The sequence below is a fragment of the Hetaerina americana genome, unplaced genomic scaffold (assembly GCF_022747635.1).
Source record: "Hetaerina americana unplaced genomic scaffold, ioHetAmer1.1.p SCAF_17, whole genome shotgun sequence".
Lineage (NCBI taxonomy): Eukaryota > Metazoa > Arthropoda > Insecta > Odonata > Calopterygidae > Hetaerina > Hetaerina americana.
Window position 1 is genome coordinate 8,500,290 of NW_027286730.1, and position 72,089 is coordinate 8,572,378.

The window sequence follows — 72,089 nt, forward strand, 5'->3', positions numbered from 1 at the left end:
TCTAAAGCTATTACATTCGTGGATGGATAGCATGATTCGCCCAGAATGATCTTGTTAAATTAACAATGCGATTTGCGTAAAGAATCGCAAAAGAAAATACAAATCGGATTTTTGGACTCAGGGTCAATGACGAATCGTACTTAAAAAAAGGTTTTAATGGATTTTCAGTTTTGATTTGCTGTGAAAAACCAAAGTTTTTTTCCAGATAACAACGATGAATTTTTTTTTATTTTCATCTGTTATATTGAGGATACTTACTATTCTTTGTCATCTTTTTTCCTTGAGACGACCGTAAGAGCAGAAATCGATTTCTAGATATGATATCGAAAGTGTACTTATATTCTCTTTAATTCTTCAACCTCGGAAGATTTTTGAAGGGGAGTTTTGAAACTTTGTGGACTCCATAGAATTGAACTTACAATAGATGTGCCTTTGAGACTGTTAGCAGCATCGACAACTATGGTTCTTCTTTGGGAAAACCTCATCATTTCTTTTAAACTCCACAGGTAATTCTCGCCTATTTCCAAAGAAAATCCCTTTCCAAGTGTAACACAGTTAGTGGTAAGTTGGTTACTGCCACGAGGAAAAAACCCTTTTAAACAAAACAATGTATATCCAGTCAAAGGTTGAAGCTCTTCCACTAATTGATTAGCGACTGTCTGACTCAGTGCCTCGGACACGCATCACCAGGTGACGGGAAGCTGCCAAGCAAAGGGGCCTCTCGCCCTCTTGCTTTCATTAATCATTTGCCTCAATCCTTTTTTGTTCCTCTGTTTACCTTTACCATGTTTTTTTCCTTCAAGTGAAGATGAATGGAACAACACGTATTAGTTTTTTCAAGGATGTGATCAAATTTTTGGATATGTCTAATTAACGCAAGTTTGCACGCGTTTACTCTAGGGGAGCGGAATCCACTGTAAAAATTTAAAGATATGCACAGAGAAAATAGTCCAGTATTAAAGAGGAACTCATTAAAGAATAAATAGGCTAAAAACAATAATGGAAGACCCTAAGTAGTTGTCTATACTAACTGAAATATGATGATTTTAAATGGCATCATTAATATGGAAGTTTGCAGGTGAGAGGTGACTCTGCGTCTGATTACTTTCAATTCTCGAACAAAACAGTGTGATCAAAGATTTTGTAACCAACTGATCGAGATTTATAATTAAAATTAGCAAATTGAATCAAATTGAATAGTGACTATGTGAAAAAATAGTTTAAGAATATGCCTTTCAAATTTATATATTAAAACTGAGTCTTATTACTGATGCAGTAATCATTGATTTTTCGGCAGCTTTCGACCGAGTGCCTCACGATAAATTATTGTTTGAGTGGAAGTTTTTACCATTGGATTTGAGGGTAAAACAATGGATAAAAAATTTTCTTAGAGGTAGAATGCAAAAAGTAAAATAAGGGGATGCATTTTCAAATGAGGCGAAAGTTATAGCAGGAGTTCCACAAAGCAGTGTCCTAGGGACATTACTCTATCTAATTTACGTAAACGATCTAGCAAACAATTTAGATTCCCAAATAAGATTCTTTGCTGCTGACTGCATTATATACAGGCGGGTGGAGCATGTAAATTAACGCGTAATACTACAAAATGACATCGATCGAATTGGTGACTGGGTTACACATAATAATATTGGCATTAATGTTAGTAAGAGCAAGGCTATACATTTTTCAAATAAAAAGAATGCAGAAAGGAAATTTACAACTTCTTTGAGCAAGAATCCCATGTAGCAGTCATTGAAAATATTTAGGCATTTACTGAACTTGGGATCTTGGGTGGGGAGTCCAAGTTGATAATTTGACATGAAAGGTATTTAAAGTACTGCATTGGGTAATGAGAAATTTAAAACGAAGTACCGTAGCCACAAAATAAAAAGCATATAAGGCACTGGTTATCCCTATCCTAGAATACTTGCCCATAGCATGGGATCCATATAAGGTGGGACATATTAAAAAGACTGTTCAGAGAAAGGCAGCAAGATATGTACTCCGAAGGTACAAAAGAACAGATACTGTCACAGAAATGTTAAATATACTGAAATGGGAGAGTTTGAAAAATAGAAGAAAAAGGAGTACGTTAGGCGCGATGCATAGAATTAATGACTTATGATGAGCGCGATGTATAAAAAGGACGAAGCGTGGGAAGATTTATGGAAAAAGGTAGAAATTCTAACTTTTAGGGAAAATATGACCATAGTTTCAAAGTAAAAATAAGGAGGCAAAAAACAAGAAAGAAAAAACACTATTTTTGATTGGAACCAGCTACCTGGAGGTTTTTTTGAGCCCTATCCATACAATTTTAGGAGTTTTAAGAATTAGTGCTAAGCAGCCACTGGGTGATAACCTTCATTGTAGTTATTATAATATTGTTTGTATGTGATGTGGACGGCATTTTGCATGTGATGTGGAAATTTGTTTGCATGTGATGTGTAAGTGTTATTGTATGTAGGAATATTTTGTCACTTATCTGTTTTTCTAGTGCACGTATGTATTTTTGTTCGTCAAGAGTGATCATTGATTAAAATTGACTGTTTCCACCAGGACCATTGCCTAATGGCAACGTGATGGTTAAATAAAAATAAAAAAATTCATATTGTATTTAAAAATGTAAGTTGATTTCGTGATAGCAAATGCTGACCGCTACCCACCGCCACGCTTTCAACGAAGTAATTTACGTAGTACCTACGGAAGGCTAAAACGTAAGAAGCCTTCTTGAAAGCCCTCGTGTTTATTTAATTGGTTATATATACATACATATACTTATATATGTATATACTGTATGCAAACACATTTACACATATACAAACAGATATATACATATACTCGTATAAATTTATACATATGCATATGTGTGTACATTATTATAAATTTATATGAAATTGTTTAAAATGTCTCAAAATAGGTTTTATTATGGAATAAAGAGAGATTACTAATGGCACTTAAAAGTATTTTATATCTCTTCTCTCATATTAAATTCCCTCGTGGATCTTGTACAGAGAAGTTATTTTATGCTCTAAACACATCGCATTGCGGCAGGTTATTTTTTCCACCGACTTTACCAGCAGCTTTTAAATTTTACCTAAAATACTTCCAGTTTTATTCTACCTTGACTAATGTTACTTTTTCTTTCTATTTTCCTCTGACTAATCACATCCATTTATAAGTTTCTAAATTTTGTAATCTACGCTCACTCTCTTCCTACACAGGCGTATCTTGTATACCATAACTGCATTCTACTACTATCACTGAAGTATTTATTAATGCCTTTCTTTTGTTGATAAAAGCTTTAAAATTCCCCTCTCATAGATTGAATTCTTTAGGAAATATGGGTATTCACCTTCAACATGCAATATTTTAACAAGAAGAGCGCCCATTATTAAAATTGTATTGGCAATTGTATGGGCTGGTAAAACTACGGAGTATTATAATGTCTCTTAAAGTGAAAATATGTGTGCTAGAACGGAAAACCGAATTACTTGCCAATAGAGGATATAAAATGAAATCCATAGGTCTCTCTTATTCCTCCTGAAATGTCCTGTGATATCACTTTTACCTTTAATTATTAGACGGTTTAAACAAAGTAGCTTAGAAAAAATCAATTAATAAAACCATTTCTGAGTATAGAAATATCGCATAAGAAGCAATATATCAGATAGGTGAAGAAAAGGGAACGCAAATAAAGAGGGGAAAATCTGATGAAGAAAAAATAGCAGCGGTAGTATTACCATACACATGAGGAATTCATGCATAAAATACTTCATGCTGAGTATACCTTAGTACAGTTGTAAGACATCGTAGGTGTCAGCAAACAAAGAAAAGATTATCGGTTTTTTTGCATCTAAAGAATGATGACTTGACAAGGAATGAAATTAGGCTGTTAGCTGCTTAATTGAGTTTTATTCGCGGGTGAGCAGACTGTAATTAGGCGGTTAGCCAAGGGATTACAAGGAGTGAATTGCATGAATGTGTCACGTAAGAGATGACTTTAAATCGCGAAGAAAAGGAATGTGGAACGGTGCCTGAAGAGAAAGAAAAGACATTCTAGAAGATAAAACTATAACGCTTACGTAATTGTATTCATTTGGATTCTACAACATATTTTTTTCAGATGCAACAGCTTCGACCCTATTGGTCACATGCTTGGATCATTTTTTAGTACAACTGATCGATTTAAATAAGATAAATTGGAGAATATTGGGCTTATTAATAAATGAAGAAATGGATAAATATTTTAACAATGGTATATCATCCCAATAACATAGTATCAAAATTATTTCGATAACTCTGAGTATCTATATAGAGGCGATCGAGATGGAGGTGTGGCTAGTGAGCTGGATTCCCGACTAGATGGTCTGGGAATCCTGGAGACGGCATTTTTCTTCCGCGGTATTCCCATTCCTAATTGAGGTGCTTTGTGGAGAGCACTTTAATTAAGTAAGCCTTTCGTCGGATGGCACATTTAACTACAAACCTTTTGGCGCCTTTGTTAAGTAAAGGGTGATGCCAACGACGGGTTTCTCTCCACTCTTTCAACTTTCGCATGCAATCCTAACTAAGAATATGCCCTCAACTGTTGGTCGCCTCGCCTAAATCTACATCTACTATCCATGCGTATAAAGCTACTCAATCAACTTAAATGTTGTAGCAATAATAGGAATACATCCTCGGCACAAATTTACTACATTTTTCTTACTTCACGTTTTTGTTACCCGTTTGCCGGATTATTCTCGCTTGTTTCCAGGCATGTAGGTATAGAACTTAAATGATACTTTTAACCACTCATATACATTTAGAAAAACCATTGAGATTAGGCCAAAGAAGGACATGTGAAATTTATGAAATTCTTCTAAAAATTACGATGAAGGGCATGGTAAGCATACCCATGCTAAGCTTGAATGAAGATACGTCCCAGGAAAGTGGACAACTTATAAGTGTGATCACAGCGATTACCATATCCATTAAAACTTGACTCTCACCAATGGAATTAAAACGCTTTACTCTTTAAAAATAATATATAATATGATGAAAAATTTGAGCAAATATATAACTTCTGGAATGAAGTGAAGGGAAATTGACCTCAAGTGAATGTAAATACAGCGCGTCATGAATAATCCGTTTAACAGAGTGAAACACTAAAAATGTCACGAAAAATATTCGTAAAACCTGTTAAAAATGACACGAGCTCTTTACCCCAACAAGTACCATTTAGACATAGAGCGTGCTTAGAGAGTAAAATATGAATGAAATCGGCTGTTAAGGTGATAAAAATGTTATTTTTTAAATCTATAAAATTGCTTAATGAGATTACAAACTCAATGGTATTTTTTCACTTCTATTGGATCTGAGCTGCCGAAAAAACAATTGACGTATATTATTGATCATAATCCATACTTATAAAGGTGAAAATATGTCGTTATATGTCTGTGTGTGCATTAATATATAGCTATGTGATTTTTCGAGTACCCGATGTTCCTGGGATACCATAATCGGTACAGAGAAAGGCGCTGGCCCCCCTACCCTGATGTGTGAATTTCACACGCCGTCGGTCTTAGTAATGGGTAAACTCTACCATCACCTACCAATCTGACCATCAGGTTAATTACTGTGCTTATTGTTTATATATATATATATATATATATATATATATATATATATATATATATATATATCCTTACTCTCCCAGCGTATTGATTAACTGGACCAAACTTGATATACACACTCCGATGAAAAACTTTAAGTATATTGTAGCATTAAAAAAAAATCCACCTCAGTCAGTTCAAGATCCTAAATTTTAACTGCAAGGATTCCATCCCAGTCATTTGCATGCTTTTTTTGATATAAAAACTTTTGACTGTAATGTTTTTCTTTTATCTAATGCTTTTTATCTATGACACCGTTATAGAAGGAAAAAGAATAATCGCTGTCCAAATTACCAATCCTAGAGCCCAGCTCATGTGTATCGAAAACTTAGATAAAATGGCAGGTTAGAGGAATGTTATTTGATTACTTAACACCATCGTGTTAATGTTTTTTATTCTACTAATGGTGAGTGGAAACGAGAAATCTCAAAGAATTTAATTACAGGCAATAGAAATAAAATACTAATGGAATGAGGTAAAATGATTAATTGACACACAAATATTTGAGGGTCTATTAAAAAATTAGAAAAAGGGCGGTAAAGGGGGTTACCAGCTGATAAAATGTGAAGAAATATTAAGTAATGGAACTTTAAAGGAAGGGAAATTATTTAGAGAGATGTCTAAGGGAGGAAAGAGAAAACGCGCTATAGCGTTACGATTCCTATATCTTTATATATATAACTACTAAGTTCCTATATATAACTTTAGCTGGAGGTGTATTGAAAAAATATTTGTTGGACTACTTGTTTACTGGATGATTGACGATGAAAAATTAAAAATTTCCTTACATCCAAGGAGCATAATCTGCTTTCCAAGACTGCATTACATTTGCATTAATATAAAGTTTCTAATATTTAATTTCAACGGATATATCACATTGGAATAACTACATCAACACAATGCCCCGCAGGTCACCAACATGGTATGTGGCGGGGGGTGTTAGGTCACCACCCGTAAACTAGAATTAAACCACACGCAAAACAAAATTATGTTTACTCTACACAAATAATAGTTTGCTCATGCACTCGACAAACCTCAATCACACGAAAGAAATTACTTACATGCAATAATTTTCAATAACAGGATACATACATTTAAATCATGCTTTAAGTCTGTTAAAAATGTGCATCTATTAAATAAAAAGAACAGTATGCAGGAAGAAACATGCAAGATGCCAAAAAATATATACACTACCAATTTTTATTATCTCCTACGCGATTGACTGCATATTATGTTCAATAATGGTTCCAGGAAAAAACGACACATTAAATCTAACCGTTCTACTATAAATCCATCTCCTTTTATGTTGGTGATCTGATCTACCATAGTAAGTTGAGCCTGTAATATGTACTTCATATTCTCAGATAAGCCACCTGCCTCAAATTCATTCAGTAAATATAACCTCTATTTAATCTTACGGTCTACTAGTGGCTCCCATCCTAATTCTTTCAATAGCGTCATAACACTGTCACCTTTACCATAAAAATTAAAAAAAAACCCTGCTGTTGTCATTTGCTTTCAATCCAGTTCCTAAATTAAGCGAATTGCATGAGGATCCCATAATTGTGTTGTGTACTAAAGGTACCAATTATATTCAAAGAAATTCTTATTACTGCACATATGATTTAACAGTTACAACCATTCTTTCTGACGTGGTAAACCTTAGAAATGTAGGTGGAAAACGTTTAAACAAGGAGAAATAACATATTTGTACTCAAACTTCACAGTATAAAACATGATAGCATTTAAATTTTCACTCGTTTGGTCAAAACTGAAAATGGAATTGTCGCTATGAAAAAAATACCATTCTAAATAAGATTTCGGTATGATTTAGATGCGTCCAATACTCTACAAATATTTACCAATTAAGATATTTTCAGCGTTTTTCGTACCAACAATTTAGGGTAGTCGCAAATTTAAATTTTTGCCACGAAAAATCACCCGAACACTCATTGTCAGAAAGGGATTCATTTAATAGATATAGATAAATGAGATAAGTTTTATTTGAGTAAAAATTTGGCCCAATTTTTTACGGTCAACCCTAAACGGGACAATATTCACAGAAAGTGGTAGGAAATCTTGGAAATGACATTAAACGATGACAAATAAAATACTCGTCCACTCCAAACTGCTGGATAAGAAGGCTTAATTTTTGGTGGCCAGGACGCTGCAGGAACTAAACCAAAAGTACTAGGGGTACATTTTCGTCAAAGATTCTCCATACCCTTAAGTTACCCGAGTAGCCTGCTTGACCTTTTAACAGCATTATATCCCTTACCTTCCCTCCAAGCTTCAGCAAAAAAACCCAAGAGGACGGGGAACGAAAACAAACAATTCATCGGCACAATAATGCTCGCTGCGACCCAGTTTTCAGAGAACTATGCCCGAGCGCCATCGCGTCGACGCCGAGGCAGGTAAAGAGTGCTCGACGCTGATGAATTATTTAACATCGAAGCAGCGCAATATTTCAGCAAATTAACGAGGCCTCAAAACGTGCGGACCAGTGTATTAACGCGGGTGGGACACGCCACAGAGAATGAAATTTCATTTCTTATTAGGCCAGGAGAGAGGAGGAACGGGGCGAGGGGAAATGGAGAGGGGAGGAGGGTGTTTTTGAGAATGGTGGGGAAGGTTGAGTTTGGGGAACATCATTTGCTATTCAGTAGCAGTTATGCAAAGATAAATTACAGTTTAATCTACAAGGCAGCGTGAGAGGAACCACAAGGTCGAAAGAAGTGACGGTTTCGAGTGGGTGCGGTATGGAAGTAGATGGAAGACAGAGTGGCGAGAGTTGAGGGTGGTTCTGGGAGCCGAGTGGAAGAGGTAGAGGCAGGTGGTCGGGAAAGGTTAAAATGGGGATCAAAAAGGGTGGGGGTCCACCTCGTCATCCCTTTTTGTCTCAGAGAGGGGACCGGTAGTTCTTGCTAACACCTTTTCTCCCATTTCACACCTTCCATCCATATTTCTCCTCCAAATCCTCCTCCGCTCCGTCTAACATTCCCTCTCTACCCTTGTAACTCGTTTGGCTGGCTTCCTTAACTGCCCACAGCGTTTTCCTTCCATCTTCTCTCCCACACTCCGGCTTTTCCACCCCAAATCCTAGTTTTTACCTCGTGGACCCTAACCCCCAAACCCTTCTTTCGCTTCCGCAATCTCCCACCGTGAACGATCACTCCCCTTGCACGGAGTTTCTCAACATCGGTTTCCTAGAGCGCGAGGCACCGCGACAACAGCATCATTCCTTTCAGCAGCAACCTCCATGCTCCAAAAGAAATGTACACCTATAAGAATGGTCCCCGGTGGATTATTTTTGCGGAAAAATCTGGCTGATAAATATTTGTAAAAGTAAATACTTTTGATTCTTATTCTAATATTTATTCCCTCGAAGTACAGTAATATTGATTAATTAAATGAATTGCGTCACGCCTACATACCTGTCATATAAAGAGAAAATTCTCACGTCATTTAAGTTATAATTACCGAGAATGACTCCTGAGTTTTTCAATTAGATGTATCCTCGTATACCAGGGTAAATTTGCCGTGATAAAGGAACAAAATTCATTCATTTTCATTTTCTATAAAATATGTTGCAAAATTTTGAACTGGGGTTCCTTTATTTCAAAGAAAATTGCATTAAATTGCCTTTAGAAAGAAATAATTCACTTAAAAACATCCGCCATAACACCAATACTATGTCCAAAACGGAAAATATAATTATTTTTGGGACTAGGAAGTAACACCCAATACAAAATTAATTGTGAAAAATGTACCTTTATTGGGCATGTATACGTCAGAATAAGGGATATCCGCATTTTGTGGAGGAAATTTTTACGAAATTACCTGGGTTATGTTTATTCTAAATATATTTTTCAAAGAATTTGTCTTTTACAGTTAGAAAACATCTCGCTTTAAATTCTCCTTTTGGGAATTCAAGTATTCACCAAGAGGTACTGTTGAAAATTAGTTACTTCAATGGAAATGCATTCAATGCAATGCATTTCTTATTATTTAGTAAATCATTTGTAGAGTATAAATGATATTAATGATACACATTTGTAACAGGTGAATTTTTTTTCCAAGTTGCTAGGACTTGGCACATGACGATTCGGATGAATATTCAAAACATATATCTTTAAGAAATCAATTAAAATGCACGTCATGCAGAAATAACATTTTTTAAATATCACAAATATTATTTCTGAAAACCCTTTTCAACATCAGCTGTGTAAACGTTTAAAAAAGGGCTTTTTGGAATTCAATTGAAAGTGATCACTACAAAAATGCCTTTAGCAGGACTAATGCGCATGACACCCTGATCCAAGAGAGATGAAAATATGCATCTTATTCGGTCATTAATTACTCGCACGATGTGCAATCATGAAACGAATTATATTTCCGTGTGCGTCGAATGTGTTTACACCACCGCTGCGTAGCACTCTGCCCTTCCACCATACCCGTTCCAACTTTGAACACTGCCTCCTAATTTATTGTGATATGGTCATATGGATGCCACCTCCGCAACTTAATTTGTAATTTGTCCGGGGGAATATCTCGTCCCGGAGCAATAAATGCGCCTTTATTCATTTATTCATTCACCACCGCTCCTTTCTCTCTCTCTCCTCCTCACACTACAGCACCCAACCTTCAACCCCCGCACCACTGACCCCCATCCTCCACCTCCCCAAGCTAGTTCTGCCCCGAGCCTTTCAACCTCACGCCCCCACACCCATTCGCCTCCCCCCACGCCAAGTCCCGCCACACCCATTTCGCACCTCACTTAACACCACACCGCCGCGCTTTACTCTTTCCCATTCCCGCCCCTGCCATGCCTCCCATTTTCGACCACTTTTACGTCCCTCCCACCCACCGCGTCCCACTTCTCGGGCACCACTCCGCACTTTCGAGTCACTTGCCTCCAACCACCAACACCTCGCACTTCCGTAAATCGGATGGAGATGATGCCGTCGAAATATTTCCCGGAAACGTTTTCCCTTCCCTCTTTTCTTTACGTCCACACTACCATGGTGGTTGAATCTTTGCCTGAGCCGGGCAAATGGAGGAAGAGGCTGTTCTCTCGCCCCTGCAATGACGTCGGCAATGAGCCGTTATGTCGGCGAAACATACTTTCGGGGCGGGAGCTTAATTTCATTTCTTCGCCGTGACGGGTGGGAATGAATGTGGTAAAAAAACTGCGCGCGGTGATGAGCGGGAATTCACCGAAAGACAACAGGCTTAAAATGTACCTTGAGAAAGGTCTCGAAATACTAGATGTTTGAACGTGCCCACCACTTCGTATACCGGCGTCTTTTGTCGCACATTATGTGTAGACATTAGCTTTCCTATGCATGATTTTGATATATATACCTACTACTGTAATTTGGGAGGTATTAAATCGTAGATAGAAAGATTTATGGTACCATGATTTTTTTGGTGATTAGTAGTAAAACTTCCACTAGGACATATTGGATTGGAAATGATATGTTTCAAATAGTATATTGCTAATGAACACGTTAAGCTTACATCAACATTATTTATTAATTTAAATTGAGTATCCATGCGAGCTATGAAAATAATATCAACCAATATTCTATATTATTTGTACTGATGATACATGACGATGTGAGTATTTACACACTCAATGCTTCAAAAATCACTTCTCAGGGGATAAAATTTACAGTGCTCAACGCTCACGACGAATAAAATAAAGCAACAGCAATGAAACGTAATAATCAGAATCAAGCTATGAAAGAGATATTTGTGACAATGAGATTGGTCTATTATGAATACATTCCCCAGTTTCTTAATCCCAATGCGACAGATCAATATTCTACATCATATTTACTTTGTAAAACTTGTGATTTAATGAAACTTTGCCGAGTTAGCCCAGCAAACACGTAATTTCCTCACAAAGGACCCTCCAGCAATGCATAAACATAACGCTCTAACTTTTAAGTGAATAGCGTTTCGCGAGGCCAGACAGAATCGTTTCCCTTTGTAGAGAGAGAGAGAAGTTATCTGTATTCTCAATGAGTGTCTTCCGGCAAAACGTAAATATTTGCCGGATATTTATTTTCCAAGTAAAATATTTATTCACCCTCAACGAATGCGGGTGAAATGCGAGGTCTCAAATCAGCGGACTCAAAAAAGGAACCTGGCAATGTAGATTAAAGATGGTCATTTAAACAAATTGCCATTCTTCCGAAATTGAGTTCTACCCTACCATGAAAAGGACATAAAACAGAAGGCGGGGGAGGGAGGGGGAAGGCATAAATTAGCGACTTGTTTAAGCCCCCTTCTGCAGCTTAGCGTGCTTGCGTCGTCGTTTTCAGAGCGGGTGGGAGTGGGAGAGGGATGACGGCATATTTGGCCAGCGGAAATATGTACTCGTGGGTTGGACGAATGGTAACGTAAGAGAGAGGGGATAGTTAGGTGGCGAGAGAATTTAGCCGAGTGTAGCAGACATCTGCTTTGACATTTGGTGCGGAGGAGAAACCCGATGGCTCGCCCCAGAACTCTTTCCATCCGGCCCACCCTTCTCTCTCCGTATCTCTTCCCCTATCTCAAACGACCGCCATCCCAGCAATCTCTTTCTTACGAACCTAGAACTCCCTAACACCCTTCTCTCCCTCTCTCCACTTCTAACGCCATCTTTTTCCTCCTTCCATGAGACTCCACTCATCTCCTTCCTTCTCTCTATCCGCCGACTTTACAACCACATGGCGAGAGAAGCGAGCCGCCGCAGCGATTCACATACCCTTCGACCCTTGCTAAGGGGAATCTTTGGGCCATATTTCCTCCTCATTCGGAAAACAAACGAGGCAAAAGCCACTCTCTCTATCCAATATACTCCTATCGAAATGCCATAAACTAATGCTTAGAAACGGGCATGTACATCGACGTGGGAAACCTCCAAGTTCACCGAAAGTTTGCTTACAGTAGTATTTTGCAGGCTGTAAAGCCTTCTCATCAACAAAAGTTCAATGACAATTGAAAATGTGTTAAAACTAAATACTGAACTCTTATTTGATATTTTCGGAGCATAAAATCAGTGTGGAGCGTAGCTCTAAAACAGGCACTACTCATTTTCTATTCACAAGTCAATTATAATATCTTAGTGACATTATTTAAATCGACTGAAATATATTTCTAAAATAAAATTAAAATCTTGCGCATTTCCTGTCCTTGTTATAAACTTATTTTTTAATGAAACCAATTATAACTGGAAATATTTTAATCTAATGATACTTTGTTATTTTTGCTCTTATTCTATAGATCCTATTCAATAGCTCCTATAGAATTGTTTCTCATTAAGTGAATATACTGTATTATGAAACAATTTTTCAAAGAAATCAATCTATAAGAGGAAAACAATGGGACACACACGAAATGTGTCTTTTGAGAAACATGAATTTTAATCCAATCAGGGAAAAAAGAAATTTTCAGTGAGAAATCATATAAGGCTACTTATCTAGGACATACATTTTTACAGATTTATATTGCACCACATAATGTGGAACCCTATAATTGGAAATTAGCTATTTCCCAAACTAAACTATCAAAAGAAAATGAATAAAGGCTTGGCTTAACTTTGCATTCCAAATCAGAAGTATGCAAATTGCTCTAACCTGAATTGGAAAAATGATATCATCGAAATTATAACTGAGTCCTCTCTATCATCTCTTCCAGTAGATTTAAACGCATTAAAAGGAAAAATTACGTCCATTGATGAATGTTCTTGAAGCAGTTATATACATATTTGACATTATTTACATACATTGAAAAAGACGGAAATATCTTCAAATTTCATTTTTAATCTATTATTTATTGAAAGTATTTCCCTGCGGGCACTAGTTAGAATAGCTCTTTAAGAAACATTTAATTTTTCTATAAAAAATACGGCCGCGGATTCAACTTTGCCTTAGACTAAAAAATAATTTAAGGAAAAATACAGTCAACTTGTATATATAGTATACTGAAATTGATACAAATACATAAGTACGATAAAATATTAATATTCATTATTGATAACACCATCTTAACTGGAAATTATTTGTATCTATGCCTTTACGGTTTCCTAAAATCTAATCTGGAAATCTGCGTAAGCACTGGGAATTTATGATCAAATATTCCCTTACATTTATTTTTCATTAAAACGACTATTTTGTAAATAATTTATCAATTTAGTTTGTTTCATCATTTTTAAAAGGCATTTTAAATTATATTAAATCCCAAGAAACTGAGGAAGATACCGCAACAGTGACTTTTAACGGAGTCATCCGCTAACATGCATTTCAATACAAAAAATATCAGAGTTTAAAAATAATTAAAATAAAATATAAAAGTAAAATCCCGGACAAAGCTAATGATTTTTACACTCTGATATTATCACATTATATTTAATTATTTACCAATGATTATAATTCATTAAATTTGTTTGTTGTTTTCATTCAACATTTAATATGTGTGTAAGCATGTATATATATATATATATATATATATATATATATATATATATATATATATATATAGTATATATATATATAGTATATATATATATATAGTATATATATATATAGTATATATATATATATATATATATATATATATATATATATATAGTATATATATATATATATATAGTATATATATATATATATATATATATATATATATATAGTATATATATATATAGTATATATATATATATATATATATATATAAATTATGAGCAAAGACAATTTTTCTGAGCATTAAAATCATCCACTTGAATCCCTTCTTATTTATATTCTACAGGATTTAGTAAAGAAAGCGACCCTAAAATTTGACGATGATCTGTTGTAGTGCTGCATGTTTGAGATCACGGTGGAAACATAAACCTTGGAGACTCTAACGGGATCAATGTACAAAGAAAAAATGTATTTTTCCCTGTAAAGACATCTCACTTCACGGAGGCGAAGAACTGGTCCTATAACTAGCGGGAAACCAAAGTTCAAAACTTCTGTTGTGGTATAACCTTCAGAAGCATCTGCATGAAAACCACGCAACAGATGTGACCTTTCTCGTACTCTTTTCAAAAAGTCACATTTTTCCATTCGCACTAAGCTCAACTAGTAACGGCCAATCGGGCATTAAGGCATTGAGAGTTTAAGTAGACGTCAGAATCGTTTCGGGGAAAATAATATTTTATACCCTTCGTGCAGGGAGACGGGTGAATATGCAACCGAAATAAGTATCCACTCCTTCCTTTTGCTAAAAATACCAAGAGTGATAAAACACTATCACTTAGCAGCCTAAATTTACCAAACCTAATGAATGCTAATGAAGTTTTCATGATCCTTATTTCAAATTTTATATTTCTCTTTGGTGCAAATGCCAGTCCTCTTAAAATATGTGCACAAAAGACAAAAACGCATCTCGCGGGTTCTCACCTCGGCGCATGGCGCATATCTGGGTGGCCCAATCATTCAAACCGCCCGGGCTGAACCAAGCCCACTGAATGCATCAATTGGCTGCCTACATATCCCCCCCACCACCTTGTTCATCTCCTATTGGTCCCTTTACCTCTCCTTCCCCCACCTCTCCCCCGCACATCCTCTCCGCTCTTCCCCGAGAACGCCATTCTGAAGACGACAGCCGTGCTGTCGAAACGTAAAATAACAAATGGTGAGTGTCCTTTCTTTGTGTCTCTATATTCTAAAAATCTACATCTGTGTTTTTATATATTTGTGTGTCGCCGAAGAGCGTTCCATTTCGAAGATATTTTATATATATATATATATATATATATATATATATATATATATATATATATATATATATATATATATATATATATATATATATATATAATGCTACTAAGGCTATGATATATAGGCTAAAAAAATAAGATAACATTAGGAAACTTGAATTAACTGAATAGTTGGCCAAACAACTTCTCGTTGAATACCAATTGAATGAAATTAAGGTTTCGTTGAGCAAGGAAATAATTTTTTTATAACAGATAAAAGTAAACTAGTGTTATGTAATTTTGGACTACAGCCTGACCACCCGTCTTCCACTGGGCATCATGGTTAATTAAATACACTTAAATGGAGAACATAAGAGCATTATCAACAGCTTTTTCGTTGAAAATAGAAAGAAAGTTAAATTCAATAAGTCACTGGAGAGGGAACACTAAAATATCAAGATAGGTTTGCATGATGACGGTGATCACGACGCAAAAATAAACTACAATATGTGTTGCACTGGATTGGGAGTGATCGACTCAGAATTGTTCTAGTTTTATGATAAAGGTTAATCAAGCAACTAATACAGAAGAAGACAAAGGAATAATATGCACAGTGCAATCCGTATATATTGCCAGAAGACTTTCTTGAATGAAATTTCATAATTTTTTGTAGATTTGTTCATGAAAACTAAATAAAATTATACAGAAAAATCAAGAGATGAACTACATTAAATAATGAATGGAGATGACAGAAGTAATTTGGAAGCAATATATTTACTTGAAGAGACTAAGTTATATAAGAATTTAGGAGAAAGCTTGGTTCTAATAATGCAATGATCGGTCATAAAAATGGCATTTCATTATTCCTCAGGAATTCGTTTTATTTGCAAAAGTGGATGATATTGAGTTCATCAAAAAGGATAGCCATTGCAATTATCATAGATTATTAGCCCTAGAATTAGAAAGCAATTAAAGCAATAAATAAGAAGCAATTAAGGCAAGAAATAGAAAGCAATTAAAATTAGCAATCTAGGGCATAATCTTCCAGTAATCTCTTAATTCTCAACACACATTCTATCTCCTGGATACCGATCCGAATTTATGATATAGTTTTAATTATATTAATCTGATGAACTAAAGCAATATTTCTTATATTAAAATATATGCAATCCTTGCTGGTTTTGCATTCACCTATCAATATTCGCCTGCTTGCGAAAATGAATCATTCAATCTTTAGAACTAAATAGTAGCAGAGTTCGTTTAAAAGAAACGGGGATTAAAATACCTTAGCAATTGCCGCGAGTTGCAATCGGTATTAAAGGCAGCTTAAACTAAAATCAGGGATTTTGTTTTAAAATTGTAAAGAAAAATGCTCAGAGAATTACCTTAACAATCTACTTTAAATTGTAAGATTAATCAAATAGCGTATCAGATTCGTTTTTCAACCCGAAAACTCAAAGCTTTTCAATAATAAACACGTTTCCTTTAATTCACCAGACTTGCGAGTGCGCATCTGTCGAAACAGAGTTTTGAGTATCCTATTATAAAAAAAAGTTGTATCCCGGTTGAAAAGCTAGGTTTCCATTAAGTTACGATTGGTTACATTAGAGTAAAATACATGCGGTTTCAGTTGATTTCCTATTGCTGCTCGCTGATTTATTTCACAGTGTTAAACCTTCATTACTTGGTTTTTAGATGTATATATCAACTTATTCTATATATAATTAAGTGTATAGTTAAGTACATTTAGTCAAATAAAATATAGACTCCTGCTGTCGAACAAAAAAATTGCGAGGCACAATTGGGAAAAATAAGCGGGCATTCTTACCAAGAAATTGATATCTCTATGAAGAGATTCCTTCTTGCTTACTTTCTTTTCCACGTTTACGTGATTCCTGATTGAGTTCCATTTCATATTGACTGTGAATAAGTTACAAATAAATGAAATATATAGGGCCAACATAATAAATAAAAAGAGTCAAGTAGAGAGCCTGTCATAGCACTCAATCATCTCACTATATACAAATAAAATAAGTTGCCAAATGCCGCCACAAGACACAAGTCAAAGACTGCTCTATTTACTTGAAATGCTATGCATTAGCCTGATGATGGAATTGGGGAGATATTTTACCCTACAAGGGAGAAATGCACAACGTTACGAGAGGAATGGAAAGTAGTTACTGTAACCATACGAGTAACTATGTCATTAATGTTAGGAACAGTGCGTTTCAAAGCACGAATAGCCTGAGGAAGGAGACGAGTAATATTGGCCAAATATACAGTCAAACACGAAAACCTGCCACATGGCGAACACACATTCACACATGGAAAGCGATATAAGTAAAAGGGTTAGCAGCACATACGAATGACAAAAAAAGATCCCTGATTCGAGTCCCGGTCAAGGAAACTCTTTCACGCTAGTGATCTGCTCGATTCAACCTTCTCCATCATTTCTGTGTTGAATGAATATGTGTTCGCCTTGCGACGGATTTCCGTGTCTGAATAAGTGTGTGAATGTGTGGTTGTGTGTATATATTTATATGGATTATTGTGTGTTGTATTGTGTATGGATTGTGTGTATATAATTATACGGATTATGTATATATTTATATGGATTGTGTGTATATATTTATATGGATTATGCATATATTTATATGGATGATGTATTTATTTATATATGGACATATATTTATTATAAATGAGGTGTATATATTTATATTTCCCATGCATTCCATAAAAATAACATAATAAACATGAAATGTATGGGAAAGTCTCAGTGATGTGAATAATAATGTACTTCAAGATAGCACTAGCAAACAAAAACACAGAAACAAAATAAAAAGAAACTCACACCAATTCCGAGTTTTTGTTGGCACTACCACTTTTTTCAAGGTAGAGAAGGAAGGAAGGGAGTGCCAAGGGAGTGGTAGCGCTACCGAAAATTTGGAATACGTGTGAGTTTCTTTTTCGTGTGTGGAAAGTGGAAACGTAGCTGCAAACATTAAAAATATGAAATAAATGGATTTATTATAAATGAGGAAAGATTATTAGAAATTTAAAACAAACTGAAATGTTAGAACATAATCTTCATAGTCTTCAAATTAGCAACAAATGGTAAAATAAAGATACATCCATGTATCATTTTACACTAATGTTATACTTGGTATTAAAGGTATGGATATTATTGGAAAAATTCAGAAAATCCTACATCTAAATCTTTTTTCTATGAACATCCTTTTAATTTGTATTAGGCTAGCCTAAAGTCAAACTAAAAAATTTTTCTTTCCTGGAAGATAACTTAAGGTAGTTAATAATAAGGTAAATACGTTTAAAAGAATAGGCGATATATATAAATTATCCGTTAGTGAAATTTCCCTCCAAATGGACTAAACTACGGACAAGGTGGAAGAGATTGTGCGTTTTTATGGCCCATAGAGCTTTAAAAAAATTTAACGTGTAAAAGCAAAGTATTATTCAGCTTCACCAAAACCTATTTAGTTTCGTAGTGACATGTAACACGTTGTGTACGGTATATATCAATCATCCATTAGAAGAGTACTTCAAGGTGCCAATGTGGGTACCTTAAGGTAATAGTTAGTTTATTCTGCTTGGCTTCCTAGTACCTGTAATCCAGTCTTAGCAAATCTTTCATCAAACAATAAGCCTCCCCTCCTAAATAGCAAAACTATCCTCTGTAACTAATCTTCATCTTCGGAATTTTCTAGCCATTTTACTTGAATCACATCTTTTACCTTTAATAACTTCAAGTAATGATTCATAACGTTCTCTGATAGCAATTAAGATTGCTGCGTTTTGTATTTAAGTAATTAGATACCCTGTACGTAATAAAGTGGTATACATGAGATGGTATATGTACCGTGCCATTCGTCTCCATAGTTTTCACTCATAAGACTAATTCAAGGAAGAGATACAATGATGGGGGAAATGCATTTAACAATGACGCGTGAAATTTGGATACCGAAGTTGCTCGGAGTAACTAGGCACGCTTTCAGCGCGTAATCGAAGATGTAAGTTACGCCATGATCCTATTATATTCCCTTTCCTGTTGAAACCTGAAGAAAGCACATTCCTGGCCAGCTACTCATCAAATACCGCTTTGTTTTGAGTATCGCACGGGCAAAAAGGTTTCCGTCAAAAGCTCCTCAAGGAGAGACGGTGGATCTTTTACTCGGCTCTCTCATCAATTAAGGGAGGGGTAACACCATCTGCCCCTCTAACCGTTAACGAGTGATGGACCTGTGCACTGCACGCAGGGCAGATGAGGCGAAGGGATTATGAGCACTGGCGTTCGCGAAATTTTTGGAGCATGTCAGAGGAAGGGAATTTGGGTCGCTGGAAAGCCTAGTTGAGCAATCGATAATAGCTTGGCCGCATTAAAGATGGGGTTACGGATTAAGGCAAAAGCGACAGACGCGGAGACTTAGGGTATCCAAATCCCGTGGAGTCGCAACATGGAAATGAGTCAGGCATTTTCCCCATTGTTTCCTCCAATACGTGGGTGGGTAATCATGGGAATTACAGAGGCTTGGTATCGAAAATTGTGCTCTAATTTGATTAACTCCATCCGAGACAATGGTGGGAGAATGCGCATCATTAGTGATATTTAAAAGATCAAAGGAATACAGAAATATCCAAGGATTGAGGGAATTTAAAAGGAAAATTCGAAAATATATCATTATAACCAGCCAAATATATAAAGTTGAATTTGACCATCACTTTTCAATGCTGTAAGACCAAATTTAATAACATTAGGCACATTTTTATAGACCAAAAATACTTAACATTAAATTAAATTATTATGCGGACCAAATACTAAATATTCTAAATATCAGGGAAAAATTTGACCTGATGGGTGATATTCACTATGAAAGTTTGCGGTGACGAATTATGAAATTATTTTTAAAGGAATGTAACTGAGCCAATACTAAGAACAAAAAGAAGAATACTTAATTTGTAGATAAAATCAATTTTTTCCATACTTTCCTTCTAAAACACCTAATAACATTGAAAAAATGAAATAACATTACCATGCCAAAAGGTATTAAAAGTAAGGAACAGAATAGGCTATTGTGATACAGCCCATATTTCCGATTCATTCCTCTAAAACAAGCGAACTCTGTCGTAATGGATACTCTGGAATTGTTACCATCGCGGACCTAGAGTTTCACCGTCTGTGGTCAAGAAATAAGTTTAAAAAATGTGTTACGTGGGCTTAGCATGGTGAAATTTAACGGTAGAAATAATTCTACTTGTATCTAGTAACTTTAAGTATAAATATTATTGAGGAGAGGCCTGCCAATACCTATCACTAGTTTTATAACACACTTTCCTGAGAAAGTGATTTTGATGCACCGGTCGGATAACATAACCCCTGGCATATGACAAAGTACACTGAGGAAATCATTTCTATTTCCCTATCTATCACATTTGTCATATCAGTTATTTAGACTAACATATTTATCATTCCAAACACTTTCAGGAATCTTACTCAAATGTAGTTGCTGATAATTCAAAGAGTTTCAAGAGCTACAGGTATAAATGAAAAAAAATGGCTAGTTGTTACATATGACATAACGAAGGCTATCGTGGCAATACGCAAGTGGTAACAGATTCTTTCAGCAACGGAAGCGTGACCATCATTTAGAGAATTTGAATAATGGAGAATAACCTGAAACTATGGTGTCAATAAATAGATTACGCATAAAATGTACATTTGTACTCATTTTCTCTCGCAATGCGCTCTCTTCTGTCGTTGATGTCAAAGTATACAGGTGGTATTATTTTTATGATATCCAAGAAGAAAATTTGTAATTCTGCCATCTTACCTCCCAAATACCCATTATATCTATGTTTGTTTCCTCCCTCTTATGGCAGTTGTTGAAATTCTGTCAGCAGTATTGGTCTAACATTATATATACCTATTATATGCCGTAAGAAAGTTTTAAGAAATAAAATTTTATTGATTTTTAAGTAGAAGTTGAATCAATTTAAAAATTTCAGACAAAATGAAATAAGCTGGACGAAGATCACGAACTCATTATAGACATACTCTGAGGCTCGATAAACTACGTACGCATATAATGAACAGATAATTCGTCGTATAGGTTGAAAAACCCTTTACGACTCCATAATATGACAGCTATTATCAATGTTGAAATGTTAAGTGAAATTCAATGATTCAATGAATAAAAGCCTCTAATATGTAACTCTGTATTAAAACAGTTTAAATTACACTCTGAGTTACATATTTGAGAAATCTGCTGATGGATTCCCTATCAATACACATTTAGGTAAAGGGCTCCCGTATATAGTTCTTAAAACTGTTCTAAAATTTGCAGGAAATTTTCCCGATAATCTCCAATTTACGGTCACCTTTCAATCTTGAAATCAATATCAGCTCGCCTAACCGAACCTCAAAAGTTGCAAATCAGCTAGGAAAAATGTCCTGATTTAAATTATTCTTTCCTTTTAGCTTCTCTTTATCTGAACTCATTTCATTCTATTTATCTGCTAATCATCTCAAAAACATGAGCATTCTTAAAATAATGAGATATTGCAAGCAAGAGTACTGTACTCCGTAGTTGACTTCCGCAAATATACATTGCATATTCAAACACTGCACGGAAATAAATAATTTTTTCAAGCCTTACATGCATTTGAAATGAACTGTTTTCTTTCTTTCTTTTAACTGAAATATTTTTATTAGTAAATTGACCATGAAGAGCAAGAAATGCGTTGTCCACCCTCAACGTATTTTGTACATTTCTCATTATCATAAAACTTATGTGCAGCATTTTGTCAGAGAAACACTAACTAGAAATATTTACGCTAGTTCTAAAGAGTAAAATTTTTGATCATCTACCTCATTTTAAATTTCTGTCCAATAAAAAGTGTTAGAAAGAGAATATATAGAAATAAATAAAGAGGATATATAACTTCCAATTTTCTTCTCAAAGTTCCCATAAAAGTATACTTGTGCAAGTAATTTTGTATTAGACAGCCAAAGATCCAGCAGTACGTCTTCTCTAAGGGACCCTTGGAAATCTGTTGAATGGTAGGTAAACTACAGATTAATTGAACAACAACATTCAGTTGAAGAAAGCGTAGTCATGAATAAGCGATATGGAAAAGAATGCTGGCGAGAATATCGCAAAAATGTGTGAATTGCCTTGAAAGCATTAACTTGTAAGTGCGTGAGGTGCGTAAATTGGCACTTGCTTTTTTGTATGCATAAGGTGAATAGGAGAACAATTTGTGAGAGATATCATTTCAGTCCGAGATAGAAAATCCAATTAGCGCTGAGCCGGATGAGAAGTTTATTCCTCACCACGATTAACGCCACCTTCGTGTTTGCAGGGGAAAGAGCGAGAGAGTGCGAGATATTGACAGAGATGGAGTAATGGGGAAAGAAGGATGGTAATAATCACATTTCTATTAAATATTCTAATCTAATAATTTACAGAACATATTTGGCTAATGCAACAAGGTGTCTAAATAATCTGGAGGATAATTATGCTGAGAAATGAAGAATATTTGATAAACAAAATTGTCCACAGTAATTTTTTTATCATAAGCGTATATATAAGGGAATCAACTTTGAATTACTAACACGTACGCGTGCACACATTAATTTATGCTTAAATATAGAAACTTGATCCATTAAATTTTAGTTCACATGCAACAGAGAAAAATAGGTAAAATATATTCATTCATTGCTAAGTATGAGCAAAATGGAGGGATAGATGACTTATCCCGAAAGTGTTAGAGGTGCTACAAGAGAATATTAATAGAAAGTAGAGCAATCAAATAAAAACTGAAAACTAAATAATGGCCATAATTTTCAAAATGTATGCAAGTAGCATAGGTCAGCCTCAGATGCAGGCGTGAAAAGTTAGTAAAAACCTAGCAAGTCACAATCATTAAAGTTTCGGGACGATTAAACTTTAGCAAGTTATTTATGATATGGCAGAGATGAATGTGCTGCATAATGGCTGTGATAGACTTGGGTCGATAAGTATGTGTAAGAATTGGAATGAAATGACCTTTTCCAGAATGAAGACGGCGAAAAAAACGTTATAACGGCATTCATTTGAGCAACTAGAGCAACTCATCTTTTTATTAATACCTTACACAAGGATAAGCAGAGTATGAAGAGGATTATAGATAATTATGTAGCATTAAAAATATTTTAAAAAGTAGGCGGAATAAATGAAAATGATCTCAAGGAAGTATATGAAGAAAGAGTTGAAACTTTAGAATAGTACGAAAAAATTTACAAATCGGAAAATTGATCGTGTCGTACATTTCAGGGTTTAAGAGGTAGATGTGGAGAAGCGGGAAAAATAAGCACAAAGGAAAACTATAGAAATGTTTAAGTTGTAGTAAAATTTAAAAAAATGTAGAGAGAACTCCAAGGGAGGTAGTGATTGTGGAAAAAAGTCATACTTGATAGCAATACTATATACAATTGAACGTTGAAGAATGGGTAATTAAGAGTAAATTAGAATGAATGTGAAACCATTTAGGAATAATGGGCGGAATGGAGTGCGGAAAGGTTAGTAGATTGAACAATTAACTGTAACTTAGGGTGGTTTGACGTCAAATGAAATATCAAAACCATAGTAACGGTCACTTTCTATGCATATCGCATATAATATTAGGTAGAGAAGCTAATAATTGCTATAATGAAATCCAACTTACAATGTTTTTATTCTATGATATTTTAAGTAGGTACACGCGATTTCTTCCACAGATAAATCTTCAGTCAAACGATACAGACAATAGGCAAATTTTAATCTCATTTAACTGATGCAAAATTATTTGATTCATTTTATTTATTTTATTTATATTTAGCTTTCCTTAATCACTGACCTATATAGGATGTAATAGACTAGATAAAGGGTACTGCGCTGGGTTAATGACCAGGTTTGAATCCCGGGAACGCCTCTGAACCCACTCAGCTTCACCAAAGTTCAGTGATTTTCCGTGTAACAGAACTTTCTGGAAACCCTCAGACAGCGACAGAATGGTAGCAACCGGCCACTCTATCCTAATGTGCGAAATTCACACACAGTTGGGCTTAGTTTTAGGTGATCTTTACCCCCACCTAACAAACTGACTTTTGGGTTGATAGAAAGAGTTTTCCAACATGACCATACGTATTCATAAAATGCAGAAAACATTAAAGAAGGACCAATATTATGCTCTTCAACCTTAGCACGAGAGAAATCGGAAGGACTTTCTCACAAATAGCTCTTTCGCTAATACCATATATTTTAGTATGCATATGATGAACTGGGATCACATCCTGATACCTCAAAATATTTTTAATGAGTATTTTGGTCCACGCTTGAATTTTTTTTAAAAGTACATCAAGGGTCATGATACCTTCAAGGGGCAAACCTTTGCAATAATTTCCTCTTTCCAAAAGGCCACCGTCAAATTTCCCAGCTTATCGAGCATATCAGATATTCTATCCATCTAAAAAAAGCCATTATTTGTAAAAGAATTAGAAGACAACAGGAATAATAAATTCTAATAGCAAACACGCATTGGTTAAATGGAAATACAATCTTGTAAGAAATATTTGCATTACTGTACTAACAAAAGAGTTTACGCGTGAAAACTACCATGCAGTCGACGTTATGTAGGCTAAAACTATTGAAAAAATAGTTGCATGAAACATGTAGAAGATTTAGACATGATACATACAAGCATGGTAGCACTATATTCTGACTTTGCATACTTCTGAAAAGATTCTGATTCTTCTCAGGCGAAGTTCAGGAGGGACCCGTCGTCTCAACTGACTGGAAACTGTCTCGTTATATATTCCACAGATAGAATCTAAGATAAACCACAAGCAAGGCCAAGGGATTCTATTGTGAACGCACTTTTACCACCTCTACCAAATCTAGTCTTCAGCGTTCTTCCTTTCCCTCTCCTTCCTCGCCTTCAACTCAACTACCCCATTGCGGCAGCCGCTCGCTAATCCACCTCTCCTTCCCGCATAATCCTCAGCCCTCTTTGAGCGCATCTTAATCCTTTGGCTTCCCTTTCCCCTCGAATACGGCATATCCAAGCGAGAGAGATTTAAGCACTAAGAGCCATAAACAACAAATTCTTTTTCATTTCGTAAGGCGACTCAAGCCACAAACATTGACTATTATTTCGTTTAGCACATTAAAATGTTTATTTTATATTGCGTGATTAATCAAGCTTAAAATAATAATATATCCTCAAACAGAATACTATAGTTTAATGTTTCTATTATTGTTAACTTCGTTCTATAATGTTTATACCGCAAGAAAGTCATTATTTCCGTATCATACACACGGTATATAAAAATGTTTCATTTGAAAACTAATAAAGGCAAAATTGCATTGAAAATGCTAGGCATATATTCTGAAAAGCGTAAGAATGAATAAAGAAGAAAAAGAATAAGAATTTTGTATATTTCATACCTACGAGCACCACATGTTTCCTTAAAATGAAACAAATCTGATATCGCTGAATTAAAAAACACAATCAATCAATGCTAAAATATCACTACGGAAAAATTATTTTTATAACTATTAAAACCTAATTTAACGTTAACTCATCAAGGTGAAAGCAAAGTAGTACCAAGTTTTGGTAATGTATTTACATTTAATTGGGTAAAGTGTTTTTGAAAAATCATAAGTTTCGTTTTTTATTAGAAGGGATAACTTTAATGACAAAAAATTATATGACTTTCAAAATTGTACGTTCTGAAAATTTGCGCTCGGGATTCTCGTCCAATTTTGCCAATGGAAATGCGAGCCGAGCGAAGTAGCATGCACAACCCTGGGGTGTTTTTAGCAAAAACTTCCTTGCAGGAGATTTTCTCTTTCTTCTTATGCTGGAATGGATCTCCTTTCTTCTCCTGTTCAGGAACATAAGGCGTACCGCACTTTCTTTGTACTCCTCCCTTCGTTCCCTCATTTCTCCCGTGCCCTAATCTGCAGCTCCAACCTCGACCATTTGCTTCAATCCCCCCGTGGCAACCCTTATTCGCATCCCATCTGCTCCTCCCGACACGCCCCATCCCTCCTCCAATGCCTATCTCTAGCCATGCCGCGCTTCAGCGTGGGGGAGATCAGACGGAAAGTTCGTATCGGAAGGATGCGGTGCACTAATCTGGTTCAAGTTCCAAGTGGCGCGTGGGAGAACAGGTCTGCATTCTAGCGCGATTTGTAGGACGCTATACAGAGAAAGCTTCCATAACTACCTACGTTCGTTCGAAATTATTGGGATTTTTTCAACGGTCAAAAAGCATTTTATCGGATTTTTTCAATAAAAAATGCTGACGTCCACTCTTGAGGAACGAAAACACTGATGCCCAAAATGATAGGTTAAAGAGCTACTACACACCAATTCTCAGAGTGATAACCGGTAATATAGATTTGAAATTGCAAGAATCATTTGCTAAGTCTAAGGGTAAACGGTCTAAGTCAAAAAAATCACTGACTATTGATCAAATTCGTTAAGCATTGGAAAACTATGGGCAAGCTCAGAAAAATAGATTGAAGAATGAATGTTTTAAGTATTTATACCCATAAAGATACTATATACGAGCATTATCGTTTTAAAAACACATAAAAATAATTTCATATTATGTCATAATATTGATAACTAAATAGCAATTTACCTCGAATACACAAAAAAACTCATATCTCAGGGCTCCCAAACTCAGGTATCTTTATACGAGTCTCCATTTTTCCGAGCACACCATTGAACAGCTTGGTTCAGGGCGTGGTAAAGGTTTTAATAGCATATGCTTGAGATTCTATTCCTTACATTGAGATTAAGGAAAAGGGCTATTATGACCAAGTCAAGGAAATCGACCTTTTTGAATTAGATATATCTATCATACGATTGTTTTTATTCTCGCCTTTCATTCACGCTCCCTCATTCGGACGGTGGAGGCAATATGCGCGTAGAGTAGCCACATTGTGTACCGTTATTAATGGACAATGGCATGATTTCCACATAGTATTTATGAATGATGACGTTAGTGGAGATTCCATTCAAGAAAACATAAATTACGCTCCATAACACTCTTCGCCGAAGACGACGTGCACGCTAACGCACTTCAAACTTTCGCGAAAGTGTTTGGGGAGACTTAAAGGAAAACTAAAGGAAAGTGAAAGGAACGCAACCAACTTATACATAGCATTAATCAAAAGAAAATATACAGAACTCGAAGTCAATATTCACCCTGTTCTTAATATATTCCTTCACTTTTTCGATCAATGATATACATTTAGTTTGCAGTATTCGTTCTTTAGTGTGTATTTACTAACATATCTTCCATGATATAGTGTTTAAATCAAGCTTATATTAATTTTAGCTACTTAATTCTACGAAAGCTTCAATTTTAATTCAATTGATCTTTTTTCACAACATTTTTCAATACTTATATATTATAGTAAGTTAAATTTAAGCGTAATTACTCACCTAAGAGGAAACTAATGCATTTTAAAAGAAGAGAAATTCATAATATATAAACCAAGCACATTATTTGACGAGAAATTATTGTGGAATTAAGCATTTTGCTAATAGAGAATTACATTTATTTATATATTATACAGCAAATAAAATATAATTATGTAATCTGATAGATATACATATATTATGAATGAATAGTCACACGGAAAAATAAAGTAAATTAACCTTATAAAAGTGACACTAATCGGTCGGACGCTTTTCTTCGGGAGTTAAACTTGAATGTCTCCCGCCTTAGAGCTCTCTAAGGCTTACCAAATGTCTCCTTCCATTCCAAGCTCTAGGATTTATGATTTACTCTCACAAATTTGTTAAAATATTGACTCATTCAGCATTTCGCTCCGGAGAAAATAACCACTGGATATAGAAAATGTATTTAATTAATTTATTAAAAATGTAAAAACATATCTCTGTAATCCAGTAGTTCACTTTTTATAAAACTCTCCATTTCATCTGGTCTATTCACTTGACTTTTATTCCTTGTGGCCTAATTTACCTTCCAATTTCCGACTTTCCCTTACCAATTTGTCCAGTTCTTCCATATAGTACCGATCTGTTATCGTATTCCGGTCCGGCATTGTCGTCTTTCATCTCTGCTCCTCGTTTTGTCGCGGTATATATCTTCATATCAGTAAATATAATTGGCACTTATGGCGTAATTACATGAAGGCTATTATGTGCTTTATGTAATGGACTTACGCTTTCTTTGTTTTATTACTGGGTATTTCCATTTTGGAAAGCATAAAACTTATCTTAAAAACTGTCATAAAGAAAAAGTGTATTTTCATGGGTTATCAAGGAGTGTTTAAATCATTCTCGAACAAATTTACTTCAAATTATGCATCAAATTCTTCAAAAGAGTACATAATACATATTTAAGTTTGCATTATCCCTTCGTCCATTTGGCAGGAGGGTTGATCCAAGACTAGGGTTACTGGCCTTTTCTATTACAACTATACCTTATCATAGAGTTTTAGTAGCCATAAGACCAAACGGCTTATTTGAACTGAGGTGCATAAAAGAATTTCACAAATTTGACCTGATCAAATTAAAGTCACCAGTAAAAAGACCAACACACTAGTCTATTAAGTCACCCGAAGTAATTCTAAGATAATTTAAAGATTTGTCTGAAAATTAGGACTGATTTAATTTGTGTATAAACTTCATTGGAATACGGGTTATTCTATGTAACTATTAAAACAATATTCGTCACATTTTGCCCATCAATGCCCAATGATAGCTTATCAAAAAATAAATATGTTAATCAATAATGAAAGGGGTAATTCGTGGGTTTCATCACTATATACCTACGTGAATCTCATTGCCTAGAAGACACCAATGGTTATACTACTAGTATGTCCTAATAAATTTTCATTATTTATATCATGAACCAGTCCAAAATGAGAGGATGAACGCAGATTCATACATATTTGCATTATTCCTCGTGAATTAGCAATGGGGGTATGCAATCATTTACAAAGAATAAAACAAAAAAAATGGTTGGAGAGTTTTTCACGTTCCTAACTCCAAGGTAGTACCCCAGGTAACCACGTTCCAGACCAATAAAAACATCGATGTTCCTCTCATAATAATAACTTTACCCCTATCTTCATACCTCTACACAATCTCTTTCTTTCCTCTTTTCTTCCGTTACTATAACTTCCGAGTTCAAAGGTGGGCCCATTCCGTTGGTGGTACCCCAAGATCCCTTTAATATAAAAGGGTTTTACCCCTGCACGAACCTTGTTTTTGCCCTCCACACCCTGGACATCGTCACTCGCACACAAACACAAGGACGCGGGGAACGATCACCCACTCTTGTAACGTGCCCCCACCTCCAGTCCCTAGTCCTTAGGGTCCACCCCATCTTACTCCCCTCCCCCCGGGGTCGTCTTGTGCTGCTCTCCTCCTCCCTCTTACTTTGTGCCGCACGTGTTCTCTCGTGCGTTAGGGCATTATGGGGCAGGGAGGCCGGGGGTTTGTGTTTGAGGGGGAAGAAATGGACCCCCTGAATTAAGGGGCGCACGGGGGGGGGTTGAGGGAGCACACGTCCTGGAGGGGGGTAGAGGCGATTCCGGGAATCCCTTAGGGATGGGGGGTCTTTCTAGTTGAGGGGATGGGGAACTTTAAGGGGAGGTCGGTTGATTCCGGTAGACAGAATGGAATAGTCGGTGATATCCTTTCCGTGCTCATTCGGTGTCTGCTAATTGCCTGGGTTGCCTAGTGATGTTGGAGAAAGGGAAAAAAATAGAAGGGTCCTAGCTCCTCTCCGCCATTGTAACTACCCACAAAAGATGAGCATGCCTCTAGCTCTTCTCCACCCGCGATCTGTACTTAGAGCTAGTTCTGCAGAAACTCGTTTACTCCTGCTTTTAGCCTTTGAATTTTCCGCTACATCCTGATTGTGACCTTGACTCATGCCTGTGTTTCTCCGCCCTACAAAATTGCGAAGTCTAAGAGTAACCAAAATACCTCGTGTTGACATAGAAACTAGAACACGTCTCCATACTTCCGCTTGTCAAAATACACTGAATGAAAGCAACGACCTCAGATCTCCGCATCGATGTTTAGGGGAATGTTACTTCTACATGCCGCCAGGAGTGTTTCTGAAGATTATTTTGTTTATGGTCCACAAGCATGTGTGTATTAGCTTTCTGCCTACCCTGGTATCACGCAATCGCATTGCCAAATACAGCATTTAATATTTCCGGATTGGAAATGAATCGTGGTTTGGGGTACGATGACATTTTCAATTTATATTCTAATAGGTGAGTAGCCACCATAGAATAAGCATTTGAATGACCCATTCCTGGAATTTCAGCCACATTAACGATTTAATTAATTAATTTACATCGGTGGGTGTTTCTGAACATAATCACATGATGTTCCTCATGGAATCTTGCTAGAACATACTGTTTAATTATCCCTGAAACTAAACTCGATGAATTGTGGGCTCACCTCCTTTAGGAACAGCATCCGTGATCGTAATTAATACAAAATACAGTGCTGAAAAACGGAATACAAATGGGAAGCTTTGCGTACATTTTCTTAAAGTTCGCATTGCATTGGCAGATAACATGCTTGATACGAAATTAAAAGATACCGGCATGAATCTTAGAAAAAAATGAGATTTAAGTATCCATAACTAAAATTATTAACCAAATTAAAACAGTAGTTGTTACTGCACGCGTCATTTTTCGAGGTACTTTATTTTAATTAAACCTTCATTTGCTGAAAAGGTGAATATTGCGTAATGTAATTAGTAACCATACGAATGATCGCAATGATAACGCATCCACGAGTACAAGCTTTATATATTTTCTGACCATCCATGTATATACTTGCTGCAAATATTTTTTAGCAACAATACTTTCTAAAATAGTCCAACATTTGATGTGTAAAATATATTGGACCTCGATTCTAAAATAGTCTGTCCTTTTCGACTTCTACAGCAGCCGACTACGCAGCATACCTTGAGCAATTATTCGCATCCATTAACTCAATGCGCTAACCTGGTTAAAAGTTTCCAAAAAAGGGGATATATCGCGTCTGTCACATAATGGACGGGTACAAATGCACATTCCGCTTTTGGCAGATGTTTTTCTTGCCCCTCAAAGGCATTTATATTACTTTTCTGGTCATATACTAGAGGAAAGAATAATATATACATTTATATATACTCTCTAAACACATGTTAATATCTCATAATCAGATATATATCATTCAAACATAATGTACTTTATATATTGTATCTCATTTTTTGTTTTGATTTTCACAGTATATTATTCTGGAAAAACATTGATACTTGTTTGCCCAAGTCCTATTGATATTAAGTAATATCTGTTTCTTTACCGGAAGTTGAGAGTTTGAGAGTAGTTTTCTTAGTAGCGGTTTATACCAATATAATTCGTGTTTCTAGAGCTAAATTGCACATCCTAACATATTATATTTAACTTAATTCGTGTATATAAATAAAGTCCGAAATATGAGGGAAGGCGCTCCCTTGGGTAGTTGGTATGTATTCATCATGAAGAAAACGGAAAAGAATTTTATCGCAAAAAATTTACGGTATACGAGGTTCTGTTTGAAAACTTCCCAAACTTTTTTATTACATAAAAAATGCTTCACTGAACAATTACTAGTTAGGAATCCTTACAAATTAGTCTCGTCTACAACGTACACACTTATCCAAACGGTGTTTACACTATTTGAAACAGTCCTGGACACTTCTTCCGGAATGCTTATAAGCTCTCCTCCATTGAATGTTTCTCTACCTCTGGAGCGGTGGCAAATCATTTTCCTTTGTGCGGGGTTTTTAGTGAAGGGAACAGGAAAAAGTCACCCCGGGCCATATCTGGAGAGCAGGATGTGTGCGGAAGCCCCAAAATATTGTTTTTGTTTAAAAACTCACGAGTTCCTGGAGACGTATGAGCCAGCGCATTTTCATGGTGAAAAAAGCGCTCGCCGTTCCTCATAAGTTCGGGTCATTTTCGTCTGATTCACACTCTTAGGTGTTTTATAACCCCCAGTTTGTACTTCGTGCTGACTGCCTGGCCTTTAAGTAAATATTAGCGATGCGCAACCCCTTTTGAATCGAAATTTGCAGTTAATATCACTATGACACATAGGCAAACTTGTCAAGCTGAGTTAGGTCGGGTAATGTTTCAGCAATCCATTGTAAAGATTGCACTTTGGTTTCGATATTATATCCATAATTCCATGACTCAGCACTTGTTATGATCCTGGACAAGAACGTTTCATCCTCTTCAGCTCGATAAAACAGATCCCGAGAGACTTGAACTCGATGCTGTTTCTGGTCTGCTGTCATAGTACGAATTTGGTGGCGACTCGATGATCCTTAATTTTTCAGTCAGAATTTCATAGCTCGAACCAATTGAGATGCCACACTCTTTTGCAAGCTCAATTAGGGTCTATCGTCAGTTTGCACGAACGTGGATTGTTCAGTCTTTCGATGTGGAGGTCATCAGTCGGCGTTGAAGGTCTTCCGGAAAGCCTGTCGTCTTCCACCGATTCGCGTTCCATTTTGAACCAGGTAAACCACTTATAACACGCGGTACGTTTCATAGCATCCTTATCGGGAGCTTTGGTAATCAACTCAAAATTTCAGTGAAGTATTTGCAGAGTTTCACGCAGAAATTCACAGAACAACGCTGCTCCTTCAAAGTACTCATTTCAGCGGATTTGATTTTTCGCCGCACTTCACGAGCAGACCTTCATATTACCGCACGTGACTAATCAACAAAAGAATAAATCAACAAAGTAGTTAAAGGCAGTTATTTGGGAAGTTTTAGCAAATACAAACCTCCACGTGGATTAAATAGCAACCAACTGGAGGCGCGCTATAAAATATGGAACCTTTGGAACAGACCTCGTATGTTATATACATTTTTTGATTTTGTAAAAACACCATGATAATAACTTAAGTAAATATTGCTAGAGAAATTATGAAATACTTAGCTCTGTAGGCTATTTTCTTAAGGGATGGAAAATAAAGCTCTACTGTATCAAAAATTGAAGAAAAATACCGAATAAATAGCTTCATCAAATCAATTTATAATTGAAAATAACATTTATAACCCTATTATTTTATTTTACTCACTAGTTTTTTTTTTGGTTGCAGATGCTTACCCGAAAACCGCAACTGATAAACCTTTTTTGTAATGTTGATGACTTCACTCTCCTACCAAGTATTGCACGCTTTCTGATGAGCGTTGAATTATGGCTTAAGAGCTTCCAAGGTCCTTGGTCAAACTTAGTAAACCCCATCTTTGAAATATAACCAAAGAAGAAAATCACATGGACTTAAAATCCAGGGAGCGAGGGGGGCATGGAGCATCCCCTCGTAAGAAGACCAGGCAGCCGAGAAATTATTCTTGCAAAATTTGGCGTGGACGACGGACGGTATGAGCCTTGGAACCATCCTGTTGAAACCAAAAAGCTTCTCTGTCGTATTCCTCACCATACTCTTCCATTTTGAGGGGTAAACGGTTCGCCAGCATCTCATAATAGCACACAGAGTTTACAGTAACAGCTGAACATCCAGATCCAAAAAAGAAAGGCCAAATAATGAACATGGAGGACAAAGTGCATCAAACTGTCACTTTGTGGCTATTAAGAGGTCTTGGGAGAAGTTAGCGAGAGTTGTCAGTCGCTAAGTAACGAAAATTATGCTTATTTATTCACTGAGGAGAGGTGAATATGCGCTTCTTCGCTACGTTACTGCGCTCTCTGCGTCACAAACATTATTTTTCTTAAAGAACGTTTTTACGACAAAGCTTCGATGCTCACCCGACCACTGCATGGTTACTACTAAAAATAGCGTTATTTCCCGCAGCTAACGCCACTATTTCCGATAATTCACCTGCGCGCTCTTCAGTGATTTTTTGAAACTAGGGAGTACATTTTGCTCCACCCTGTACTTCAATTCCAAATATAAACGGAGAGAGAGACATATTATGGTATGCAGAATGTGGCGGCAGAATGATATATTAGTCGCAAAATATCTTTCTCTGCAATGTAAAACGTTCAATTAAATGGGTAATAAGGTACTAACGTTCAAACTGGCGTTCAAACGTCTTCTATCGAAACATTATAATTTATCAACACTGTATTACAAAACACAAAATAATTAATACATATTTCACCGTCTTATAAGAAATGTAAAGTACCAGGGGATTACGAGGAATAAATAATATTATATTGTTTATTTTACAATTATCATGATATAATAATATATCATATTAATGAATAATAACAACAGTTTAATATGCAGATCTTCATCGATATGTGATATCTCAATTGTTGTTATAGCCTCATCAGCATAGCGATTAACTACTGATCGCAGGCTATTGGGTTCAAAACCCAAGTAACTTCGAAAAACCTCATATAGAACTAAATTTATGATCATAAATCATATTGGCCATAATAAATTCGTAGAAAAAAAAACATCAGCGCAGGCTTTTCAATGCTAGAAGTGGATTTCTCAATAATTAGCACCAATTTTGAAGTTATCCCTGCTCTCACCATTCTCATCTTGGTATCGACGAGGACGAGATGTCAGATGACGTGTTTTTTCTAACACCGTAAGAATTTCCGCTTTAAGTTTATTTTACAAGTGGTAATATATAAGAGTTCAAATTTAGCAAAATATTTATCTCCCCTCCGATATTACTTTTAATATTTTCATCACATTTCATTAAAATAAATAATTCTTTTAACCTATTAATTTTTCCGAATTTTCCATTTCATTAATTATCCATCGTCATTTACTCATATCAGACAAAAAATACTACAAAGTAGTAAATAAGTAATACACGTTGGGTTCAAAATATTACCCTCGGTCGTTAGTTAACTGGAAAAATATAGTTTGTGGCATTTTTCTTAAATTTAATTTTACCAATATCATGATGAATGAATTTATGCTCACAATCTGCAAAAATTATCTCAATCCAGCATAATTACGTTTCATAGAGGGTTTCTCATCGAGCTTATATTTGGAACGACAGTATATTTCCTTCCCTTCATGGGAATAGCGCAAGAATTGCCTGGGAAGTGGAAAATTCTTAATGATTTATTGATCACGTGCTCAGGGTTTAGAGGAGAAAGAACAATGAAAGATAAGAGGAAGGTTGTCGTGGTGATTTGTGTTCCGTATTCTCGAACGGTGAACTCGATTTAGATTTCCTGTGGCGGAGAATATTCCCCTGGTAGTGCATTCCCAACTTAGATATTGTGAGCAATACAGACATTGCAATCGTCAATAGGATAACAAATTTTAGATCAGTTCCCTTATCACCTTATAAAAAAGGCGATGAGAGGAAATAAAGATTCGGCTGACGCTGGATTTCTCCCAAATTATGACATTTTTTAATTAAAACGAAATGATAATATTTAAATAATTAAATGGCCACACATTATCACACAGTTCACATGTCTCTAAAATTCGCTTACATCAGATGAAATCTCAGGCACTTTCCTGATCACCATTACCATTACTATGGCAATTCTGGCTGTGAAAAACCTGACCCACCCAAGAACCAGAGAGACATGTATGTTCAGCCAGGAAAGTATCATGCCTTACTCACAAGCCCACTTAACATCTGTGCGTGAATATTTTAAAAATAAAATGATGCTCATCAATGTATAAAGAATTATATGTTCATATTATATTATTTTTAACTAATATTACCTCCCGACTCTGCCATGATTCGGTGTAATCTGTCAGTTATGTCAGAAAATAAACTTAATTTTTTTCCAGTAAAAAATCATCACTCCAATACCATCTATTTTGCTGTTACGACATTAGGTAGAACTTAAAAGTATTGAGTAAATTGAAAACTTTCTGACGGATATAATGGGTCCTTAAGAGGTGATATATGCTGTGAGCCTTACTTAGTTCATACTATTATCGCTTTCTTGATTTTGTCTAAATAAGCTAAAATAAGAATATTGAGAAAGTGTAATAGGCATATTCAAATAATTTTTGGTGCTTTCTTTTCTAAGACCAAAACGATAACAACACTAACGACAAATCTCAGACGAAAATCGTCAGTTATGATGCAATCGTCACCATAAACCTTTCCTGGTGGTTTGGTGAGCAAAATACACAAAGGCATGTGATTATTAATAGTCACACAGTATGTAATCGATGAATCTCCAACCCTTATTTTAAAATTTTAATGTTATGACCAATTTCTGAAACAAATTGAATGTTGCCAATAAATATATTTTCGGCATATATGGTTGCGAATTTTGCTTCGAATATGTTACGAATAATTAAAAAAACTATTTCATACACATTCAATCCATCATATCGGTTTATTAGATTCCTGAACACAGGATAAAAGAATTTTAGTTATATTAGTTTCAGTGAATACGCTTCAATGTTAAATACGTTTCAATTCCGTTAAAACTAAGATCAATGTGAACGAAATTCCGCCATTAATAATCTTAACAGCTTGAATCCGTCATTTATTTTTTCATCATCTCTTCATTCTCAAACTCAAAATGTATTCTGAATTTTGATTTCAACTGTATTCTCTTTTCTTCAAAAAATCGTCATTATATTGGTAAGGTTTTCGATATGAAAATTGAATTAATACTGATCATAACCAATATTATACTAAGCTGAATAATCCCAAAGATAGATTTTGCCCGTAAATTTCTTTAATATTTTAAAATCAGAGAAGTTAGGTATTTTTTGAAGGTTTTATGCAGAGCTCTTACGTTTAAAAATTATTAATAAAATGTAAATTTAGTGTTTATCTGTGGCTTTTAATATTCGAATAGCTGATACTTATATTCGTATTTGTTTTATGATATTAATTTCAGAAAAGTTTTGACATTTATTTGCACAAATAAAATAAATGCAAAGTGGTTAATATTTATTTGTGCATCATAGTTAAATTTGTTTCTCTCTCCGCAAATAGAGCTTTAACATTTTTCACAGTTTTATTCCTTGAAAATCCTACCGGCACATTGTAATAATACATTTTTACCGTAATAAATTGAATAAATAGAGCGAAAGAAGCGTCGTGAAAGACGCAAGGCAATGATATTAATAGTTCAGAAAGATGGTATGAAATTGGGTCGTTATACAGGAAAGTGCAGGTACTCTTTCGGATGTAATGAGGGAAAATTTGTATTAACTATGCAATAAAGGTTGGGAAAGTTATCAATTTATTATTTTGACAAGTTAAAACAATGATAATAGATTGAATATATTTGTTTAATTCCTTACTAGATAATTTCTGGGAATTCATTATTACCCATCCCTATTCAATGGCTTTTCCAAACATAGGCTGAACACTTAAAAAATATTTCTTTAATATTGAAACTTCTGTTTCTACCAAATCCAGGAATTTCAATTGCAAATGGTCAAAGTACATAAATAATTAGTCACATCGTTGCCAACAAAACTGAGTAAATTAAATATTCCTGTTATTAAATTAGTGCCTTCAGTTTTAATCAACTTCAGAGCACTAAACAATTGAAATCAGCTACGAACACGGAAAGAACGTCTTCTAATAATACTTTCCTACAAGACTGCTTAAATATAATTCGAACTAATTAATAACATTCATGGAAGAACCCGCAGACATTCTTTTAGCCTAATTTTAGAGCTCTCCTCACTTCTACAGATTTCCAGTGAAAGCTAAGAACTTAGGCTCAAAATAGGCGGAATGATTAAAAATAGTAAAGATTTTTTTTCCAATTCTGGCGTCCGGTCATGTATTATGAACTATTTCAATTTATTGTAAAAACAAGTTACTCATTCCTGATTAATACGATCAAGGAACGTAAACACCAAATTATAAATATTTATAACCATAGTAATATTACAGCTACATTTTATACTAACAGGAAAAGTTGATGGACGTAAACCATTGCCAATAGGCCGTGGTAAAACTATTTTCAGCAAAATAAAAATAACGGATCATTGATTATTTAATTCCTCCTCTCCAAGTCAGAGTAGATAATCAATGATTATTGGTAACCATTCCCTATCATAGCAACCAGACGTAGACCGAAGTCCAAATAGTCATCAAAGGCGGGAAAACGAGATTCAAGGTATATTTCAAGTATATTGAAATAAAAATCTCATAGAACTCTGTTGGCAAAGAAAGACTAAGAACAATGGAATTTTACAGCGACAACTCCCTCTCACAGATGTGGAGTAACGCCAAATTATTTCTGAGAAGCACAGGTTTGGAGCATCTTGGGTAACTTGGACTACAAACTTAACTTTGATGTGAAAAAACAGATCGGGAGAAAATCATTACCATAAAAAAAAACGTTTCTAACCAAACGATAAAAGATATAGGTTTTATCGTTTTACTGGGTTACTTTTCATTTAATGAACAACACCGAGCTTCTTGCTCATTTTTATTATCACTGTATTGAAATCTCTATTCCAACGGGATGGTTTTTCACCTGTTTATATTTTTGAATAGATTTTACAGAGTTTTCATAATTTGGCTAACAACTATAATACGCGCTACCCAATATAACAATTATCAGAAGAAATTGGGAAAGTTCTATGTTTTCCGTAATATTTAGGCTTGAAGCTTTCATGATACATTAAATCTTCTAGCAACATGTGGTACAAAGCGGTAAAATGATTTTATAAATTTACATTTAATTCCTTTAAGCATGCTCAACACAAAGGCTACCATCAAAGTTAAAGATACCAAACAACAAAACTTCATCTCCAATGTAAAAATGAATATACAAATATAAATATATATATATATATAATTAGGTAATCTACCGGTTAAGGTAGGTTTTTAGGTGGACAAAATTACTAATTCAAAAATTTGTGACCCCCAGTAAAACACAACGTCCCACTCTACATCAGGTCCCTCTTCATCTCTGCGTACTTTCTTCCTCCCTTCATCCCGTCCAAAATCCCTGTCCTGTTCCTTCCCTTTCCTCGTTTGACTAACATTCTCCCCTCAATCACAGTGTTCAAAATCCCACTGCCGGTCAGTACACCCTTTATCCACTTTTCCTGCCTCCATAGGATTGCTCCCAACAAACCCATCTCTTCGCCCACCACACCAAGTACTTCATCATTTGTTTTCTTCTCTGTCCATTTCACCTTCTCCATTCTTCTCCACACCCACATTTCAAAAGCCTCCAATCTACGTCTATCCTCCTGCTTGACCACGTACAATGACCACGTTTCCGCGCCGCACAGAGCTACGCTCCATATCAAAGATTTTACGAGTCTTTTCTTAACATCCTTACTCATTATCCCTGTCATCAACTCCCTCCTCCTCGTGAAACCCTCTTTGCCTAGCGCGATTCTTCTCCTTACGTCCCTACTACTTTGACCGTGTTGGTCCAAAACACTACCGAGATACGTAAACTGTTCTACCTGCTCTAGTTTCTGCCCTCCTATTTTAATGTTTAGCTTAGCCTTTTTCTTTCTAGAAAAGCGCATAACCTTTGTTTTATTAATATTGCTTCTCATCCTATATCTGTCGCACTGAATTTCCAATTCACTCAGCTATGCTTGCAGCCCCTTGGCTGACTGACAAACTAAAGCTTGGTCATCAGCAAACCTAACTGATTTTACGAATTCCCCGCCCACTTTCATTCCTACCTCGAGTTCTTCCCATACCTCTTTGATCATTTCTTCTGCATACAGGTTGAACTGCAACGGTGATAATAAGCAACCCTGTCTTACAACTCTTACTAACACTGCCCAACCGGACTCCCCGTTTCCCACTCGCACCTGAGCAGTCTGAGACATGTACAGGTTGCGGATTAGCCTTCTTTCCCTCCAATCTTTTCCTATTTTCTGCAATATACACATTAGTTTTTTTTCCAATTCACTCTATCAAACGCTTTTTCGAAATCTACGAAACAGGCAAATACCTCCTGGTTGTGCTCTATATTCCTCTCGATTAAAAATTTCATTACTGCAATGGCATCACGCGTATCCCTCCCCCTTCGTAAACCCAAACTGATCATCCCCTAAGTAATCATTTGTCCTGCTCCCTATCCTCTTGTTTATGATCCTGAGAACAACTTTAGCTGCGTGGGATATCAAACTTATCGTCTCTCTCTCTATATAAATATAAATATATATATATATATATATATATATATATATATATATATATATATATATATATATATTGAACAGTTTTTATTTTTAGACGATTCTGCTGTGGGAGGTTTTTAAAACAATGAAAAGACGCACTCATATATTATATATATACATATATTTAATAATATTTGATTATTATAATATATGATTTATATATATATAATATATCAGTGCGTCTTTTCATTGTTTTAAAAACCTCCCACAGCAGAATTGTCTAAAAATAAGAACTGTTCAATAAAAATGTTGTAAATGAAATTAGTAAAGAAAGTATTTAAAATTTAATAAGGAAAGTGTTTAAACAATGTCAATATCTCGCTGTATATCCGGAAATAAACAGCATAAAAATACCAAATTAAAAGTTCAATTTTGTCAAAAAATTTGATTTGCATGAATAAAACTCAAACACGCTAAGTGGAATATGACGGGAATAAATTTGAGAAATTTTATGAAAATGGCAATCACCATAATTCGAATGTCAACCGTATTGAATAATGCATAGTATTAATAGTGATTGATTTCAATATCGTGCTCCCCACACTTGAAACGCATAATAAGAAACAAATACACATATATATTACACAAGCACTCAATCAGTCAAATAAAAATTTTAACGAAAAGAAGCTCAACTATGATGGCAAAGTCATTAAGCTTAGTGCAAAGTAATTATCTCCCAAATTGGTAAGATGAAAAGCCCAAATTGTATACTAAATAATATCAAGGGCAACTTGGAAATATTTTCATTTGATCAGACATTTCAGAGCAGAAAAAAATACTGAAAACATCTAGATTCCTTTGATACTTTGGATATGGTTTAACTCTGCTCAAAATCATTTCCAACTCTCCCTAGAGACTGAGAAATATAAACCTCGTCCTAAGCCAACTGCGTACGTCGAAACCCTTCAGCGGGAAAAGGCGTTTATTAAAGCGGCCCTCTCATTTAAATAGACGTCTGCGCGAGCTGCGCTTCATTGAGATTTCTTACCAAGGGTAAAAAGTCTCTTGACCTACTATCACGTCACTAGGGTACACTCCTCCATTCCCGCTCCCCCTCGCAGGCACCCGGATTCACTCAGAATCAGGGCCTCAGGGACACACAAATACACAGGCAAAGCGTATTAGCCTTGTTGCCGCTTTTCATGCCGCCTGGTGGCAGTCGAGAGAACCGGGCTACCGTTCTTCTCCTCACCCCCATCCCTCGCAGCGCGGGCGCGGCAGAGGCAAGAATTCGCACACACAGGGAAATGGTATCTCGCATTGACATTTCTATCAACACGCTTCCCCAGCCACCTCCCTCTCCTCAGCCGAATGCGGCGGGGGGGACATATTTGCGGTATTGCATGAGATGAGGCCTCTTCCGTCTCCCCACCAGCGGTGAGTTGGTCCTAGAGATCCGCTGGAGGCGATGGAACAATTTACTTGGATCCTTCATTCTCCCTCTCTCTCTCTTTCCTAAGTCTCCCTCCATCTTCTCCTTCTCACTCCTGCCACCAGCGTGGTGAGTGGCTTAGCGGCTGAAATTAATTATCTTCGGCGTGAGACGGTGGGTACTGCGCGCACGGAGTGAAGGAGAAGTCGCTACAGTACATACATGCATTTGCGATGAGCAATACCTAGGCGCTTTGTGCCCGCGTATGCGCATCGCAATGACGCGCGAATCGCTTCTCCGCCGTAAGATCGACGGAAGGCGTTGCATTGTTTCCAGCCGCAGCGGCAATCCCCGCGACGGTCGCAGAGAGGAGGGTGAAGTGCCTCCCAAAGAAGCAATCATCAACTGGCGTACGGGGACTTTAAGAGGGATCTCTAAAATGCTGGGGTGCTCTTCAGATTACTTTGTATGCTCTTCCCAATATAGCATCAGAGTTCTAAGGTCCTACTTCCCTGATACATGGTCACGTATATGCATTAGTACATTAAGATAAAACGCTACTATACGTAGAAAATCGTAGAATAGGAATCAGTTATCCGTGGGAACGTTTTATAATGGAAACCAAAAGAAACATATTTTTATTTTGATACTCAGATTTAACTATCAATCAAAGACCAAGGAGATGAGGATAAGTTTTTATTCAAAAGTAGAGGGAAGAAAAAGAGGATTAATTTTAATCTTGTTGAAAACCACTGGGGTTGTTGAGACCATTTATGTAAAATCTTATATGCCTTTTTATCAATATTGATATAAGCACTAACAATTTTTGCCGCATGGAAATTAGATGCCGAAATCTGATTTTTCCTGAGATTCTGGGCTTTCCTGAGGCCAAGGTATCTTTTCTGAAATCAAGACCGATGGTTTTTAACTTAAATAAGAAGTATCAAATTGAATCAAAGCCAGTTTTGATTTTCTATTCTATTTCCCCAATGACGTGATAAAGAATACAGGTTATACCTGGGGGCCTTTGGGCATTGATTATTTTTTTCATTTGACACTGATCGTAATTAATGTAAATGTTTTATCTTACTTTGTGCCAAAAATACATTTTTGTATACAAATCAAACTATAAAAAACATATCCATCTAAGTTATGGTCGACATTAGTATATACCTACATATTATGAGTTTACACATTAATCACAAGAAAGGTTATATGATTCGTTTACAAAATTTAATAGTCACAAATTATTGGACAAGGTGATTTTAGCACTTATTCTACACAAATTATAAAAGTTTTACGGACCATTATTCTGACATTTTTCAAATTAATTTTCTTAGTACTGCATCCAATGTTAGTAAATGTTTCCATCAGAAAGTCTTAAACTCTATCTTTACAGTTTACTTTTACTTTTAAGTTTAATTTTGATTTAGTCGTTTATTATTTATCTCTGTGTGATAATAAATTTGAGGGGTCCAATAATTTTTAAATTAAATACTTGTAAGTTTTTGTAATATAAAATATAACTGACTTCTTTAGCTCACATATCTACAAAAAGTTATGACTTACTGGATTATTGATTACGTAGTCATACTGAAATCACTTGGCCGTTGAAATCGAATTCTCCAGGCTAAAATGAATAAATCTGGAGGTAAAAGATCAAACAACATTTTGCATCATCCTGCATCTTTACAGGTTGCTTAAAATGAGATAAAAATTTCGCATAGATCTCAGGGAGATACTAGTCAATATAATTTTAATGAAAAGTCATCTAAAATAACTTATTGAATCGCATATGATGACTAATCTTACTCCCGTTTTGAATATATCTCGTACGCTTTCCTACTACGGGAAGAACAAAACATTCACAACTGCAAATATGAATGAAAGTGAAATTAACAACAGAATAAAATAATTTCATTTTGTGTTTCATCCGTGATGCAGTTTAGTGAGATTTCATTTAGATATGGGATCTCACTAAACTAACGGGTGATTAAATGATCCATGCAGCTGACGAAAAGGACGCAACACCGTAACACGTTCAGCCATCAAAAGCAGGCAGCGAAAAATGTAGTAAACGGAGCACTCCCTGTGCGCGAACGTAGTCGATCACGTTTCTAGGTCGAAAGAAACAACCGCAGTGTTAGGTGTCGGATTAGAACTAAAAATGGATAAAAACCGCTCCGTACTAAAAACCATGTGTGTTTCCCTCAGCTCACGGTCGTTTTCGTGCTGCGAGGGTCCATGTTTAAGGCAGCATCGAATCGAAAACGCCAACGATATATGCGACCAATGGGAGGGAGTAGGGGACGTGCGGAGGTTTTGCAGAGTGGCAGGGAGGGAGGGGGGAAGCGGGGAAGGGAAAGGGTGGATCCACACAACTGCCTCGAGTCACGCGGCAACGTGCACCACATCCCGTCGAGAATAAAAATATAAGGCCTCATCTCGCGTGAAGCCCAAATTCCAAACAAATAAAACACTGCGGCGAGGCGTTTAAGTTGCGAACTGTGGAGTAGGAGCCATAAATACGATTTTTATTCGCGGAAGCTCTCTCTCTCTTTCTGCGTCCCTTTCTCTTTCTCTCTCATATATTCTATCTCTCTCCGTCCCTCATTTCCTTGTTTTTCTTTTCTGTTATTATTTTACGACTGGAAAATGGCGGGGAACGGCTAAAAAATAATAATAATATGCACGCGCCACGGAGGAGGAATTAAATTTATTTTTTGCGTGATTCCGTTTCTGATTTATTTATTCAATCATTTTTTAGCTTTACCCGGTGTTCTCGTGCATAAAAACTTCGGCGATTCTTTCGTAAAAGTGGCGCGAGAGAGTAACTGTGTCGCTCCTTCGGGCGATATGAAAAATATGGCGGATACATCCCTTCGTTTGCGCAGCGTTTTTTTGAATCTTGCGGGATGGCGTAGCCGCAACATCATAACTTTGGATAAACACGAGATGCCCTTAAGGAAAAGATATGGACCCCCTCAAAAAATCGTGTGGAGGATTTTGCGAAAGTTTGAATCTTCATCCTGGTTCACACGGCGTTAAAGGGCATTCCGCTGTTCTCATTAAACTAGCACGAACTACAGCGGGGAATTCTGCTATAGAATTTCAACCCAATTACCCCCCACCAGACCAATAAATCATTTCAGTGCCCTACTCAACATCACGCATTCCAGTAAGAAGGGACCGAATAAAAATTAGGCCCAAATATCCATTTGCAAGAAAGCATTCATATTCCTCTACGCTCGCCAGGGCTAGGGGGCGGAAACAGTTGTTAAGTATCATATGCAGCAGAGTTCATCAAAATTGCTTTGTCGACATTTAGATAAGGTAGCAACACTCAAAAATTCTTTCGAAAACAACAGGGGACTTAGAGTTTCAGCGATATGAAAAAAGAACCCGGAAGAACAGCCAAGTTGGTAAGAATCACGCGAACTTGTTTGCAGTAACAAATTTTGAAAACCCTATATTATGCAGTCGTCTCATAAAACTGCAAAGGAAAATAAACCATGGCGCAAAATGTAAAATGGGATTTTTAGAACGAGGTATAGTTACCATCTCATAAGAAACAATCCTATTCACTGTTCACAGAATGGTTTCTTGCGAATAACCGATTCGATTTCCCCATTCCTCACATCTCTGGTCCATCCACGGAGTAACAAAAAAACCTCATCAAAGAGTTACCAGAATTAACAGTTTCTAAATTTAATTAAAGTTAACATAGATGCATTAGGGGCAACAGGATGACTATGAATACAAACAATAGCATTGAAACAAATTTGAAACGAACGATATATTGTTGACAATATACATGAAAGCATAAGATATTTTTATAATGTTCCACGATAAACTATCCGCTGATTATTTACCTGCAAAGATCCTCTCGTATTGGAAAATATTATCATACCCTAGGATAAACTATTCGCTGATATACAATCTGGACAAATCCTTTCAAGGACTCAGTTATTTTAAAGTGGTAAAATAAAATGAAATTTTCCATAAATTCACTATTTATCTTGTTGAGTTAATTTATGTAATTTTCAGTTCTATTCAAAACATACTTAAATTAAATTCCAACTTGAATAAATTGAATTAATTAAACAAATCTACGTATGCACGTATTTGGATTATTCATTTCTACTTTTAGAATTTTACTTCATTTTTATTAAGTTTTAAGCTACAGGCATTTTTATTAAGTTTTAAGCTACTTGTATATTAATGAAGCAGCAACTTTGTGGACCTAAATATTTCCAAAAAAGCATAATTGAAAATTATAAGTCTTTGATATTTGAATCAGAATTCTGTGCAGTTACGGTTTCTTTGAACATTTTCATCTTTTCCATAATATAAATGAATTTGCAATCCTTTTCCAGACAAGGAAAACACATGTCAATTCTAGTGTATATCACTTAATTTACCTCAATTTCTTGAACTATGAGAGCGAAAAAATTGTCACATTTCATCAACGTTTTTTGCGTGGCATATGAATCCTTAAATTTTATTTTTAAGACTTAGATTCTTAATATTCTAGCTACCTTTTAAGTTACAACACTATTATATTTTATTGCTTGAAATAGTTTCTAGTTTAAATTATTTAATGTGCCACTTTAAGGAGGTACAATTTCTAGGAAATAGCAATGATTGAGTTTCTAAGCTTTCAAAAATAAGGTGCAAAAATCAATGTAGGAAATTGATGGTGAAACGAATGGGTGACACTACGTAGTTGTTTCCTTTCAAGTTCGCTGGCATTCCAGTTGTTTTCAGGTTTAGAGAACGTTTTTCAGGGTTTTTAAATACCATGTACCTGAAAACGATTGTCAATAGTGAAGAGCGAATGTAGCCAGCATCTTTCATAACACATTAAGAATTTAATATCATCTGAGTATCTAAGGGTTTAACAATTTAGAAGCTACTACACGGACCGCCAAAGATATTGTTACGCCTTTAAATATAGTAATCCTGAATTTAAGATGGGGAATAAATGTAGGAAAAATTATTAAAAATTAACATTTTATTATATATTTGTGTCTTTTTTAAACAACCTGTACTAGAATGTAATGAATAAGCTTTTATGAATACGACGCATCATCACCTAATTTACTGGAGGTGCTAAAGAACATTGATTATGATTCCCGTTAGAATAGCAACAGAGTCGCATACTATTATACTACGTTATTTTTTTCATCACAAGTACTTAGCCTTACCGAATTTAAATTCACATATTTTCTTCATTTATAAAACGACTATAGGAAATTTATATTGTTCCACGACATCTCTTGAAGGTAAGATGTTCACACACCCTATAGTTAATGCTACCAATGTTTGTCTGCCAAGAGAGCCGCCTGTTTTCCGTACCTATAAATAAATACCTTAACATCCATAAATGTAGGTCAGACGCCCGTTAAATTGAACGCCGGCGAGCATAGCTCACATGGTTTAAAAGATATTTGATGATACATTAGAGACCGTAAAAAACCGCAACCATATTAAAAGCTAGAGGAGGAAAGATAACCAAGGAAATAATAGGATTTCACCTGAGTTTACTTAAGTGCATAATCCACATGAAAAAACGTAAGTAAATATGGAAAGAACTTTTTAACTTTCTTCTGAAAATTCATTCATGAGAAGAGAAAGAGTGATGTTATCTATATCTATAATAAGGTATTGTAGTTAAAAAGTACTTTTTGCTTCATTTTCTACCTCATTCCAGTTCCTCAAGCAATCACACTTTTCCCTCACTTCCCCTTTCATATCTACTCATTGTTCTCCCTCCCTCTTCACTACGTCTTCTCCAACTACACCTCACGGCAGTTTCGTAACATGCACGTATGCTCATTTCTCTCAGACGGCATTTGGAAAGCCTCAAAAGTAGCATACATGTAGTCCAATATGCCTTGGAAGATAAATATCTTGTTCAAAAACGTTCAGATTTTCGTTAATCGACACGTGCCATTCTATACAAAAATGTATCTGTCTAATAATTGCTTGTTCACAAAATTAGGTATTACGAGTAACATAAGGTAAAATATATATATTTTTATCGAAACCTTTCGTGTACATGCTTAACATTTAGCATCAACAATTGAGGTGTTTGTATCAAGTTTTGGAATTAAAGAAAAACCACAGCACTCGGCAGGGGACGAAGAGAAAGAAGGTTTATAAGGCTGAAGTTTGAAGTTAGGGCAGACAATTTTACACTTGATTATTGATTATAAATCCAGCATATGGAGATAAGTGACCTTTACGCGGAAAATGAGGAAAGAATTCACAAATAGCTGAGGGAAGAATTAAGAGACGAATAGACATAGGAAATGGAATAAAAGGAATCATGAGAGATATGACGAAATTTAAATCATAGAAAAGAAGAAAAGTCTTGAAAGAAGAACCAGTATTGAAAGAAATTAAATATTTTTTTAATTTTGCATTATTAAATTAACTCATGTGTATTTTAATTCAAGATGGCATTCGGGCATATAGAAAAGTCAGGCATAGATTTTTTAGGTTAAAACAAATTACTGCATTAATAAATTATTATTAGCAAAATATTTCTCGATATTTACGTATTTTAGCACTGAATATTTTATGAGAAGAGTTTAATTTCAATTTCCTTCTAAAATGACCTCTGAAGAAGGTTGATGAACACTCCCATTCTATGAAACTAAGACGGTCTAATATTCGCAGAAATTCAAAGAATTGTAGGAGAGTAAGGGAGAGTTATTTAAACGAAGTCCTCCGATGATACCAATAGCCGAAAATTTCACCGCGGAAAAATCGTCCACCTTGAGCAATAATCTAACCCAAAACTCTTGTCAATTCGAGTACCTTTTGCAATTAAGTTGAGTTTAACTTAAACAAATTAAGTTACGCAAAAACCCTCACAATGATAGTTAGAAGTCGATTTTAAATGTTCAATTTAATTGATCCTTTCACCAAGGCAGCATTAACTTACCAAAATAGGTTTACCCTAGACTCTTCTATCTCTTTTCCATCACACATTAGATAGAACATCTTCGTTTTAGAAGTGATCCTAATGAGATTAAATCTACTACCATAAATTGGAGTTATGCATATTGCTCAGCAAGCCCATCATCAACTTGAAACTATGCTCCAAACAGATTAAATATAATATTTTTTAAGTTATGTTAATATGACTATGCAACATGAATTCATCAATTTTTCGCAGGATATTATCATTAAAATAAGGAGTGAAGAAAGGTTTGAAGAGCTTTAAAAGTCATAAATCTCATAGAATACTAATGACAACTTTACAGTCATTGGGAAAGGTATGTATTCTCATTCATTATCCCTTTTAAAATGATTAATTACATACGATTCACGCAGTTTCTCTATCGAATTCAGTTAATCGATTTTGATAAGTTTTCCTGTAGCGTAGCGAGCACTCTGGAAGAACATTTATTTTTTATTCTAATCCCACGCCAGGTACAATGGAAGAAGAGAAGCGTGCCACACGACGTTTTAAAATCCCGAGCACACCCCGCCTATTATTAGCGAAGCGTTCGCACGACCCCCGCTCGCGGCAGAGGCCGGGAACATCTCCTGAAGGTCAGGTCGCTTAGGTGCTAATGGCTTGCGAAGAGGCTCAGTCGGGGAAGGTTGCGAGGGTGAGCTGCGCGGGAGCGACGAAACGAAGTGGGACCAAATAGTTTCAAGGATCCCTCGGCGAAGGGTCGCTCTCACTGAAAAGGGGGAAGGGGGCGGACGAATGGAGAAAGAAGCAGCAGCGGGAGGGATCGGAAGGAGAGGGTAGGAGAGAAGCAAGAGTAGGGCCCACGAGCCGAGACGAAAAACGCGTTAAGAATTATTAAGCGGCTCGAGGTCCTGAGCATTTGGGAAGCGTGATGATTAAAAAAAAATAGCAGCGGGACTCCTCACCTCGCAAAAGAAAAGAAGCTCGGCATTATGGGTAATTCTCTGAGGCAAGTAGCGTTCGAGTGGCATGCGGCGTTGGGGAAAAGAAAAGGATGCCCTTAGAGTGGCGAGAAATGTTGATTCCAAAAAAAAGAGGTAGGAAAGCATTTAATTTTCGCAGATTTCCCTGGAGAAGTGAACAATTAGATAGAAGTGTTTCTGGGACAAGGTCCATAAAGGGTCGCTCTAGTGCGGTCCTAAACAAATCTCATTCAATGAGTAAGAAAACCAATTAATTTAACATCAAGTGATCAGTCCTGCAGGAGAGCCGTTTGTTAAATTACTATATTCCTGTAAATGCAGGTATCTATTTAAAGCATGGGATTTGATATATCATTCATCCAATCGAAATAAATTTTATAAAATTCACCTTTTTAATTTCATGACAAATAGGAACTATAAACTGACCGCCCAAATCCGGCTCCACAATTAGCTAATATTAATGAGGTAAATTTTCATGTCGAAGATTTTTATGTGCTTGCTCCCCGCATAGCTAAATTATACTATAGTTACAATTCCAACGATAGAGGAAAATGCGGGAAGAAGAAATCACAGCATACATACGTATGCCGCGTCGGAGTTACTGATCGTGATTAAATGTTCTTTAAATTAGGTGAAGTTAAGGAAATAAAAAAATCTCTTAAGATACTGTTAAGTACACACTTGAGATATTGGTCGTGTTCTATGAATAACATTGATCTACCTACATATAGAATTATGACAGAAAAAGAACTCTTGATTCCAATTTTGGGGGCAAACTTCAGCTAGATAGAATTTCGTTATCTATAATAAGCTAGAAAATTATAGGCAAATTAAAATAAAAATTTTTGGTCTGCCATAAGCCTTTTCAAATAGATGGCATACATACGATATCGTAAAGAAACACTTTTGGCATTCTGCTGACGACGGCGATGCTGTCGAAACGTCCCAACTACATATGCAAGTGTCCTTTCCTTGTGTTTCTGTGTTTAAATGGCTTAATCGATGTGTATATGTACATATCTTATGTTAACAGTTAGAGATAAGGCATGTAAGATAATAGTTTACATAGGAAAGATCCAAGAGAGATGGAAGGAATATCTACAGGAAATATATTGTAAAGAACTTAGACCAACTATTTTAGACATGACATAAGAGAAACATGACGTTGAGGAAGATAGCTTAGGTCCAGGCATATGGAAAGTCTGCAGAGGAAGGGTGAAGTCGGTGCCCTCAACAGCAAAGTTAAATCTTTAACGGGAAGTAAGAAAGGAAGAGCTGTGCTAACAGTTGAAATAAGGCAGGTAAGGTAATAGTTGACGCAGGAAAGATCCAAGAGAGATGGAAGGAGTATATAGAAGAACTGTATAGTAAAGAACTCAGACCAACAAAGTTAGACATTGAAAAAGAAACTGACGCAGAGGAAGACAGCTTAGGTCCAGGCATACTAGACAATGAGAAAGAAAGGGAATTAAGGGAGATGAAACTAAATAAGGCCGTTAGGGTGGATAAAATTCCAGCGGAACTACTTAAAGGTTTAGGAAAATGTGGGAGGAAGAGGCTATATGGGCTGATTCGTACTATCTATGAGGAAGGAATCTGGCCGAAAGACTTAAAAAGGCCTGCCTATCCTGTTCCTGTCCTTTCCGAAGATGGAAAGGGCAGGAACAGGATACGAATGTTGGACGGGATGGAGGGAGGAAGGAAGTACTCAGATATGAAGAGGGACCTGATGTAGAGTAGGTTGCTGGCTCTTGTGTTTTTTAGTAGATCCAAAATTTTTATTTGGTAGTTGCGCCCATCCAAAAACCTACCTTAACCGGTAGGTTAAGGTAGGTTATTATCTTTACCTTATTAGGAGTTACTGACTCCTCATATCCTGATGAAGGTTGCTGAATTCCAAATAATTTACTCATTGGCATATTGGTTCTCCCCACGAAAATCAAATCGCATGGATTTACATTTCTTATCATCTCTGTATGATTGTGACAATGCCTTTGACTTTACGGCATTGGAAAAACTAACGAACTACGATTAAGAACATTATATTGTAATACATGAATGTCTCCAGATTTGCTACTGCATTCCCTACACTGGGGAGTATGTCAAATAAGAATTACGATGGGAGGAGTAAAAGTCCTTCACTCTGTTCCATGGAGTATGTGTATTCACCAATGACAAAAGCTCTTTGTGCGCGGTAAGCCATTCGGTTCCAACCGTACATTTATCCCCGGATATTTTGCACCTAGATTTGATGAGATATCATGGTGATGATGGAAAAATTTTGTCTCTGCATTTTTCCAACGAGTTACGAAACTGTGAATTTGTGAAAGTGGCCTTGGGGGACGTTTCACAAGTGCGAGAGAAAGTGAGCAATACGATTGTGTGGAGAAGTGTGTTATTGTCAACTACGGTGGGAGAGATCTACCATGGCTAAAAAAAATTACGCGGACGTTTCGGTATGATTGGCCAATAGGCGAAGTAGTTAAATATTCACTGCACGGAAGAAAATGAACGGAGGTTGAGGTCCGGGAAGCGATACATAAAGACCACATCATTGGGATGCGCGAGAGGAAAAGGGGGAACATAGGGATTGGTCCCGCCAGATAACGAAATAAAGAGGGAGAGATCGGAGCCCACGCATCGTGGATGAAAACGATGAAACGCGAAAGGATTAAAAAAGGACCAACGGCGATAATAAATACTCCCAAAAGTTCTTCGCATTTGTAAACAAAACCGAACGCGACCATTAATAATCTTTACCTTTACAAAGTACACATGCATATGCGAAAATTTTCGGAGCTCTTCTGCCCCCTCTTTTTGTGGGAAGGGCAGCTAAAAATCACGGCGATGGAGACATGGGGAGGAAAAAAAATCGGGATATTCATAAGCTTGGGTAATAAATTCTCGATATAACTAGGGTCGGAGGGAACGAGAGAAGTTGGGAGTCGCGCAGGAATGTGATGGCCACGTAGATATCTTGTGTGTGGTCGAAATCATCGGTATCTGCCTTCGAACCTAAGGGACACGCTGCTGTACAACGATATGCACGCTTGAGGACAGATTATTTAGCTAAGCGATGGGACATTTGGCCACCGGGGATACGGCTGGAGGAAGCAATGTTGGGGGCGGGGCGAGTTTGGGGGACGGGGAGGTAAGGGTAGGAACCGAAACGGTGGCGGAATTGGAAGATTAAAATGCGATTTAAACGCGTAACGGCTCTCACAGATTAAACCACTATCCTTAGCGAAACCCGCCGGCCTCGTTTGTTTTAATTTCATGAGCAATAAGAGGATGAGTCGGCAGGAGAGGTTTTAAGCAGAAGCTATCATTCTTATCACATTGGCATTTTAAATCTTAATGGGACTGTTTCCTTCTGGGTGAAAAACATGCTAAGAGGGATACTTAGTAGCCCTCTTATCCTCAGTATCAAGGTTCATGGGTTAAAATAGAGGAATCATTATTTAGAACGTGTTTTTATTTGTAAAAAGGGAAACAAAATTGCATATTCATTTTATATTGACTAAATAATGGAATACACGGACGGCCAGCTACGAAATGCACAAGATTTTTAATCTGGAAAACAGTCGATTGTCCCATCCTAAAATATAATATATGCACAAATCTTTCCTTTTTTATTTTATATGCAGGCATTTATATCGATTTAAGATATTTTATTTGAAAGATGAACTCATTTCATTTTAAAAAGTAAATTTTGGGCCCGTAATTCCTTGGGCTATCGTTTGTCTCGTTTTGTGTTCCGCGGTTCCTTTTGCAGTATTTATCAGCACAAAACTCCAATCACTAAATATTCCTTAACTATTTGCACCAATCTGGAGGCTGAGAAAAATTGTGGTCGTCAATATTAAGGGGTAGCTGTGATTATTTGTGGTCGTAGGTATCTTCAAACCCGTCAAATTTAACGCTTTTGTAGAACTTTTTTGTAGACCACCTTTTGTAGAACTCTCCAAGCAATTACTAAATTTATCCATTTCATCTCGTTCTATCCCCATTTGCACCACATTGGCATTGTTTTATAATCCTAATTCACCCCTTACTGCTACCAATTACGTCTATTTTTTCAATGTGAGGTCTAAGAGAGAATATCTATGAAGTATTGTTTTCGGTAATGGTGTTCAATTTTCTTCTTTAAAAATTCATGTAAACAGCTAAATTAAACGTTATTCTCATAAAACACCTAATCATACTGATTTCCAAATTAAAATAATTTTAAAACTTCTGTAACTTTTGAATTATCTTTTAAATTTATACTGCCATCTTCTAAAGGCAAAACAACCTTCTGCTTTCAGCCACAAGTTTTTAAACTCCAAATTAAAGTTAGAAATGATGAAATACCCTTATCTCCTTAAGCTGACTTTGACATTTTTTTTCCTTTGCTTTTCAAACAGCTATTAGAGAATCGAAAGATCTTAAAGTGGCAAAAATTTGATTTGATGGACTACTCCAATGGAGAGATCAAACCATGCTTCTAAAGTAAAATTGCCTTGTTTCTGGAAGTGGTAATTTTTTTGCTTGAATAATTTATTGCCATGAATATAAAAACAAAACAGAAGGGCCATTTCAAAAAGTAAAACTGTAATATTCTTAAATAAGTTCGATTCGATTCCACCGTCCCGTTGCTTAAGCTCTAATATTCGACACTTATATGCGAAACATTCAAACTGTCCCTAAAATTTATGATTCAGTATTTCAAACACGAATACTCGGGTCATGGGTTTAGATTGAATGGCGTGCGGGATTACCAGGGCATATAGGGAGGGGAATAAAAGAGTGGGGAGGATCCGGGAGGGATGGATTGAGGGGAGATGAGGGAAGGGTGAAAGACGGGTGGAAGACGAAAGATTCGGTCCGGGACGGGGGGGCAATGTGGGAATGAGGGAACGGGAGAAAGAGTAAAAATAAGGTAGGAAAAGGAACGAGGGAAAGGAAGACGGATGAGGAGAAAGGAGGGCCAAGGGAGAAGGTAATGGAGGATACAGCGGGAGATGGATGACGCGGCTCGGAGTGTTGTTGGACTGAGAAGCGTTGCCGGCGAGGGAAATGAAGGTGGCCGAAGGAGGCTGGGCCACGGCGGTGGAGGGGCGTGTGGAATAAGACAAGGTGGAAGGGGGAAGGACGGCAGAGGTTGAAGACTCAAGAAGTTGGGCCGCGGCAGAGAGGGAAGGCGGACGGGAAGGGGGGATGGAGAGGGAAAAGTCGGGTGAGAGGGTAATGCGAATAGCTAAGGCGAAAGAGTAAAGGCGGGAGGCAGAGGGGCATCGAATGGCTCGCAGGAGAATGGGGGGAGGGCTAAATGGAAAAGCCGTCGGCACTCGTGTGAGAGGTAGGAAAAAACAGCTCTATTTTGGCCATCCGCGGCGGTATTTTTCAACACATTGGCGCGGGGGATTTTTTTGGAGACTCCAATGTTTCAGGTGGAGTGGTAAAAAATTAATTTTCAAAACAATAGCATTCCAATTGAAAATACGAAATTCAAGTTTTTCTTTATTTCCTCTGGAATCGAGGCGTTATTCAAGTTTTTTTTTTGGGCTCACTCCAATATCTGATCTGATTTGTTGGAATGAAGTGATACTCCTGATTTTAATTGAATTTATGCCACATATTTCAAATTTTTGGAAAAAAAATAATAAACCATTTTCAATAACCAACGACCATCGAGGACAAAATTAATTGGAACTTCGAGGAATGTAAATTTTATATCTACGATTTTTATTCCTTTAATTGAGGAATTACGATTTCATTGTTAAAAAGAGTGCCATAGGTTGAGTATTTTGCAATCGTTATTTGGAAATTAACAATTAACATGCAGCTTGAAGATTTCACTATTCTTAAAATGGAATCAGCACCGATTAAAAAAAATTAAAATAAATCAATTGGTAAAATGGTAGGCGTAAGAAATATATTCTAGCGATTAGTTAGATAATATATGACAAATATAGTAAACAATTCCTGTCCTAGGATGCGAAATTGAACGTACTTCAGGGATAAAGAATGGAACCGGGGATGAAAATAATTAAGTTCTCCAATAAATGATCAAAGAAAAGAAACATGGCTTGATGACGATGAATGAGATTTGATTTGAGATCCAAGTTTTAAAAATCTCAAGCAGTATTAATCCGTGATGACACAGGTGCTTTCACATAGTTACATTTTAAGGATATTGTCACCCGATAACTACAAGAAAATTAACCCTTTTCCTTGAGAAACAAACATTAGCAATTATTCATAACAAAATATTTTTAGATTTAGAATTATGAACCAGGATGTTAAGAGTTAAATGTTTTTATATATATAAATACGTATAAATTTGCGGTACAATACCTGAAACGCTTCACATTATTTCATTCTGTCAATGTGGCAAGTCAATATTGAGCTACTGCAGTAAACTCAACTTCAATAGCAAGATAATTCCACATAATATATAATTAGTTACTCATCTATAGTAATAAAATTATTTTCATTTATTTGTAGGCCTTCTGTGCCATGTGTGATGTCGTAGTCCTCACTGCCACTCATTCGTTATGAAGATCATATTATTCCCTTTTTTGAGATTTAAAGGCAAGCCATTCCCAAATTCACCATCTAAAACCAAACTTTATTATGCAATGCCTCCAAAGATTTAAATACCCTCTTCCTCTCACGAAGCTCTTCTCCTAATAATCCTGAAAAATGGTTAGCATTAAAATTTTTGACTTCCTTTATTATAAATATAGCAGTTTCTGGCGTCATTTGGTAGAAATTCTTCATGTTGAACTTAAAATTAAACCACTTGCCTTTTACACATAAAAAACTTTTATTTAAGACCTAGGTTTCGCTATGGTATAACATCATCAGGTGATGATGTTATACCTGATGTTATACCAGCTGATGTTGTAACATAACGAAACCTAGGTCGTAAATAAAAGTTTCTTATGTGGAAAAGCCAAGCGGTTTAATTTTAAGTGCCTTTATTATTTTCATCGAATAGACATCGCGAAATAAGGGACCGATGGATGACCGAATAGCTAACTTTGCTTGCAATGCTGGAAAGGGGAGAAGCTAAAATATCATGTCATTTCATTTCCAGAAGTTCAAATGGTAAAGACAACTTTGTCGGTGCTCAGAAAAAACTGTTTTCTGACAGAATTGAATGAGCAAGAAGGATCTCAGGTTTTCCCGGCGTATGGTATTTAAGAGGTTCTCCAGGGTTTCCCACCGGGTCAGGTTGCAGTACACCGACGTTTCGAAGGCTGACTCTGCCATCGTCTTCAGGGTGAAGTCTTCATTTCACCCTGAAGACGATGGCAGAGTCAGCCTTCAAAACGTCGGTGTACTGCAACCTGACCCGGTGGGAAATCCGAGAGAACTTCTTGATCGAGCATGTACATAAACCTTCCCTGCAACCTAGTAAGCATTGATAGTAGAAATATGAGTGTAAAATGAGGCTTCTGGGGAAGAAACTAGGAGGCATACATCATTTTGCCAAGTCTTTAATCTATTCATCACGGTATAGATGTAATTAAACTTACCCTAAGAGGAAGACACTAGGCTTTGAGACATATCTTAACATGAAAGAGTTTACTGGGTCAAAAAGAAGATCAAAAATTGAAAAGTAGATACGTATTCTTTGGTAAAATTTTCCAAGCGTCTTCTTTAAAACTTCCTCCTAAAATCACACAAAGGGAAGGGCAAGACCGCTGATAAAACCTCCAAAGTGTATCGTTCAGCCTTTTGACCTTTTCGAGTGGCAATGCACTTGCGTAGCAAAACAATATTGATTTGGTTAAAATAACGAGGAAATTAAAGGGTGCCAGGTACATGGCTCAAAAGTAAATTAAAATCCTGCAACAGAATGAGTTTTCAGCTTGTGATATTATTAGCTATCTAATGAATGGTTACACAATATTTTCGTCACATAATTCAAATGTAAATTTACCCCTAAGGTGCAATAATTTGATGGTGACGAATTAACATAATAGAAAACAAAGCTCCAAATACCATGAACGAATTTATCGGAGGGTGGAAAGTAGATGCTTACTTAATCGAAGATACCGATTAAAGGCGTGATACAAATTGATGGAGTATCTGCAGTGGATAGTAAAGTTTGTTTCCGGCTTCACGGGTAGAAAGTGCATATATGAATACTCAACTTGTCGATCTCACAAGAGAAGCGCCATATTTTAAATGGGGCAGGACCACCTGTCATTCTCTCATAAACCAAATCGTCTGAAGCAGCGCTGCTCCTTCACTTCCTCCTCGATATACAGCCGCGGAGTGGGATCCGACGACAGATGAAAACTTGGACTCTATGACTAATCGAAGTTTGGACCATGAGGTTGAAACATCTTCCCCACCAAAAATTCCCCACCCACTCATTCCCCATAGCCAAAGTCAATCAAGAAGAGCGTAAGAAATGGTGGGGAAGTGAGAGAGAAGGAAGTGACAGACGGGGAAAAATTGGGCGGAAAGGAGAAAAGATATTGAGTGGGGTTAAGTGGGTGGAGAGGGATATGAGATGACGTAAAAAAATAGGGAAAAAGTAGGCGGGAAAGAAGTAAGAACTGACGGAAAAGAAAGACAACTTAATCTCAACGAGTCTCGGGAGCGAGAACCATGGTTTCTTTTATATAAAATCCACGTTTATTTCATTTCTTTGGATTTAGAACACTAAAGAATGCTCAACTTCTGAAATATGGAATCATTCGGAAACGGTATTATTGTATTTATGGTTGTCGAAAAATTATATTGCATAGCAAAATAAACCCTTTCCTTTAATTATAAGAATATTTAAAATAAAGGTAAATAAACTTGGAAATGTTGTTAAACATAGAAATGCTAAGGTAAACTAAGAGAAATGTTGTCGCCTCTATAAATCACGTGGTGATACTAGTTAGTCACACTTTTTTTTGTAAGAGCACCTGTATGAGTAGGTACTTTAAACAATTCTCAAAACTGACGGATGAATCAGTCTTTGAAAACGCATCCCTTGTATTGTTTGAACCATTATCAAGTGGCTCTCGAGAAAATCGTGTTTCTCCGAAACAAAAATCAAAAATATTTTCACTTTACCAAATACCGTTGCTCTGACATTTTGAGAACAAAATATATTGAGAATGTCCGAGCACATTTCTCGGCAACTAATTATTCTTTTAACAAAATTAACCGTCTTAAATATTATAAAAAACTTAAGCACGCTACTCATGCTACTTGAATTGCGTCAACTTCGAAAATAATGATTCATAAAATTAAAAACTCATTGCTTTTCAATGGAAAGGTAATTACTTCCTAAGTTAATTGTATAAATAAAGAAAGTTGTTTTAAAGATGAGTACAAAAAAATATAATTGATTTTGTTATTTAATGAAATGGTACATTATAAAATATCTTAATCCTAAATTTGTCCCTTCATAAGGTTCGGTCTGTTTTTACAAGGAAAAGGATGTCTATATTACTGTGTTTATTTCGCAAATATTAATGAAATGGAATGGACAAGAAAGATGATACTCGATAACTATATAAAACAAAAAATGTGTAGAGTAGGGAACACAATTCGATATGTTACAAATTAAAAAAATATATCTCACAATAAACCATACTTAAATAATGAGTATTATGTAAAGCGAAATATTGGGTAAAAATACAAAAAGCTTTAGTATTTCTATATATTTCTACATTCCTTTACTAAATACTTTCCTACTCAATAGTAACTGTGAAGGCTTCACCGAGAAAAAAAATTGGAGAATAATTTAGATTTTTTCTCCGTGATTTTTCTTCGGGCCTTCTCCCTGTTGTTACATTAAGAACACGGTACCAGAAAATAAGTAAGACATGGTGGCTTTATTGAATTATATAAATTTTCTCAATAGACTCATTTGTTCCCCTTATCGTGAAAACTGCTATGGAATTTGGATGCACAGGGTCTTTCCCAAAATATAAGTAGAATAAATCGAGGGAAAACTACAATGTAGATCAAAATACAAAGTAATAAAACTCTTCAAAACAGCACTCTTGTGTATAAACGCACCGATGATGTCAGTGTCTCTGCCACGCTTCTGGTATGCTTCCTGGAAGGTGTCAACGGAAATCTGATTCGGGCACCTCGTCACGGCCTCTATGAAATTATCCAGTGGTTCAAAATGGTATGCAAAGGGATTGCATTTGGGTCGTACTCAAGGAATCATGGCTTATCCTAAGTTACCACCTGTTCTAAACAATTCTGGTCACTTTTATATTGGTCCAAGAAATTAAAAGGAAGATTTCCACACAAACAGTCTTTCAATAGGACCTTACAGACCATATTGGCACACCTTTCCCATTGCTAAATCTTCCGTAAGAAACCAATGCGCAGTGGTTTTCTGAATATTGTGCTAAACTAACATCCTGACACTAGGGGTTCAATTAGAATTGAGCATGAGTCTCACCTTTTGCACATCTCATCACACTGCATTGTTGATGGATGTCAAAGGAATTATTCATCGTCAACCTCCACGTTGTCTCCCAGAAAACATTCTTTGCAAGCGAAAAAAACATCACTTAGGGTATTTCTTCACCTTCATAAGCATCCTTAACCATGGTCAGGGTCTCCGAATCCAATTTTCCGAATAGTATTTAAAACAAATATTTATCGCATATAATCGCTCCATGGAAAGTGGCATCGTGAATTCGTGACACGACCCTCAAATAGGGGTTTAGTCTAGCAGAAATTTGCAGACTGTAACGGCCCTAGGACAATTGACGCGGGTTGTGTTGCTTCCCCAAAACCTCCAACTATTTTCCCCCATAAACTGTCCTACTCCAGTCGTCCGCTTTACTAATAAAAATTGTTTTACTTGCTATTTGGGACTGACCCTTTATTTGACATTTGCTTTGAATGAAGTCTATAGATATATATTTTTCTTCAGTTCAAAAGTAAGAGATATTTTGAATATCCTTATACAGACGAAATACCATATACGCTGATAAAGAGTCCCAATGCTTAAGTAGTCCATGGGATAAAAATTTGAACAAATAATTTAAGAATCTATGAAATCCATTAAATACAAAGTGACGCACTTAACCTTGCACCGCAACTTCAGAATATTTTTTTAGCTGCATTCGGTGCTTCATTTTTATTTAATTTTGTTTTTTAATTAAGTTGTAATACAATTGAAAGTATGATTCGTGAAGTCAAAAGAACAACTCATGGTATTCTTTAATTTTTTTACGGTAAAATGGTGACTTGAACTTTTATTTTTAGATAACGTATGTATCATAATTAAGGGATATTATCCTCTATAAATTCACCAACGCGGAAAGGAACAAATTTATATTAAAAATTTAATTGAAATGGGATCAAATTTAAAAAATTACAAGATTGAAAAAGTAAAAAAAAACGTGTAAATATATACGCAAGCAATTGAAACTAAAATATGTATGAGGATGTAAAATGTGTGATGTGCTATTATCAATATATATGAAAGTAAAATCTGAGGCATTGAAAAACTGGCGCAAATTATATTTGTTTAAAATCGCTTAAAAAGGGATACGCCTAGCAGGAAACCATTTATTTAGTAACAAAAGCTTTGGTTGAGCAGTGATAAACAAATTCCTTTGACTTAATGAAAACAATGATTGCTCATATGTCCTTGAAAGTAGTACTTGCCTCAGCAACAGCAAAGTTATATGAGTAATATTCCCATTTTTGTCCTAGAAAAATAAATGAATCCTGGCAAATCAAAACGAAACATGAAAACGTCTGTATATTTTCACAGGATTCTGAGTATTTTTCTGAAGCATTTCTAAACAAATAAATACAGCGACTTAAAAGAAAGCTCGCGTTCAATTACGCCTTTGCTTGCGGTTGGTTTTGAAAACACTGTTTACTCCGTGGAGAATAAAAAAAAATTCAAGAATGGGGAATGCCTTTGAAGTTGACCAAGTTTTCGCATTAATAAACCCCAGAGCAACATCAGTGGGACGCGATATAATGAAGATTTTCACGTAGACAACTCAAGCGACAAGAATAATACGTCTTGGTTTCTTTTTGTGCGACGACATGGAAAAAGTGAGCCTTTCACGGACGATGCGGGGAAGGAATGAGGGAAGCCGGGACGGGTTTGCTTATGGCATATGAAAAACGAATAGGGTGAAAATAAAGTAGGCGATGAGAAAAGAAGGCATATGAGGAGCAGGGAGGGTAAGAGAAACACATGATTCAATTGTTTCGTCAAATTTATTTTATTTTTGTGTTGTATTTAAGTTGTGGGGCGTTTATTTGGCCACAGTAGAGGCAGAGCAAGGGTCGTTGAGAAAGGGAGGAACACAGGGATGAGTGGGTCCGAGACGAGACGGGTCTCTAGTGGTGTGGAAGGGTGAGTAATGCAGTGAATTGGGAAGCTAGAGAAGAACTGGCGATGCTACTCACTTAAATGAGATGCCGGTCAGCCTCTACAGGATTGATCTAACAATATAGAAATGGATCCGAGTGAGATATGGGATTAGTGGTCGATCCAATTGAGTGTTCACGACTTTTGCATTGCTGAAACATTTCCAAAGTAATGAAGACGAATGTCTCTGACCGCAGCTAATATTTTGCATTTCCAACGTGGAAATTAGGCATTGCTATACTTGACTCAAGTAACGCATTTTTAATATTTATTGTTAACAAAATTGTTGAAGTTTATTATAACTTCAAAATAATCGGGTCTAATTAATTCTTCAAAATATTTTGAAGATGAGAGGAAAACCAATTCCAAATTCATTTTGTTTGCGAATTGTATCCAATAGTTCGGTATTTCTCATCAATTCGGTGGCAGTGAATAAAAGAAACCCTTGAAAAAATGTATTTTCCCTTGGAAATTATTTTAAATGTTTATTAACTGATGATTTTGTCAGCTGATGAACTTGCTAGGTAGAAGAAACAAAAGTATGTTTTCTACAGTTTTAGTATTATTCACAAATGTTTTCATCAATAAGCATTGAAATTTTACATATTAGCTTAATTTTATTAAAATACTATTAGTTGTTAAGCTTTATGAGACAATTTAATACCGTTACGATGCATTACAAAATATAACAAGCATATAAAAAAGTATTTGCACTGACATTCATAGTACGCTCGGAACTAGAATTTTCAATGAATATATTAATAGTATTGACGTGTATATGAAATAATTAGTCTTACTCATTGCTATTTTTTTCGTTCCAGATAGGTCCTAAATGATCGTGGACTATAAAATAATATATTATTTTCCCAATTCTAACGACACACAAACTGACATGCACCTCCACCAAAAACTTATTAACCGCTTTCCCATTTATTCAACGTCCAGTCATTCAGTCGAACATACCGGGATCGCATCCAAAAGTGGTGGGACTGATTTTCTCTGGCGCGAACGGAGCGGTGGAGGGTGGTCTGTCTGGCAGGGTAAGGTGGAGGGGGCTCTTAGCAATAGACCGACATCAATCTCAGTCGCATGCGGGCTGTCGTTGAGGAAGGACACCGTTTTTATTGAAGCAGGAAGGACACCGTTTTTAGTGAAGCAAGTTTTTGTCCGGGTAAAAAAAAATGAATCTGAATTTAGAGCAACGTTATTCCGTGAATTTTTGTGCGAAACTCGGGAAGACGGCAACTGAGACCCACGATATGATCAAGCAGGCTTATTGGGACACTGCCTTAGCCGTTCCACAGTATTTGAGTGGCACAAGTTTTTTAAAGAGGGTAGGGAGCTCGTTGAAGACGACCATCGCTCCGGACGGCCGTCGACGGCAAGAACCGAAACGTATGTGGATAGAGTGAGGGCACTGCTGAACACAGACCGACTCTTAACCAGTGAAGAAATTGCAGACCAGTTGGGTCTGTCTGCATCCAACGCATTATTTCACAGGATTTGGCCATGCGCAAGGTGTGCGCCAAGATGGTGCCGAAAATTCTGAGTGTCGACCAACAGCTCCTGGCCAAATACGGCGTTGCCACGTTACCGCATCCGCCCTATTCTCCCGATCTGGCACCACCGGACTTCTTCCTCTTCCCCCTGATGAAAAGACAGCTCAAGGGACGTTTTGACTCGATAAAGGCCGTTCAAGAGGCTTCGACGAGGGTCATCAACGGCATTCCAAAAGAAAATTTCCAGTGGGCGTACGGGGAATGGGAGCAACGTTATAATAAGTGTGTAGCAGCTCAAGGAGCATACTTTGAAGATTATTAAGTCGATGTAAGTATATCGTCAATAAATTTCTTGTAAAAAAATTAGTCCTACCACTTTTGGGTGCGACCCTGTACGTATCCCCCCATACCTCTTCCTCGCATTCGTACGATATTCCCACCCAAACTGTCTTCAATATCCCATCGCTAATAATAATGCTCTTTATCATTGTTTTCTGACTCCTTGAGTATTCTGTCACTCAACATGCCAAGCACCATCTCGCTTGCTTTCCTTTCCGTCTACTCGTATTTTATCGTATCAATCCTTCTCCACAAACACATTTCAGAAGCCTCCCATTTACGCCTATAGTGTTCCTTATAAACCTATGAATACATGCCATGCAAAGTCTCTTTTAATATCCCAGTTTTGAACAAGTATTTTGTTATTATCCTTACTCAACGTCGCTGTCATCAATTTTCTCTTCTTAATAAGTGCTTTTGGTAAACTTAGTTCTTCTGCCACCGATTTCCCCGCCTAACCACTTCCTAGGCAGGAAAAATTATCCGCTTATTCTATTTTATGAATTTGTATTGTTAATACAGTCAACGTTTTCCTTTTATTGAACATCACATCCGCTTTTTTGGGTTAAATGTAATCTTATATCTATCACACTTACTTGCTGATTCCCACTGTAATACTAGCAACTATTCGAATAGCTGAAACTATTTTACATATGGTAAAGCCCTAAAGGAAACCGGCTGGTATTGTAACCAGTATTACTACTAAGACCTTTAGCTATCATTTTTTTAAATAAATGAGGAGAATCCTTGCTGGCTTCCTCAATAGTATTTTTAAACTAACAAATTCCCTCAAACGGTGACCCACTGTGCTCAGAAGTCTTTGTAGACGCCGCATTTAGAAACAAACGCTGTGTGTACTATTTTTCGTCTAGTAACTTCCTTTCGATTACTAGCTTGGATAAACCTTCTAGAAGTTACAATCAACACATCTACCAGCACAGCTTTATAAAGCATACTATATGATCATAATAGGCAATTCTACCACACCAATATTGAAATCCTTTGAAGATGTATAATAAAACTAATTATGAGGTTTTAATAAGGGAAAAACAACACAGGAATAAGGCATTGTTTCATGCTACTACTGATAAAATTCAATTAACAACGGAAAAGAGTTTTTAAAATTGATTGCCCCGAAAGAACATGAAACTTGATACAAAGAAATCGTTACAATAAAAAATAGCATGCTAGCATTCGGAGGAAAGAATATGAAAACCATTTATCTTGATTGAAAACATTTTTGAATATAGATTTACAAGAAGTTCGTGACTCTGGTTCTAACAACAAGGGACCATTTCAATCGAATCCACACGATAACTCTACTAACAATTATTCAACAGGAGTAATCCAGCTCCAGTTCTCATTAGTGTTTAGTTTAGGCCTTGGTCGATTAAGTTTCATCTTTATACGTTAAATTTATTAAATCTAGGACAGTGAATAATGAGACGGTTTGACACTATATTTTGAGAAAATTGAGGAAAACAAAATAAATTACGATGGATTTTTTTGACACAAAAGCTTTGTCCCTATACTACCGGTTTCGACGGATTGGAAAGATCATCATGTATTTCTGATTTTGTCAACAGTACGTTTAAACCGCTGGTATTACAATAAAGTTTTTTGTGTGAAAAAATACCAAGTTTATACATTCAGTAAAACAATGAAAATTTCACACAGACGAAATTTAGGTTATTTGTATGTTTTAACCATTCGCTTTCAATAAAACCGTGTTGTATGATTTATTGAATTGATTTTACGTATTGAGAAGCTTATTAATTCTTCAAAAACTGACAGGAAAAAAATTATCTTTTGTGTAGAACACCAACAATACGATGAGATTTGGTTAGAATTACCATATTTTTAAATAACTAGCCACGTTATTCTCATCGTGGTCGTGTTTCTAAATTGTAAAAAAATAGTATCCAATCATCCTAACAAGTGATAACAGGAATCAATCGTAATAATTGATCACGTCATCGACTATGTAATTTGAGAGACCAGGGCAATCAATGGATAGCTTTCAAATTATGACTTAATGTAGTCAGTTCGTTATTAACGCATAACAATGTATCATTCGTGGCAACATGTGGATTTACCAAGAACCAAGAGTAGACCATCAAAACTGGAACTGTTTTCCAATAATTGACAAAAAAGATAAATTTCAACGGTGTCGGATATTAAGCTACACGATTTCATGTGCAGTATTTAGTCGATGCATGACTCTAGAAACGGCATCACTGAGAGAGAATTTGGAATGAAGAGATGGTGTAGTAAAAGGGAGAGAGAGAGAAGAGAGAGAGAGAGAGAGTGAGAGGGGGGGGAGTTTGCGTGTGGAACGAGTTGTCGAATGGATAACGGTTGTGCGGGCGTGCAGAAGAGGTGGAAGATACGCCTAGAGAGGGTTAGAAACGGGCCGTTGACGTGGATAGGGACGTAGGAGTCGAGGAAATCGCAGTGCTGAGTTAAGACCGCCCGAGGAAAAGGTGGGAATGAGCCGGTATATTTTGGTATGGCTGGCTGTAGAGGCGCCATCAAAACGGCTGGAGGAGGCGGCGTGGGTGTGGGTGGGGTAGAGGAAGTGGCATGAGGCAAAGGCGTGAAATGGGTTCAGGCGGTACGTAAGGGCGCCGTCGGCCCCTTTTTGCATTTCCCTCACCGGAACGGTTGGGCCGGAAAACGTTGGCGTCGGGTTTTTTCAGGGTTAAGAGTCGTAGGCGGTAAGGTGTGCGCTCGGGGAACGCGGGTGCGGTATATGCGCGGCATGCCTCGCATCGGTAAATGTTTTTTTATTATTATTTTCCCGCTCCCAGGAAAACAGAAAATGAAGGATAGCATTGATGGATAGATCTGTGTGGATTGTGATAGTGTTAAGCGGAGTGGAGAATAGTGCATTGACAAATAATAACTGGAAACAGATGCCGTTTGCCCAGGGTCTACCGTGATAGCAACGGCAAATGCACTTTAACGCGAGACGGATCAAATAGACTATGGAAAAAAAGATTATATAGCGACGGGGAAATGAATTAATACAAAGGTATTAACAACAGTAAAATCAATGGGGGAGAGGGATAAATAAACTTTTATAATGCAATGCATAGAATTTTCCTTTATGGACAACACCAAGGAATTTAAAATAATTCGTGCATTTTTTAATGTTATAAAATCTAGCAAATTTCCTCAAAAATTGCCGTCTGCCAAGTAATAATAACATATGTAGCATTTTATTCATGTTTTTTCATAATATCTATCTTTACGTTAGTTAATAATAATTAACTGCTAGATAATTCTTGTTTAGCTTAAGTGTAACTTTTCGGTACACATTTTTCTTAATGGAAATATATGTATAAAATGTCTTTATTTATAAAACTCTAATGTGAATCATACCAATTAAGATAAAGAAATATCATTACTCATTTTCAGAAGCGAACCAAAGTTCTGATTTTGATTGGAGTCTGATAAGAGAGTAAATCATTCGATCATTTACAAATTCTGTTTGTATTGAGAATTGTAAATTCAATTTCAAATATAAAAATAAGATTTTCCCTCGCAAGCATTTGGAATTAAAACGCTTTTATGCTAAAATTTATGTCACACGTAATTAATTCATCTTCAATCAATTAGATCATTTTCATGATAAGGAATTGTTTTAATATTAATCAACCAAATTGTTACAAAGCCAAGTAAAATTAATTTAATGCTATTCCTTTGAGAAAAGGTATAAAATTTAAATATTACACCTAATAAAATCGGTTCAATGATTGTAAATGCCTAATTAGTTTATTATTTTTATGTATTAAAAAATATTAAGATTGCATTAAAAACAGGCAGATGGAGAGATGCAAATTTCGATTAGGATATAGATGTGTACTTTCCAATCAAAATTAGCTTAACCTTTATACATATAAGATTAATTATAAAAAGGCATACATATAGAATAAATTTACAGCAGTATTTAATATAGCAACAAACATTACGCAGGTATATGAGAGGTCAAATATATTAAATACACATAAGCAGATGACAATGCATTGCAAATAAAGCTGAAACAAACATTAAAATTCCCATATCTACGCATCATGCTACCAAAGTGTCTCATGATGGGTAATATAATTTTCCGAGGTCCTTGAAGAGCTATTGCGAGGGTAAAGTAAATCCAAAAACACAAGCTATTATGATAAATTCATGCTAGACAACGCGTACGTCTATCAATCTACAAAAGCATTGAAATTTACACTTGATTTTGTATTCTCTTATAATTTCTTTGAATTAATAAGGTACTTTATATCCAATATATAGGGAGGTAGGTGTAGAGATTAAAAAAATTATTTCACCAGCCTACCATCCTACCCCAAATGGGGATCCACAGTGAAAAATCTAACACGAACTAACCGAATATTCCGTACCAAGCTCAGCCCAATAAAAGGCCAGAAAGTCTAAACACATATCAAAGATTATTTCCCACTTTTCAGATGTATACTAGAACGCTCCCTTAATTGGATGTAGTGGAAAAGGCAAAAAGAAGAGACGCCACAAGCATTTATTTCCACTCGGTAATTGTAAGCATAATAAGCACAGCACGGGGAATAATTACGCGATACATCATGCACGACGGGTAAACCACTTTGGTTGCATAAATCTACGGCGCAGTTCGCGCTGTCAAGCACGTAGCCCGGCTCATTGAGATGTGCTGCCATACTCGAGAGAGATCAAAGGAGGCAGATATCACTGCTTTCAAAATGCATTCCTCTCTCATGCAATATTTAAAAAGGTTAAAAAAATACCCTAAAACACTACGACTTGCTATCTACATGAAATAAAAATCCAAACCGATCCCGCTTTCAAGTTAACTTGGTACGGCCAGGGTAGCGGAGAAAGGTCAACCGGCAGTGTGCCGGATGGTTTGCAAACACACCACTATTTGTATTCATGTTTCTTAAGGGTAGTCTACTTTTTAAGACAGATATATCGCATAAGATACAGGATTGTGACAGACTAATAATCGCAAAACGTCTTTAGTCCGTCCAATATGATTCAACCCAACATCCAAGAACATCCTAAACTGTTCTTCTATTCCACACTATACCTCCTTTGATTCTTTTTAACATACAAGGTTTGTATAGAAAGTATTCGTAAAAGTTAATGAAAACAAGATTTATTTAAGCTATTGCTGGAATTACTCAATGTTATTCCAAGTACACCCCTTGAGTATCGATAATTTTGCCAGCGACTTTTCCACGACTCAAAGGCTCTGTGGTAGGCGGATTCCGGAAGTTCCTTAAGGGTACGCGTGCAAGCGTTTTCAACGGCAACTATGGTCCCATGGTGGTGTCTTTTGAGAGAGAGTTTCACATTTGGAAATAGGAAATAGTCTGTTGGTGCCGAGTCGGTACTGAAAGCGGCTTAGATAATCGTTACGTCGCGTTGCAAGTCTTCGCTAGGAGACATTCGAATGTGCACTTGGTCATCAATCAAGACCTTACGGCGAACTTAGTGCACATTTTTCGCATCGCTAAATTTTCAATGATAATGGTGTTCACTTTCACCTTATTAATACGATCTGAAATCATAAGCACACTTAACCGATTGTCTGAATTCAGCACTTCAGCCACACGTTGCAAGTTATCTTTGGTTCTTGAAGTCGACGGCCATTCAGAGCGGGGCTACTCCTCCACATTCACTCGGCCATCATTGAAGAGCTTGTGGCATAACAACTTCAGTTTATGAGATGCATTCATCATTGACCACTTGGTAAATCATGCCCAATACTCCATACTCCATGAAGAATTCTGCATGTCCGGGTTTTCACCGCGTTGTTGTTTGAAGCCGACAACAGTTTCGCCGAAGTTTCATCCGGCGTCTTCAGGTCGAAGACCTCCGACATCTTCGACCTGAAGACGCCGGATGAAACTTCGGCGAAACTGTTGTCGGCTTCAAACAACAACGCGGTGAAAACCCGGACATGCAGAATTCTTCAAGCCACCGCCGCGAAAATCTACGCAGCCATATACTCCATACTCCATGTTTAAAATCCATCATGAAATGCGTTGGCGTATCAAATCGTCTGCTTCATTTTGCGCTTGCATCTAGTCACTGGACAGGGGTCCACTAAAAATATGATCAAGCCTAAGCAAACGTCAACAACCGATTGGAGCGTGTTGAAGGTCAAACCACACACCACAGAGTTCCAAAGTGCGAGCGCGGTGCGACGTATAGTCACGTAAGGAAAATATTGTTCCTGATACTTTTCATTCAAACCTTGTACCTATCCTTGTGCCTATCCTATACCTATCACATTCTTCAGCAATCCATCTCCAGTCAAAATACTCGCACTTTTCCTGCCTACTTAAGGCCTCTCTATAAAAACATCTCTCATTCCTCACAATGACTAGCATTTCTTTGGTGATATTTTTTTCCGATCAATGAACCTTATCCATCCTTGCACCCATATATTTCAAAAGTTTTCATTCTTCATCTTCTTACTCGCTGCCAAAGACCATGTTTCCGAGCCGTACAAAATCATGCTAGATATCAAAGTTTTCAAATACATTTTGTAAAAATTTTTAATTAACGTTCCTGTCATAAACTTCTCACTCCTTCGAAACGGTATCAGCTTTACTTCTACCAAACATATGACTCGCCAGCTCTGTTTTGACTACACTTCTTTCAGCCGTTTCGTCTGATTCTATAGAAAAAAATTACTGGTTATCTTTCCCTCTTCAGATTATTACTAGGCGATTATCCCTACCACAATCTACGCTACGGTTTCATCTTGCCTATATCAAGGCTCAAAAATATCTCTATATCCTCTCTCACTGCACATTTTTTCATTTCCCAATTCTTATCATAGCCCTGATATTTCAAGTCTTAATTCCAACTTGTTTGATCCTCTCATGAGTTCTCTGTGATGATTCTTTCGATTATCATTTGCAAGGACTTATTTTGATGACAGGCACGAAAGCATTTCATTGCCATGCGTGACCCAACCAGAAAAAATTATTATTCCTTACCACAGTATAGCTGCTGGGGTCATCACAACACATAAGCCCTTCCACCACGTTAAGGCTTTAGACCACGGGAAGAGAACGCTTCAAGATTTATGTCAATTCGTTTTCCATTCCCAAGCGATTAGCTTAACGAGTAGAAGACCAATGATCTTTTGTACGCTCCTTTTTCACGCTTCAAAAGATCCAACCTTCCGCCTTCCCAATCAATAATTAACTTTCAATTTTTCACCCTCCCACGATTTTTTAAGGGTGAAGAGGGAAAGTCTTTAAAAGAGCTTAATCATGCGAGTAAGAGATGAGAATCCGTGATGGGGGAAAGGAAAGCGGATAGAGGGAAGGCTCTTAAGTCCCTGAACGCGTTGGAGGCGGAGGAAATGTGTAGAGAACGGAGAGCAGGGAATGGGTTAAGACGGTCAGAGAGACTGGGAAGGAATAAGGGGTCGGGGCGGAGGAGGAGCATTGATTAACGCCTTGGCTCCTTCAAGAGAGAGAGAGAGAAGAGGCGGGAAGGACGGTTGACGTGGGTGGGTGAACAGGGGTGAGGGTTCTTCAGGGTTGACGGGGAAGGGCGGAAGGGGCGTTGGTTGGCGATGAGGCAGCAAGTGGGTCGGAAGGTGGATGGGAGGTTGGTGGGGAGAATAAAATAAGGTTGGGTGCGGAGAATTAGATGTGGAACGGTGGAAAGCACTAAAATCCGAAGGGTGGAGGGATTTGGGAAGGAGAGAGATAGAGAGAGAAGGAGGAGAGCCGAAGGAATGGAGGAGAAAGGGGTTGTAAAAAGGGCGCGCGTGGATGAAACGAGCGCTGTTTGGATGAGGAAAGAGCCGTGCAAGGCGGTATGCAAAGGATAATGGAGGAGGAGAGGGTGCGTGGCGGAATCGGAATGGATGGGTGGTTCGGTTTATTAGAACGGTACCGAAGAAGAACGACGCGTAGTCACCAGGAATAGAGCGGCGCCGAGTAGCGGGAAGATGATAAAGGAATCCTCTGATCATGTTCGCGTGAAGGGATTGGGATAGAGGGAACGAAATTTTTGCGATCGGAG